The following is a 72089-nucleotide window of genomic DNA, read 5'->3' on the forward strand; positions in this document are numbered from 1 at the left end:
CTTAAGAAATGGAATCATCATCATTGTTACCATCATAGAAACATCCATTTTTAGCATCATAAGCACTTTGAGAATTGTGAGATTCGGGCTTTTTTGAAATAAGGATATTATAGAATCCATGTATGCGTTCATCGGAAAAAGAATCATGCCTTTTGAAAGAAAGGAAGTAGCCTTCACATACCTGGAAGCTTACTTCTCGACTTTTCCAACTTACTTTCTGTTTTGCAATCTACATAAGATCATTCGTAGTCCCGTAATCTACATATAAAGCCATTCATACTATTGTTAGGCTCATTATCATATGCTTGTCTTAAACCTTCAAATTAAATCCTCTTAAAATTTGCCGAAATTTGGGCAGCATCTCCCCTGTTTATATCCTTAGCCCGAAATCACAATACCAACAAAACAACAACTAAAACAGCACCAACATCAACAACATCATTATTAATACTAAAATATTCCATAAAACATCCCACGCGATGTTTTTTCAATTTCTCAACCAACAATTTTATTATACAACCATTTAATCACTCTATCTTCGTAAATAAACCAAAAGTAATAATAATAAGGAGAGATTCATACCTTATTTTTGTTAAAAAAGCGATATCTTCAATATCCACCTCGAATCCACCGCAAAACCATACTAGAATCACATCTATGCGTTATCCGAGCTTCGATTAATACTCCGCCACTTGAAAATCACTCAAACCCTCAACTTTATATGACATAATTGCCCTTTGTGTTGCTGAGCTTTAAAATCTGATTTTGGGTGAAAAATATGGGGTTTTGCCCCTTTTATTTGGTTCAAAAGTCGGGTCGGGTCACTGTAGAAGTACTGTAGCAAGTTGGTTACTTGTAGCAGTTACTGTAGCACGTGTTTCTGCTTTGTCAGCTTAACTTGTAACGTCACGTTGGAAACTAGACTCGACGAACTTCATTTTAGGCTCTTGTTGCACTTAAAAACACTTCATATGCTAAGAGATATTCTTCCCTCAAGTTGGACTAAAATTTTCACACGAAACTTTACCTATCCTTTGTCCAAAGTCGTACCACTCCATTTCTTCCGCTCATTTCCTTATAAAAAGTTCCGGTATACCTTATATACATCCTTCACTCATTAACTATACTTAATAATTCTTGCTCCTTATATTCCAAAGTGGTTTTACTTAATCATAACTCAACGTACTTATGTTTCAAATTTGATAAGTGTTTCTTCGAAGATACGGAGTGTAACAGGGTTTGACTAATCTAAGCATGGAATTTGATGAATTAGTAACCAATAGGCTTGAATCTTCCATTCTAGTTGAGAAATTGAAAGTTTGGGTTTATACCCAAAATTGGGGTTTTTGCTTGACTGATGAAATTGATCGATACTTGAGCTAATGTAACAATTGGGGACTAGAATTGAGAACGTTGGGTTACCTATTCTATCTTTGAAATACTCATTTTACCCTTATGGGACCATTTTCCCCTTTTTCTTAGTTGATTTTGATTCGAACGATATTATAGCAATATGGGTATCGTTGCTTATCAGTTTTGTAACGACCCGTTCGGTCGTTATTGCATCTCAGACATTTTTGACCCTTTCCCGAGCTTGGTTAGCTCGCTTTTGACTCGAGGGGACTGTTGACATGCTTCCCGAGGTTTTCAGAGTTGATTTGGGCTACTTTTTGTGAAATTTGGGGCTTTAAGCGAAAAAAGGTTGACTCAAAATTGACTTTTTGGTAAATAGACCTTTTTCGAAAATCCGTCGATTCTGAGAGGTCCGGATGGTCGTTTAGAACTTGTGCGCATATATACTTCGGTTCCCAATGCACTCGGATGCATTTTTGGACTTGGGTTGGGCAGTTAGATATGAGGTATCGGGAGTTGACTTGGTCAACGAGATCTCCGACGGAAATTCGGAGGTCACGAGTGCGTTCGTAGCGCGTTGTTATGTATATCTACATATTTGGTTTGTGTCCGGGAGGTGTTGACACCCAATTTTGTCCCGCCTCTCCTCCAAGGGCTTCTAATATTTTTGGCAACTTCAAAAAAAAAATTATTTATATTCTACTCCTTTTATTTAGAAGTAGAAGCCCAAAAAATAATTAAATAGAGGAGGAAGGATCAACAATTTCAGCCAAATAAATGGCCCAATTAATCAACCCACATTTTAATACCCAGCCCACATCTTCAAACCACCAGCCCATACTCTAAACTCACCAGCCCACATTTTAATCGACCCAGTCCATTAAACCATTTGACCCGACCCGGATTCGTTCAAAACAAAGGAAACCCTTTTAGGGTTTCCTTTCATTTTCTTTCTCCTCCACCCGCCTCCCTCCCCTTTCTCTTTCTTCACCGCTCCCTTCTCTCTCTTCTCTCCACCCCGCCGCTCCCCCCATTTCTTTCTGTCCCCTACGCCGCTCCCTTACACTTCCGTCTGTCCCCCACGCTCCTCTCTCTCTTCTTCACAAGAAAACCCTAGATTTCACTTATAAATAATGATTTCTATGTTCGTTGGAAGGGAGTTTTTGGAATCACCTGAAACCCTCTGAAATAAAGAATTCTGAGTCACCCTAAAGTTTCAAAAATATCAAATTTGTAGTGGTTATGATAATTCAAAATATCGAGTCAAAATATTAGAATATTTGTTTTCTGATTTTCGTCTGCTTTGTCTGTTGCTGTGAATTCGAGCATCGCAAGCTCGGATTTAGTAGTCTTCGAGGAAGATATCGAAACCTTCGCCCCACTTGGCTACACTCAAAAAAGGTAATCTTCCTCCCTTTTATTTATTTTAGCATTTATTAGCTATTTTCTACTTATATGTGCTAGATTAGTTGTTGTTTGCATATGCTAATCACTATTCTTGCCTAGCATGTTTATTAGTCGCTAGTTTTAAGCCCACTTGAATCCAGTTTAGTTATATTTGATCATGTTTAAATCTGTTAGTTATGTTTATGAGTGTTAGCTTCCTGTTTTAGTCCCTCTAAGTTAGTTTTAGTTTGTGTTTGTTGGCTGAGTCTTTATTACGTGGAACTGGACCCTGCTTGTGTTAACTCAGTTTTAAAATTATGTCTAGCTGCAGTTTGTCCTGTTTAAATTTAGCCTGTGCTAAAGATAAGTTTGTGTAATCCGAATTGCATGTGTGTGTTTAGTATAGGAATAGGCCTGTCTGCTGGTGTTTTTACCAAAACATGATTAGTTGAATCAAATGTTCAGTTAAATGAGTGACGAGTTATCTGAGATTGGTATAAAGCCTATTTGATCATTTGTTGACTTAGACTAATAGAGTGTAATATGATTAAGAGAAATCCTGGTCTAATTTGGAGTAAGCTTAAAATTCCATTTGTGATAACGATGTATAGTGTCATTACGTATACTTAAGAGTTAGTTTAAAGTGGGACCTGAGTATGCTGAATTTGGCTTAACATCATATTAGAGGATATTGTATATTGTTTGGTTAAAAAATGTTAAACTAGTTATTTGATAATTTGATGAGCATGTTTTTGGACTTGGATCTTGAGACTGTTAATAGAAAATCCGATAAATATGCCTAAGCCGATATCAAACATGTTATGACAAAGTTCTCCTTCTGTGTTTAAAGTGGCATGAGTCCTTAAACAAATCAAGTGCCTTAATATGCTGAAAGAGGTCATATGTGCTATGCCATTGCTTTGTTGAAGTTTATATTAACTTTTAAAGCATGTCTGCTCACTCCTAATTTGCCATGTTTGATTTGCGTATCATGTAATCGTGTATACCACTTACATTTAGTTGAGATGTTCAATTATTCCTACACAATTCATGTCTGCATATTACATAAGCAGAATAAGGAGAAATCATACATGAAGTTAGCTTAAAATTCGCATGTTAAACCTAACTCGATCTCTGAAACTCTGTTGCCTAAGGCTAAGTGTCAAGCCTGTATGATAGAGCCTGTTTTCTTCTCTATTTTCTTTCCATTAAATGGTAAATATCAGTATATAATGGAAATCATGTAGTTGTCCTTTCCTCTTAATATTCCTGCTTGGCCCCTGATTGTTTGAATATGGGTGAATATGACTTTATCAAAGAAGTATGAATCAGTAGGATAACTATGTGTTTGAGGCATAGGATAACTTGCCCATTAATTATGTGTGTCGTTGACTTCAGAACCTAAAGAAATAGATCTGCTCCTGTTACATATTTGGAAAGATTCTGGTATTAAAGGTTGTTCATAATGATCGATATGTTTTTCTTAAAATAAGTCTAGGCAACCTCTTAGCGAGTAGGATATGTTAATCAATGGAAAATAAAATCAGCAATAGGTTTGATAGGAATTGAAATTTGTTCATGTTCACTAAGTGCCTACTTTAGGTGATATCAATTAAAGCATGATTTCAGCCTGACCTTAATTCTTTTACTTTTCTCTGAAACTATGTACTCATATGTGGTGGTTTAAATAGTTTTCTGGCATCTTTTGTGTGTTATTGAATGAGTAAATGAGATTGATATGGTCTTCCAAAGGCAATATGTTTGTTTGGATAAGCATGTATGCCTGTTTTAGAATTCTGTGTTGGCTGCATAATACTGAATATCCAGTTATATGTTAATATTCCCTTTTTCCCTATGGCTGTTATTAGAATGATTTGTTGTGTTCGATCATTAGTCCTCATTGCTTTACCCTTAAAAAGAACAATCAGATTGACACCTTGAGATGACTCTCACATTTTGTGATCGAGCTGCAGCTATGTTTGTGGCTTAAGTTGCTTTAAAAAAAAATGAACATATATCACACTTGATAAAGGCATATGGTTGTTCCTATATGTGGCTGCCTGTTACTATTGTTGTTTACTACAACATACCACCGATGGTTTGTTGTTTATCGGGTTGAATTACTACTTCTATATATCACTTTGAAGGCAAAAGAAACTTATTGTTTGAAACCAAACCTACATCTGGGGCCATGTCTTTGGCTAGACATTGTTTGACTATTGTTGGTTGTTGCTCAATTGTTATGGGCTGCTGCTCAGTTACTCTTATGGCTGTTGAAACTCACTTTGTGGCACTTCCCTGTTGCACTTTATGCTACTTTGCTGCTGTTCATTGCTGCTACCTAAGGCTGCTACTTGGTTCTGCTTGTTGGTGCTATTTCTTGCTAAAAATGAACAGATCACTATACTTTAAAAAACAAAAAAATGAACGCATCCTGTACTTGGTCAAAGATCATTGATTCGAACATGATACTACACTTGGGTCGATGAAGAGTTGTTTAACTTGAGGCCTCACTTTTAAAAGAACGGATTTCTATACTTGATTTTATTGAAAGGAACAAATATTCTACTGAAAAGAACAATACCACATTTGATCCACACTACAAGTTTTAGTGAGCAGCTGCGTCTATTTACTGCAATGTCTTGTATATGGGTGTTTCGATACAGTTGATGCAAATCGCTGTTGCAATTTTAAGTTTGCAACTCTGCACTTGGTTTGGCAGATCCAACATCGTGGTATAATAAATCTTGTATTTCAGTTATTTGCTGATCTGAATAAATACTATCAAAGCTCGATAATGTATACGCACACGCCATGTACTGTTATGTTTATGAGATATATATGCGTATACACGAGATATACATATAATATACACAATCTACTAATCTGTTTCGAGTTTATTTTTACGTTTAGTCTTATTATTGATTATATACTAATCCTTTTCCTTTCATTTCTCTGCATGAACCTCGCGTACGAGTCCGAGGGACTCGTTCTTCTCCCGCATTCGGTGTTGGGCTAAAATCCCAACATAATATTCTCGAGTCATTTTCCCATCAGGCCTATTCGCAGCCAAAGAAATAAAAAGTGGAGTTCTGGGTCAAAGCCCAAATAAAAAATAGCAGCAGTAGTCTCAAAATGGGCTGGCCCATTTGATATTGTTGGCCTCTTTTATTTTATTTTTGTGCATTTAACTTGTATTTATGCAACTAACTCTTTATCTTGTTTTATTCTCTTAACTTAGATGAGCTTTAGTATATTAGTGGGGTTTAGTTTAGTAATGGGTAATTTAGATTAAGAAAGACTAACAATTCATTCCATAAGTTTATTTCTCTTCTTTTTCATGTTAAATGTCTAATATTTATTTTATTGGGAATGATTGATTTGCAAAATGGTATGACTATATATTTCAAGTAAACGGAATCATATTTTTATCACAAACGTTTCAAAACGTCGCTAATATGCAAGTATAAACTCAAGTATATTTTATAGATAACTCTTCAAGTTTGAATCAATCATGCATATTTTTAGCTAAGCATAATTAATAAGAAATAATAAAAAGAAGAAAGAAAACTCACTTCCTTTTGAATCCTATTTATAAACCTAGATTTTTCTACATTGCTATATTCATATAACATAATTTATTCAAAGTTCAAAATTGGTAAATCTTTTCTCAAAAGCTCTTATTTATGGGCAAATTATCATATTTCCTACAAGTCTCATCTTTGAATAGCATTTACTATATTTTCACTTAAATTCTAAACGACATTAAGTTTTATTTTAAAGTAGCGTTTAAAGTCCTCTTTTGCACAAATTATTATATTTTCCGTAAATCTTAACTAACATTATTTTCTTTTAAAACCTCAGCAATACTTGTAAGCCATTTCTATATTTAGTCTTAATTAATTAACCTAAGCTTGATCGGACAGTCGTAGTTAACGGATTCTAAAGGATGCCTAACCCCTTCCCTTTAGGATAATATAGAACCCTTACCTAGAATCACACTGATTAAGCAGACTATTAACGGAGGTTTAGCTAGCTTTACCTTAGTTAGTAAATTAGGTGTCCTAATTCACCGTTAAATTAATTAGGTGACGACTCCTTAAAAAATAAACAAAAATAGGAATCACCAATATGTTGTACCTCTAAATTTAACCCGATTAAAATGGGGTATAACAGGAGGTTCGAGGATGGTTCCAAGTTTCGATTCCAAGTTTGGAAGACACCAGAATTTATCTAGTGTCTGGTGGCCACCGAGGCGGTCGGGTGGCCGCCATAGCGGTCGGGTGGCCGCAACAGCGGTTGACGGGCAGAATCTGCTATTTTTAAGTTTTAAAAGCCCCAACCTTAAGTCATTATTTCATTCTCATATCTCTAAGCTTGGGAGGCGATTTTTAGAGGGTTTCCACTAGTTCTTCACAAAGGTAACATCCTTGACCTTAGAATCATCTATTCACTTCTCTTAACCATTAATCTATGCTAAGATTCTTCCTAAGAGTATGAAGGCTAACTGGGTTTTGGGGTTTTCTTCTATAATGAACTTGTGGTTATAAAACCTTGATTTGTTGATGGATTTATCTTGGGTAAGCATGGAATTGATGGATAATAGCTATAGTAACTTGAATCTTCCATTTCTAAGGCTTAATTTGTGAATTAAAGGCTAGGGTTTATACCCAAATTTGAGGGTTTTCTATATAATCCGAATTTTGAGTAATTGTTAACTAAATTAGTTGATTATTAATGGGAATTGAACATCTAGAACACTAATTCCATGGTGAGAGCTTTGGATTATTATTTTTACTTTATTAGTTTATGAACCCCAGTTTATGGGTTGGAATTTGGGGATTTAATAAGAGTTAAGTTTATTAAACACCTTCTTTTTGTTTCTAATTCCACATTTGAATATGGTATACTTTGATTCTCTTGAGGCTCAACGTAAAGGAAGGGCACAAGTTTGACTCGAGATTGCTGCTCGACCTGCCAGGTAGGTTACGGCTTACCTTTGTGGTGAGACTTCGACTAGCGAAGCGTATATTTAGATAATATTGTCGGAGATTCATGTAAACCTTCGGGTATGAAGTTTGGGTTGGATGTTGCCTTTGGGTTTGGTATTGTTTGTGACTTGTTTGATCGGGCTTGTGGCCTGGAGACTCCATAGGACCTTGTTTGGTATGTTGTGTATAAATTGGTGGATTGTTTGTGAATTAGGAGTCAAACGGAAGGACGAAATTTCTTGATATTGATACTAGTACTTAGTGTACGCCTTGTTATTAGTATAACAATCTTGGGATATTTGATCCTTATTGTTATGGAAATTGGAGATTCATTATAATTACTCTGTGGATCATTATTGATGATATTGGTGCGCTTTGTATGGCACAGTTGTGTATCATTTGTGATATTGGTGCATTATGTTTGGCACGACTTGAACTTGATATTGTTCATGAATTGTACTTGCATGGTTCCATATTCATACTCATATTCATGACATATAAATTATTGAGTCATCTAGGTTTGTGACACGGGATGACAGGTTATGCTAGGCTGTGTGATATGGAATGACCGAGATGGAAATACTTATACTAAATTGTTAGGCTTTGTGATTGGTACTGATTATAGAAATGAGAAGGAAACATTGATGACTATGATATTATGAGACTTGATTATTAGTAGAATTGAGAGTTGTGACTCCATTGTGGTTTATCTTGTTGCCTTGATGATGATATTACTTGTGTGCCCCTACATGGCACGGTTGGTTGATATGATTCATTAATATTGTACTTGCATCATATTCATACTGCATACATTATTGCATGGGATATTGAGTCATCTCTGGGCTGTGTGCGGAGTGACCGATATTTTCTGAGACATATTGGATACTGAGTCATCTCTGAGCTGTGTGCGGAGTGACTGATATGGAACACTAATATTATGAGACTTTCGGATATTTGGTCCTCTGAGCTGTGTGCGGAGTGACGATGCTTGGACTTCACGGGTCCCCCATGGGTTGTGCTGCCGAGGCGTGGAGGTATTCCGCCATTGGAGTACAAGAGTACATGCATTGCATTGCATCGCATTGCATTCATACCTCACATTGCATTGCTTTTATTATACTTCTTGTCTGTTATGAGTTAGACTATGTTGGTTGGATCGTACTAGTGGACTTATTTGATATATGTGAATAGTTAGAACAATTGAGATTAGTTGCTATAACATAAGGTTGGATATGAACGGTGATTACGTGGAAAAGCATGACTTGTACTCTATCGTTACTTGTTTTCTTTTACCTTATTGTCCTTATATATGTCAACTAGGCTTAGTCGGCCTATGATACCTACCAATACCGTTGTTTTGTACTGACCTACGCTTGCTGCATTCTTTTATGGATGCAGAGTATTAGACAGGTTCACTCTTTCCCTTACGGCTGATCGGTGAGGCTGCTGTAAAGTCATTCCAGGGTGAGCACGACGACGGCCGTTGCCCAGATGTTCTTTTCCTTACTTACTTGTCTTACTCTTATTTCGAGACAATTGTATTATGAGACTTTTCCTTCTTCAAACTTGTAGTATTTAGCTAGTGCTCTTGTATGACCAGACCAGATACCAGGGTGGTTTATGATTACTTCCGTATTTATTATATATTCAGATGACAGGCTTCGTTGCTTTATTTTCTTCTGCCATATATATATATATATATATATATATATATATATATATATATATATATATATATATATATATATATATATACTGAGTTTGTGAATGTTGAATTAAGGGTTCACCTACTGAGGTAGGATAGGTAGGTGCCCGCGCGACCTTGTGAAATTGGGTCGTGACAAGTTCTAACTTAGAATTTGATAATGGATACACTTTGAGTACTTGAAGGCTCTCCGGAAAGGCAAGCTGCATATTTGATTGTTCGTGGCTCCAGCTCGGCAGCCTGGTAGGTTACAGCTTACCTTCTGGTTAGACTTCGGTTAGCGAAGCATATGTAGAGTTAGTGATTGTTAGAGAAAGTGATGGATATATATATATTACATACTTAAAACTATACTATTTTAAATAAAGAAGTCGTATAATATTTCAATTTCTATGTGTTTTCTTACAATGTTTTGTAGGGAAATAAGAAATTCATGAATATAGCGATAAAGGAAAAAAACAAGAAGGTTGCGGCACATTCACTTCACAACGCAAAGAATGAAGATAAAGCTCCTCAAGATATATTTCTCAAAATCTATCTTCTCGAGATGCATCTTCCTCACATGACATTTCAACACATAATGAAGGAATGTTTCTACAAATAGAAGGAAACTCTCTCATTGCAGGGGACGGAGGAAAAAAGAACTAAATAGTTACTTTACTCTCTAAAGCTTTGGTCTCTATATCTTTCTTTTTTCCTTTACTTCTTCTTGTAATTTTAAGAACTTCTGAAAGTATTGACAATATAGGCAATATTATAAAAATCATTTTCTTTGTTAGACTCAAATACTCCATAATGGAGTAGTATCGTTTCGTTAGGATAGTTGACGAAGCTTGATATATATATTTATAACAAATCTCTCGGTTTTAATGCATGTTTTGCTTGAGATTTTCTTATTTCATTCTCATATTGTGCCGGAGTGTTAGATTTTAATCGAAAATTTCTACCCAGTTTACTGCTAAGTTATTCTTGTATGGATTTTGTAATTCTCACGAAGTAAAATCGATATATAATAACTAGTGGTAAATAAGTAGATGAATGGTAATTTTAGATATCTAGCATTTCAAATCTTGATTTCTGCCTACTTCAATTTTAATTCTCAAGAAGAAAGTCTCGTAAGCAAATTTCATAGCTCTTTGGTAAAGATAATCTCAAGAGGTCTTTACTACTTTTTAGCACAATTCAGGCAAGAAATATATTCCGGTCTTATCGTAACTAGTCGTATATTGGTTAATACACACAACCTCAAGGAGTGTTATTAATTAATTACTTTCTAGTGCGCAAACATAATTGTATTAGCAATAAGCAATTATCATTTAGTGAAATATATGCAAAGCTTGAGATTTTGTTGTAAAATATATCATCACGTGAATTCAACGATTCCCAACACTTCTTATATATATATATATATATATATATATATATATATATATATATATATATATTTATTTTTATTTTTATTTTAAGCAAAGCCACCAGAAAGGTGGAAATTTATTGATAAATAAAATATGTACATATCAATCCAAAAGTGATTGATCAAATAAATAAAAACCACAGAAAGGAAAATCAACAAGTGGAAAATGGAAATACAGATTTTAGTTTAAAACAGACTATTAACAACTATTGATCCAAGGGCCTTGACTTGATAACATCTATCACACCTTCAAAGTCTCACAGGTGGCATGTTTCAAATCAGTTGAATCATTCTTCAGGCCACTTAAATATAGTTGTGATCTTTTGTACAAACCAGCATCTGTATGGAAGCAAAAACCATTATCAAAAGAGCATGAATCCTAGACTGGACATGTGTAGCATCCATATCAAGAAATGACACCTTAATATAGTTACTGTATCTGTCCATGCTAGTTCAGACAGCATTTGAATATGACATTTCTACATATCTTGCTTATTAGCCTGGTGATCTTTCAAAAGCTGTACTTTTCTTTCAATGTTCAAACTGTCCAGCTTAATCCTTTCATGAAACTAGGTCTCTATGATACTTGATCCATAATTAGAACAGTCTGCTACTTAGATCATGAACATCACACCATTTATATTAAGGAATGAGCATGCCAAGCACGCTGATACCACCCTAATATAGATGTTGCAAATACTCACAATTAGTTCGCAAACTGTACTCAGTAATAGTTACAGTTCTGTTGTCAATCTGGTGCTTTGTCTTGAAGGGTTCTTATTCTCAAGTTTGGAATTCCTCTCTTCTCCATATTCAGAATCCTCTTAGCTTGACTTGGCAATTCCTGAAAATTATGAAACTGAACTGAACCTGCAAAAACAAAAACTAAGTTAGTTAAAAAATCTGCAAACCCATTTCCTTCTCTATGTATATGCTCAACAGATACTCTTTGATCATCCATCATCCACTTGATATCATCCACCAACATTGAAATGCTCCAAGGGACCTTCCATTCAGCATTTAAAATATTCTTCATGGTCATTGAATCAGTCTCTATGATCAATGGAAAAAGTTGTTTTCCACATAGTATCACAGTCCCATTCTAATAGCCTCAGCCACAATATTTGTTCCATCTGTCAAAATTTTAGCAACTGCATACACCAAATCTCCCTCTTCATTTCTTATACAAAAAGCAGCAGAACTTGGTCCTGGATTTCCTTTAGCAGCTCCATCAGTATTACACTTATAAACTCCAGATGCAGGTCTCCTCCATTTAATAATTCTGCATATAACAGTAGGCTTATATCCTTCAAAGAACTGAACAATCTGATGCCATACAGTTGGAATATGCATCCCAGGAAACTGAACTTTACATAACATATGAATGTTCATATTTATGTCATATAGCACTCTATTCAGATTCATAGTACCACCATGAAGCCTATTGTTTCTCCACTTCCATATTTGCCACACAATAAAAGCAGGCACTGCTTTTTATATGGTCTTCATTTTGAAATGGCATTTTGCTTCCCACCAACTTCTTATAGCATGTTTGACCTGAACACAATTCATGCTCAATCCAGCCCCCATATTGAAGTATCTCCATACCTTTGTAGCCAAATCTCCACACAGATGCAGATGGTTTATAGTCTCCATCTGAGCATTATGACAGCTGCAACACTTTGAAACTAATGGAATGCCAATACTTGCCACCACTTCATCAATTGGGACTTTAAATTTCCAAAATCTCCACATGAAGAATGAAATTTTAAAAGGCACACCTTTGATCCATATATTTTGAAATAGCACTGTTACATTAGCTTTTTGTCTCAATAACTGCCATGCACTACTTACTGTAAACCTGCCTGTACTTGTCATCATCCACCAAGGTATATCCCATTCATTTTATGCATATTTAATGTCAATTTCCTGTATTATATGCTGCACAATATCTTCAGGAAACAACTGCATGAGTTTGCTGATATTCCATCCTTCATCTGTCATAAGTTCAGAAACATCTTCAGCATGCTCATCGATTTGCCAGGACTAGGGAACCACATAGCTAAGAGCACCTAGCTTAGTCCAATTGTCAAACCAAATGTTTGAACTTCCAATCTTTGGATCCCACCAGATTTCCTGTTCTATACTTTCCCTTGCTTTCAACATCATCTTCCAGACTTGTGACCCTCCCTTCCATTGAACTACCTGAGGAATTTGTTTTTTGCAGTATTTATTCCACATGAAATTAGCCCAGAGAGAAATAGTGGTTCTAAACTTCCACCAAAGTTTAGCACATAAAGCTTTGGATATGTCATAGATAGACCTGAAACCCAAACCTCTTTCATGTTTGGGAATGCACATATTAAGCCAAGCTGCCCAGTGTCTGCATCTTCCTTCCTCTTTATTATTCCAAAAGAACCTGGCAAAGATCCTGTGTAGTTACTTTATAACACATTTAGGAGGCCTTATAGCACATAAAACATGAATTGGGATACTTTGAAGGACACTTGTAATCAACACTGCTTTTCCTCCATAAGACAGTAACTTGCCTTTCCAAGTTTGTAACCTGTCTTTGACTTTCTTCAATAATTCAGTATAATCCACTTTCCTATTCCTGGTATGAGTAATTAGTACTCCAAGATATGTAAAAGGAAATTGTCCTCTCATAAATCCTGTTACTGTTGCAACCTGCTGACTTAACTCATGTGATACTTTGCTGAACATATAAAAAGAACTTTTCCTCTTGTTTATCAGTTGTCCAGATAATTTCTCATATTCCTGAAGAGTATCCATGATCATCTGTAATGATTGGTTATCTGCTGTTGAAAAAATGATTGTATCATCTGCATATGCCAGATGATTCAACTCAGCACTCCACTTTGGCATCCCATAACCAACAAAACCAGGCTCATCAAACAAAGAATTTAGTGCCCTTGAAAGAACTTCTACAGCTATAATGAAAAGAGCAGGAGAGAGTGGATCCCCTTGCTTGACACCCCTTATAGAATGAAAGAAACCATGTGCCTGGCCATTTAGGAGAACAGAATACCAATTATTTTCCAACAGCCTCCATATAAGGCAATGAAAATTGGAGAAAATCCCATCTTTCCCATCACTTTATAGAGGTACAACCATGAGACCCTATCATATGCTTTTGCCATATCCAACTTAATCACAACATTTGCTGGTTTTCCTCTCTTCCTTATATCAGTTACAATTTCTTGTGTCAACAACACATTCTCAATTATATTCCTGCCCTTAACAAAACCAGATTGATTTGGAGAGATCACCCTTGTAAGTAGCTTGTCTAGTCTGTCATGAACTACTCTTGATATGACCTTATTGATAAAGTTGCTAAGACTTATAGGTCTTATATCAGAAAATGCCTCAACAACATTCTTCTTTGGCAGAAAAACTAGATTAGTATGAGTGATTGACTTGGGAAGAGTCTATCCTTCAAAGAAAGCTTTAACAACACTATATACATCAGCCTTGATCACCTCCCAACACTTCTGATAAAATACACCAGAAAAACCATCAGGGCCACAGGCACTGTCCCCATTTAATTCAAATACAGCCTTCTGTACTTCCTCCATAGTAGGTTGTTCAGCAAGTAGTATATTATCCTCCTCTCTAATCAGCTCTTGAATATGATTAAAAATTGGAGAATCTTCACTAACCTCCTCATGAGTAAATTGCTTATGGAAAAAGTTGACAGCTTCAGCAGCAACACTATCAACATCCTCAAGCCAATTACCAGCATCATCTTTAACCCTCATAATCTAGATTCTTTTTCTTCTTCCTTTTACCAGACTATGGAAATATCTTGTATTCTTATCACCTTCAGAAAAACAGTCCATCCTGGCTTTTTGCCTCCACAATTCCTCTTCATAGTGAAGATGTTAGATCCCGTATTTTCATACGTTGGAAAGTGTGCTAGTGAAATGACATTAGTAAGGGACACGAGGTTATCCCCCAAGCTTATAGGTGGTTAAAGTGATGGAACACATTTATCGTAAGGATTTGAAGTTAAACCAATCGAAGAAAATAAATTTTGTCGAGTTTCAACATTTATTGGAGTAAAATACGGTCCAAGCTATAATACCTCATATTTCATTTTGCTTAGAACATTTAATGGTCCAACATGAGTAAATTTACCCGAGTTCGGAAATTTGGTCATATTAAAAAAAAAAAAAACGAAGGTGAGATTGGTGTATAAAAGGATGAGGTCCTGAAATGATTTAGGACTTAAAAGTGTGATGACGGTGTTTCGAAATAATATTTCGGGTATGCCAAAAGAAGTTACGACTACCATATATCACATGATTATGATAATGAGTTTATGAAGTGTGTTCAAAATAATTATTACTTAAGAGAATTGAGATCAAGAAATTAATTATGCGGTGAAAGGTTAAATAAGGAATTTATTTGTGGTATTAGTTTGGGCTACGGACAGGTGTTTTTGGAAACTAACGTGTACACACATAAAAAGGGGTCAACTAATGACTAAGGTACATATAAAGTGAATTGCTTTACACGTTATCAAATCCACTAAGTAGATGAAAATTTTCTCTTTCCACTAATTTGTATGGTATTTATCTTCTTCATATTAAACAATTATGGATCATTTGCCAAGTACCTTCTCCATAGCTGGAACGTCCTTGCCCATACTCAAATGGAGGAGAAAATATTCTCAAACCACAGCAACGTTAGCTACAATATTAAAGAAGCAAGCAAATCATTTTTTTTTCTTCTTCAAGAACAACATACGGATTTGTGCACCGCTTCAGTTTCGTTGTTCCGTTTTATTGCGTTGTTGAATTCGGGCTATTCTTCGAAGGGAAGTAAAGTGGAAGAAGATCATTTCTTGATATATAAGGTAAGAATTATCCTCTTTTAAGTATATTTAAATTCATTTGGGTCATAGTTAAATTGTGAGACGAGAACTATGAAATTAATTGCGGGAAATCAGATAAGTTGTTATTGTCATCGTGTGGGCTATTTGGTGACTGTTATGAGCTATTTGGTGGGCTGGAAGATCAAGGGGATTGGTTGTAATTGTAATTGTTGTTATCGTTGTTGTTGGTATTGTTGTGATAAGCGGAAATTAATTGGAAGTTTGGGTTAGGCGAGTTATATAGAGGAAATGCTGCCCAATTTCCATTAAGTTCTTAACTAATTAAAATACTACTCAAGAAGTATAAACTAAGAAGTGATTCCCATAAGTGATTGGCTGTAGATTTATAAGTTTGGAAAATCGTAGTTCATTAACAATAGTGTTACTCTCATATTAAATAGGCTAAAGGAGCGACGGAGTAAGCTTGGTTACGGTTGATCTACGACAGGTATGTAGAGCCTACCTTTCCTTCTTTTGGCATGACCTTTATGGAATGAACAAATAATTTATACGTATGCTTCTAAAGAAAATTCTATTCTTAGCGCCACTAGGATGGCCGATGTCTTTGATTTCCATGAGTATTCCATGTGGTTTGATATGTATATATGATGTTCGAAAATTCTAGTTGGTATATTTCCGAATGTGTTCGAAAGAAGATTGATATGGCGTAAGTCTTTGATAAATATTTTGGTACGTACATATGATTCCAAAGTCTCCATTTGGTTTGTTCCATAATGATATTTGAAAGCTACCTAATATGTTTGTTACTTGAATTTCCAAATATGGCTTATGAAATATTTTTAGAAGGTTTTGCACTTCAAAAGCGCGCAACTTTCTTATACTAATTCCGATTGACCCGAATCTTATTTTTGAGCCTTCCGGTGTTGGAAAATGTAATTGTCCATCGGTTTTGAAATTTATTTATGTATTAATATGCATATGGTTTCCTCACTACTCCGCTCGTGCATGCTATAATGATATCGTTCGCCGGATCCCGGGCCGGTTTTGTGATCGTGCGCACTATGATATATTCGGCCGTATGCTGTGTTACGGTTCCCGAGACCTCGCCATAGGGCCGGGTACCGTTTATGGAGTTATGTTGTGATATGGCTTACGATATGATTTGATGATGTGATATGTTATGTTCGGAGATGTACGGAGATTTGAAACCTTCTGGAGTTATGCTGTGTGTGGCACCAGCGTCGGAGTGGTGACCACGTTCCTGAGCCTTATGCATGATTTTTACTTGCATGATATATATATATATATATACACATATGCTTTCAGCACAGACTCTGATGTACTGATTCGGTAATGTTTCTTTGTACTTTTTTTATGTCAGTTATGGTTTGTATTTCTGTACTCTATGCTTTAAATATTCAGTACATCTTTCGTACTGACCCCCTTTCTTCGGGGGGCTGCGTTTCATGCCCGCAGGTACAGAGGTTCGTGATCCGCCAGTATAGGCCACATATTCAGCTATCACAGAGTGCTCCTTTTGATTCGGAGCCCATATGTTGGTACATATCTTTTATGGTGTATATGTCTCCGTATATTTGACTGTTTGGGGTACGGCGGGGCCCTGTCCCGTCATATGATTCCGATATCGTTTGTAGAGGCCTGTAGTCATATATGTGGGTCATGGGTCATGTGTGTGTTTGTTTGGGTATGACCTGCGTCTTAGTGCGGTCCCGTTTGCTATTATGGCCAAAACGGCCCATTTGTCTATATACGTGTATGTATCTGGCGATGTACATTCCGCCAACCTATCAGATTTGGATACGGCCAGAATGGCCTGTATATTTGTATATGTGCATATAATCGGCGATGTATATTCCGCCGCCTCTTTTGGTTTTGATATGATATTTTGTGCGCGAAATCGCGTAAGATAATATTTGTTTTTCGCTCTGTTTAAAATGATGAATATGAAATCTGAGTTAAGTTATTATATGACGATTTGGCTTGTATGTCTATTTGGGTGTCCAAGTACGGCACCAGTCGCGACCCACGGGGTTGGGTCGTGACAGAAGTGGTATCAGAGCAGTTTGTCCTCGGAATGTCTACAGGCCGTGTCTAGTAGAGTCTTGTTTATCGGTGTTTTGTGCACCACATCTATAAACAGGAAGCTACAGGACATTTAGGATGTTACCTTTCTTTCATATCTCAGATCGTGCGATAGAGCCCAGCCATAGGAAATGAAATTCCTTTTACTAACCCTTGATTTTAGCTGAAGAACGGTGTCGACAGAAGAAAGTGACTGATGATATTGGAAGCTACACAGTACACAGGTAAGCAATGGTATGAAAGATGTATGTCGGGTAAGGTATTTGAAGTACAATTGAAATATAAAGTTGAAGGATGAAAAAGAAGGTGGATAGGAAGGTATAACAGGACAAATCGTTAAAGGATCAGGTACGTCTCGAGGTGTAATATGTGAGGTAAGTCCCGATACCCTTATACTTTTTTTTTTTGGAAATTGGGAGCCCTGTGTGGCTATGATATGATACGATATATGCGTATATATGTTGGCCTTGTGAGGTATTGTTGGTATTTCCTGCGTGCAGGTTTTGAGATAGTAAGAAATACAGAAGAAACTCTGCCAAAATTTTCCTAGAAATTAATTAAAACTGTGAGATAAATATTATTTGGACAAATGCCCTGTAAGTTATCGACATGTAACAATGAGGTCCCATAATTTAAGACAGAAAAGTATGACGATGATGATTGGAGATAATATTGATGTGTGCATTAAGTGGCTATGGACTAATGTTACAACACATGATTATGATAATGAGTACACGAAGTGTGTTCGAAGTGATTCATTATTTAAGTAAATTGAGATCATGAGATTAATTATGTGTGTAAGGATTAAAAGGGGATGAGTAATTAATTACCAAATTATTATGGGAGACAAAGTGGATGAGTGTAAATCCACATGGCATCATGATGTTTATATCAATATATAATTATTGATAGGTGTTAATTTATTTAGTGGACACGTTTGGAAGAGAATGCTTTGTAACCATGAATGTGTCAATTATGTGGGCCCATTTAAATCTCTACATATATGATCTTACCATTTCATTGTTGATGGGACCAATATGGTCAGAGTTTTCCCACAAATAATCCACAAATTCTCAAAGTGAAGGGGCAACCAGTAGAATAAAATGAATCGACCAGATACACCTCATATAGATATATATTTTGGGGCTAGTCACGAGATTTTTTTTTTTAGAGGAAATAGACACCTAGCTTGTTGTTGTACACGTTTTAGTCTTAGGAAATGACACAACATTTTCCACTTGACTTCTATCCTTAATGGAGCCTTGACTGGAAAAAAAAAACAAAAGGAATACTTTGCTCGTTTGATCTTGGGATTCAAAGAGGATATGTTTATATCCCCCATTACAGTAGCTTTGGAGGTTTAAGATGTTAGATAAGTATGAAATGGGAACTTATCTTTGCTATCTAAAGGTGAGGATGAAATGATACTTTCTTTAATATCTTAAGGATTACTTTCGAAGTTCACTTGTGCTCATTTTGGAGAAGAAAACAAGGCAAACTGATGCCTTTTAGTTGTGATGAGAATCTGGTATATATATTCCCCTATGGGGTCACAAAATATAATGGAAGAGTTTAAGATATTTTGTCCAATAAAGTGGGTCAAGCATTAACATTAAAGATGCTGGGAATCAACCACTGCAACACCAAATTTGTAGAATTGGATTTTATTTTCATGGTTTTACTTCCAAGAGTTTAAATTATTGGAGAATGCTTCATACTCAAGTAAAGTGATGGAGAGTTCGGAAGAGTGCAACAAAAGCACGACTCATCATCTATGACTTTCTATTAAATCGTACGAGCATCTAAGATTAAAGTGTTGCTAGAGTTAGCCCTTTGAGTTGCCGAACAAATGACAGGTGGAGAATGGCATTAGGCTAAGTAAAGAAAGGCACAACATGATAGATAAGTTCGAGTTACAATTGATTCGTTATAAGATTACCATAAACAGTATACTTATGCAAGACAAATTTAACATTCGGGGACGAATGTTCTAAAGGAGGGAAGGATGTTAGATCCCGTATTTTCATACGTTGGAAAGTGTGCTAGTGAAATGACATTAGTAAGGGACACGAGGTTATCCCCCAAGCTTATAGGTGGTTAAAGTGATGGAACACATTTATGTAAGGATTTGAAGTTAAACCAATCGAAGAAAATAAATTTTGTCGAGTTTCAACATTTATTGGAGTAAAATACGGTCCAAGCTATAATACCTCGTATTTCTTTTTGCTTAGAACATTTAATGGTCCAACATGAGTAAATTTACCCGAGTTCGGAAATTTGGTCATATTCAAAAAAAAAAAAAAACGAAGGTGAGATTGGTGTATAAAAGGATGAGGTCCTGAAATGATTTAGGACTTAAAAGTGTGATGACGGTGTTTCGAAATAATATTTCGGGTATGCCAAAAGAGGTTATGACTACCATATATCACATGATTATGATAATGAGTTTATGAAGTGTGTTCAAAATAATTATTACTTAAGAGAATTGAGATCAAGAAATTAATTATGCGGTGAAAGGTTAAATAAGGAATTTATTTGTGGTATTAGTTTGGGCTACGGACAGGTGTTTTTGGAAACTAACGTGTACACACATAAAAAGGGGTCAACTAATGACTAAGGTACATATAAAGTGAATTGCTTTACACGTTATCAAATCCACTAAGTAGATGAAAATTTTCTCTTTCCACTAATTTGTATGGTATTTATCTTCTTCATATTAAACAATTATGGATCATTTGCCAAGTACCTTCTCCATAGCTGGAACGTCCTTGCCCATACTCAAATGGAGGAGAAAATATTCTCAAACCACAGCAACGTTAGCTACAATATTAAAGAAGCAAGCAAATCATTTTTTTTTTCTTCTTCAAGAACAACATACGGATTTGTGCACCGCTTCGGTTTCGTTGTTCCGTTTTTTGCGTTGTTGAATTCGGGCTATTCTTCGAAGGGAAGTAAAGTGGAAGAAGATCATTTCTTGATATATAAGGTAAGAATTATCCTATTTTAAGTATATTTAAATTCATTTGGGTCATAGTTAAATTGTGAGACGAGAACTATGAAATTAATTGCGGGAAATCAGATAAGTTGTTATTGTTATCGTGTGGGCTATTTGGTGACTGTTATGAGCTATTTGGTGGGCTGGAAGATCAAGGGGATTGGTTGTAATTGTAATTGTTGTTATCGTTGTTGTTGGTATTGTTGTGATAAGCGGAAATTAATTGCAAGTTTGGGTTAGGCGAGTTATATAGAGGAAATGCTGCCCAATTTCCATTAAGTTCTTAACTAATTAAAATACTACTCAAGAAGTATAAACTAAGAAGTGATTCCCATAAGTGATTGGCTGTAGATTTATAAGTTTGGAAAATCGTAGTTCATTAACAATAGTGTTACTCTCATATTAAATAGGCTAAAGGAGCGACGGAGTAAGCTTGGTTACGGTTGATCTACGACAGGTATGTAGAGCCTACCTTTCCTTCTTTTGGCATGACCTTTATGGAATGAACAAATAATGTATACGTATGCTTCTAAAGAAAATTCTATTCTTAGCGCCACTAGGATGGCCGATGTCTTTGATTTCCATGAGTATTCCATGTGGTTTGATATGTATATATGATGTTCGAAAATTCTAGTTGGTATATTTCCGAATGTGTTCGAAAGAAGATTGATATGGCGTAAGTCTTTGATAAATATTTTGGTACGTACATATGATTCCAAAGTCTCCATTTGGTTTGTTCCATAATGATAAATGAAAGCTACCTAATATGTTTGTTACTTGAATTTCCAAATATGGCTTATGAAATATTTTTAGAAGGTTTTGCACTTCAAAAGCGCGCAACTTTCTTATACTAATTCCGATTGACCCGAATCTTATTTTTGAGCCTTCCGGTGTTGGAAAATGTAATTGTCCATCGGTTTTGAAATTTATTTATGTATTTATATGCATATGGTTTCCTCACTACTCCGCTCGTGCATGCTACTATGATATCGTTCGCCGGATCCCGGGCCGGTTTTGTGATCGTGCGCACTATGATATATTCGGCCGTATGCTGTGTTACGGTTCCCGAGACCTCGCCATAGGGCCGGGTACCGTTTATGGAGTTATGCTGTGATATGGCTTACGATATGATTTGATGATGTGATATGTTATGTTCGGAGATGTACGGAGATTTGAAACCTTCTGGAGTTATGCTGTGTGTGGCACCAGCGTCGGAGTGGTGACCACGTTCCTGAGCCTTATGCATGATTTTTACTTGCATGATATATATATATACATATGCTTTCAGCACAAACTCTGATGTACTGATTCGGTAATGTTTCTTTGTACTTTTTTTATGTCAGTTATGGTTTGTATTTCTGTACTCTATGCTTTAAATATTCAGTACATCTTTCGTACTGACCCCCTTTCTTCGGGGGGCTGCGTTTCATGCCCGCAGGTACAGAGGTTCGTGATCCGCCAGTATAGGCCACATATTCAGCTATCACAGAGTGCTCCTTTTGATTCGGAGCCCATATGTTGGTACATATCTTTTATGGTGTATATGTCTCCGTATATTTGACTGTTTGGGGTACGGCGGGGCCCTGTCCCGTCATATGATTCCGATATCGTTTGTAGAGGCCTGTAGTCATATATGTGGGTCATGGGTCATGTGTGTGTTTGTTTGGGTATGACCTGCGTCTTAGTGCGGTCCCGTTTGCTATTATGGCCAAAACGGCCCATTTGTCTATATACGTGTATGTATCTGGCGATGTACATTCCGCCAACCTATCAGATTTGGATACGGCCAGAATGGCCTGTATATTTGTATATGTGCATATAATCGGCGATGTATATTCCGCCGCCTCTTTTGGTTTTGATATGATATTTTGTGCGCGAAATCGCGTAAGATAATATTTGTTTTTCGCTCTGTTTAAAATGATGAATATGAAATCTGAGTTAAGTTATTATATGACGATTTGGCTTGTATGTCTATTTGGGTGTCCAAGTACGGCACCAGTCGCGACCCACGGGGTTGGGTCGTGACAGAAGTGGTATCAGAGCAGTTTGTCCTCGGAATGTCTACAGGCCGTGTCTAGTAGAGTCTTGTTTATCGGTGTTTTGTGCACCACATCTATAAACAGGAAGCTACAGGACATTTAGGATGTTACCTTTCTTTCATATCTCAGATCGTGCGATAGAGCCCAACCATAGGAAATGAAATTCCTTTTACTAACCCTTGATTTTAGCTGAAGAACGGTGTCGACAGAAGAAAGTGACTGATGATATTGGAAGCTACACAGTACACAGGTAAGCAATGGTATGAAAGATGTATGTCGGGTAAGGTATTTGAAGTACAATTGAAATATAAAGTTGAAGGATGAAAAAGAAGGTGGATAGGAAGGTATAACAGGACAAATCGTTAAAGGATCAGGTACGTCTCGAGGTGTAATATGTGAGGTAAGTCCCGATACCCTTATACTTTTTTTTTTTGGAAATTGGGAGCCCTGTGTGGCTATGATATGATACGATATATGCGTATATATGTTGGCCTTGTGAGGTATTGTTGGTATTTCCTGCGTGCAGGTTTTGAGATAGTAAGAAATACAGAAGAAACTCTGCCAAAATTTTCCTAGAAATTAATTAAAACTGTGAGATAAATATTATTTGGACAAATGCCCTGTAAGTTATCGACATGTAACAATGAGGTCCCATAATTTAAGACAGAAAAGTATGACGATGATGATTGGAGATAATATTGATGTGTGCATTAAGTGGCTATGGACTAATGTTACAACACATGATTATGATAATGAGTACACGAATTGTGTTCGAAGTGATTCATTATTTAAGTAAATTGAGATCATGAGATTAATTATGTGTGTAAGGATTAAAAGGGGATGAGTAATTAATTACCAAATTATTATGGGAGACAAAGTGGATGAGTGTAAATCCACATGGCATCATGATGTTTATATCAATATATAATTATTGATAGGTGTTAATTTATTTAGTGGACACGTTTGGAAGAGAATGCTTTGTAACCATGAATGTGTCAATTATGTGGGCCCATTTAAATCTCTACATATATGATCTTACCATTTCATTGTTGATGGGACCAATATGGTCAGAGTTTTCCCACAAATAATCCACAAATTCTCAAAGTGAAGGGGCAACCAGTAGAATAAAATGAATCGACCAGATACACCTCATATAGATATATATTTTGGGGCTAGTCACGAGATTTTTTTTTTTAGAGGAAATAGACACCTAGCTTGTTGTTGTACACGTTTTAGTCTTAGGAAATGACACAACATTTTCCACTTGACTTCTATCCTTAATGGAGCCTTGACTGGAAAAAAAAAACAAAAGGAATACTTTGCTCGTTTGATCTTGGGATTCAAAGAGGATATGTTTATATCCCCCATTACAGTAGCTTTGGAGGTTTAAGATGTTAGATAAGTATGAAATGGGAACTTATCTTTGCTATCTAAAGGTGAGGATGAAATGATACTTTCTTTAATATCTTAAGGATTACTTTCGAAGTTCACTTGTGCTCATTTTGGAGAAGAAAACAAGGCAAACTGATGCCTTTTAGTTGTGATGAGAATCTGGTATATATATTCCCCTATGGGGTCACAAAATATAATGGAAGAGTTTAAGATATTTTGTCCAATAAAGTGGGTCAAGCATTAACATTAAAGATGCTGGGAATCAACCACTGCAACACCAAATTTGTAGAATTGGATTTTATTTTCATGGTTTTACTTCCAAGAGTTTAAATTATTGGAGAATGCTTCATACTCAAGTAAAGTGATGGAGAGTTCGGAAGAGTGCAACAAAAGCACGACTCATCATCTATGACTTTCTATTAAATCGTACGAGCATCTAAGATTAAAGTGTTGCTAGAGTTAGCCCTTTGAGTTGCCGAACAAATGACAGGTGGAGAATGGCATTAGGCTAAGTAAAGAAAGGCACAACATGATAGATAAGTTCGAGTTACAATTGATTCGTTATAAGATTACCATAAACAGTATACTTATGCAAGACAAATTTAACATTCGGGGACGAATGTTCTAAAGGAGGGAAGGATGTTAGATCCCGTATTTTCATACGTTGGAAAGTGTGCTAGTGAAATGACATTAGTAAGGGACACGAGGTTATCCCCCAAGCTTATAGGTGGTTAAAGTGATGGAACACATTTATGTAAGGATTTGAAGTTAAACCAATCGAAGAAAATAAATTTTGTCGAGTTTCAACATTTATTGGAGTAAAATACGGTCCAAGCTATAATACCTCGTATTTCTTTTTGCTTAGAACATTTAATGGTCCAACATGAGTAAATTTACCCGAGTTCGGAAATTTGGTCATATTCAAAAAAAAAAAAAAACGAAGGTGAGATTGGTGTATAAAAGGATGAGGTCCTGAAATGATTTAGGACTTAAAAGTGTGATGACGGTGTTTCGAAATAATATTTCGGGTATGCCAAAAGAGGTTATGACTACCATATATCACATGATTATGATAATGAGTTTATGAAGTGTGTTCAAAATAATTATTACTTAAGAGAATTGAGATCAAGAAATTAATTATGCGGTGAAAGGTTAAATAAGGAATTTATTTGTGGTATTAGTTTGGGCTACGGACAGGTGTTTTTGGAAACTAACGTGTACACACATAAAAAGGGGTCAACTAATGACTAAGGTACATATAAAGTGAATTGCTTTACACGTTATCAAATCCACTAAGTAGATGAAAATTTTCTCTTTCCACTAATTTGTATGGTATTTATCTTCTTCATATTAAACAATTATGGATCATTTGCCAAGTACCTTCTCCATAGCTGGAACGTCCTTGCCCATACTCAAATGGAGGAGAAAATATTCTCAAACCACAGCAACGTTAGCTACAATATTAAAGAAGCAAGCAAATCATTTTTTTTTCTTCTTCAAGAACAACATACGGATTTGTGCACCGCTTCGGTTTCGTTGTTCCGTTTTATTGCGTTGTTGAATTCGGGCTATTCTTCGAAGGGAAGTAAAGTGGAAGAAGATCATTTCTTGATATATAAGGTAAGAATTATCCTCTTTTAAGTATATTTAAATTCATTTGAGTCATAGTTAAATTGTGAGACGAGAACTATGAAATTAATTGCGGAAAATCAGATAAGTTGTTATTGTCATCGTGTGGGCTATTTGGTGACTGTTATGAGCTATTTGGTGGGCTGGAAGATCAAGGGGATTGGTTGTAATTGTAATTGTTGTTATCGTTGTTGTTGGTATTGTTGTGATAAGCGGAAATTAATTGGAAGTTTGGGTTAGGCGAGTTATATAGAGGAAATGCTGCCCAATTTCCATTAAGTTCTTAACTAATTAAAATACTACTCAATAAGTATAAACTAAGAAGTGATTCCCATAAGTGATTGGCTGTAGATTTATAAGTTTGGAAAATCGTAGTTCATTAACAATAGTGTTACTCTCATATTAAATAGGCTAAAGGAGCGACGGAGTAAGCTTGGTTACGGTTGATCTACGACAGGTATGTAGAGCCTACCTTTCCTTCTTTTGGCATGACCTTTATGGAATGAACAAATAATGTATACGTATGCTTCTAAAGAAAATTCTATTCTTAGCGCCACTAGGATGGCCGATGTCTTTGATTTCCATGAGTATTCCATGTGGTTTGATATGTATATATGATGTTCGAAAATTCTAGTTGGTATATTTCCGAATGTGTTCGAAAGAAGATTGATATGGCGTAAGTCTTTGATAAATATTTTGGTACGTACATATGATTCCAAAGTCTCCATTTGGTTTGTTCCATAATGATATTTGAAAGCTACCTAATATGTTTGTTACTTGAATTTCCAAATATGGCTTATGAAATATTTTTAGAAGGTTTTGCACTTCAAAAGCGCGCAACTTTCTTATACTAATTCCGATTGACCCGAATCTTATTTTTGAGCCTTCCGGTGTTGGAAAATGTAATTGTCCATCGGTTTTGAAATTTATTTATGTACTTATATGCATATGGTTTCCTCACTACTCCGCTCGTGCATGCTACTATGAAATCGTTCGCCGGATCCCGGGCCGGTATTGTGATCGTGCGCACTATGATATATTCGGCCGTATGCTGTGTTACGGTTCCTGAGACCTCGCCATTGGGCCGGGTACCGTTTATGGAGTTATGCTGTGATATGGCTTACGATATGATTTGATGATGTGATATGTTATGTTCGGAGATGTACGGAGATTTGAAACCTTCTGGAGTTATGCTGTGTGTGGCACCAGCGTCGGCGTGGTGACCACGTTCCTGAGCCTTATGCATGATTTTTACTTGCATGATATATATATATATACATATGCTTTCAGCACAGACTCTGATGTACTGATTCGGTAATGTTTCTTTGTACTTTTTTTATGTCAGTTATGGTTTGTATTTCTGTACTCTATGCTTTAAATACTCAGTACATCTTTCGTACTGACCCCCTTTCTTCGGGGGGCTGCGTTTCATGCCCGCAGGTACAGAGGTTCGTGATCCGCCAGTGTAGGCTACATATTCAGCTATCACAGAGTGCTCCTTTTGATTCAGAGCCCATATGTTGGTACATATCTTTTATGGTGTATATGTCTCCGTATATTTGACTGTTTGGGGTACGGCGGGGCCCTGTCCCGTCATATGATTCCGATATCGTTTGTAGAGGCCTGTAGTCATATATGTGGGTCATGGGTCATGTGTGTGTTTGTTTGGGTATGACCTGCGTCTTAGTGCGGTCCCGTTTGCTATTGTGGCCAAAACGGCCCATTTGTCTATATATGTGTATGTATCTGGCGATGTACATTCCGCCAACCTATCAGATTTGGATACGGCCAGAATGGCCTGTATATTTGTATATGTGCATATAATCGGCGATGTATATTCCGCCGCCTCTTTTGGTTTTGATATGATATTTTGTGCGCGAAATCGCGTAAGATAATATTTGTTTTTCGCTCTGTTTAAAATGATGAATATGAAATCTGAGTTAAGTTATTATATGACGATTTGGCTTGTATGTCTATTTGGGTGTCCAAGTAGGGCACCAGTCGCGGCCCACGGGGTTGGGTCGTGACAGAAGATACAGCTTAAGTTCTGCTTGTGCTCTTTGCATGACCATTCTATTTTCTTCGGATGGATTATCCTCAAACAACTGCTCTTTAATCTTAACTATTTCCTCTCTGATTACAAGTTGTTTAAAAATGTCCCCAAAATTAGTCTTACTCCATGTACTTAAAGCAGTTTTCAGTTTCTTCATCTTGAGCATAAATGACAGAAATACATCATCAGTTAAGACTGTTTCCCATTGCTGCTTACCAAAATCAAGAAAAGTATCATGTTCCACCCAAAATTTGAGAAATATGAATGGTTTGATAAACTTTTCCACTTGATCTCCACATGATACAAGTAATGGTGCATGATCAGAACCAATCCTTGATAAATGTTCCACTTCTAAGTGTCCAAACCAATTCTGAAATGTATCATTATGAACAATCCTGTCCAATCTCTTAAAGATGCAGTCATTACCAGCCCTACCATTCCACCAGGTGAAAGGACTCCCTTTGAAAGGCATCTCATGCAACTCACAGGAATTCAGACAAAAGGCAAAATCTTCATATTCTTGTGGCAAAACTGGTAAACCTCCTATTTTTTCTTCTTCATTCAGTATAACATTGAAATCTCCACCAACCAGCCAAGGAGATGTCATATTACTAGCCAAGAGGTATAAACTATCCCACAACTGCATTCTCTCCACTTCAGAACATTTAGCATACACCATTGTAACCACCATATCTTTATTGAAATCTTGAAACTGCAGCTTTACAGTAATAGATTGCTCAGTATCCAACAGAACCTCAACATCAACATTGTGTTGCACAAAGAACCAGATTTTTTCATTACAATTGGAATTAGCATAAGGCATTCCAAGTCTCCTTCTATATTTCTGAATTTGTCTCTGATGCTGAAAAGGTTCCATCAGAGCTACCAAAATGTTACACCTCAAAAAAATCCTCCGTTGTTGCATAAGTAAATGAACTAGTGAGGAGTACAAGTATACGATATTTCCATGAGTATGAAATGACATTGATGACCCTAAGTAAGATTCCAAAGGCGATTGCAATAAGAGATAGGTTATGCTCCATGAGGACTATCAATAGATTCTAAAAATATGGAAAGTTGCAGATTTGCACTTTGGCCAGTTGAACGTAAAATGAAATACGGACGGTAAAGTGGTATACGGCCCGTAAACTGCCATGTCGTATTTCAACTTCCAAAACTTCAACTTTCTGCCAAATGATCAAATGGTTAAATACGACTTGGAATACGGACCGTAAATCGAAATATGGACCGTAAATCGAAATACGGCCCGTAAACCGTGATCGTAAATCACCATGACTCCAGCATACCTTTCTGGTTCTGTTATGCTTAAATACGCCCACAGAATACGGACCGTAAACTGGAATACGACACGTAAACTGAGTTTACGACCACTGTAGCACGTTCGACGACTGTTCATTTCAGATCAGATTTTGGGTTACTAAAAAGGGGACCAAGTTTATTATTTCATTTCATTTCACTTCTACATGACACCCCTTCTCTCTAAAACATCTCTCTACATAAATTTCACAAGAATTAAAGGATAATTGGTGATCAAAAACATAAACTAAGTGAATCAAGTATAAGGAAACCCATTAAGGATCATACAAGTCAAGAAATCTCATTGGAGATAAACTAGGGTTTTGCTCAAGTGGAGTATTATCAACCAAAGCTTGTTCCTACGACATCTAAGGTAAGATTTATGATGTTTCTATGTTGTTTAAGGTATTTAAGAGTTGAAATACTTGGATTGTAGAGAGGTATGGTAAAATGGGTCATGAATGTGGAATAGCGCCATTTTGAGTAATGGTTTGAATTGAGTTATGAGTCTTGATGTATTGTGATGTAAATATGTTATAAATGATGTTGAGAACATGAGATGAACAATGTACGTGAATGGACATAGTCGTGTGATATGACCATGGATATGGATGATTGAAAGTAAGTCTAGAAATATGGATAATGTGGATGAATAATGACTATTGTTATGGTATTGTGAATGTATTATTGACGTTTGGGAGTTGATATACGTTATGGATGAATGTCGTATAAATAAAGGAGATGTTGTCTGATTTCCTCTAGTTTTAGTCATATATGCTAGCTATCGATTCTAATGATAGTATGACTTTAATGAAGGTAGAAACGCTAGCATTGGAGGAGAACGCGCAAGTGTAAAATAGTTGAACGGAAAAGGTATGTAAGGCTAACCCTTCTTTCATGAGGCATGGTTCTTTGGCCAAACGTTTAAATCTTCTATAAGACTATGATATCCTTCCAATGATTTGATCTTCCGAGCTAGTAAGCTCACGATTCTTGATATGCTACGATAGTACTAAGTTCCTCATATGACGAGTAAGCCTATAAGATAGATGTAATGAATGACGATAATAGTGATAATGATATTGATGACGACTATAATGGTAATAGCGATGATGATAACGATGGCGATGATGATATTGATGATAATAGTAAAGATGCTTATGGGCTTATATGTATGTGTGCCTATGTATGGCTACTATGAACCCCAAGCCTATATGGCCGAGTAGTATATGTATAGATGTATATGTATGTATGCTTACGTAACGCGCGCACACCACTGCAGTTGGGTATCGATAACACTGAGCTTTGGTAGGGCCAAGTATGTGTAACACTGAGCCTTGGTTGGCCGGGTATGTATGATCACCGAGCCTAGTGATGGTCGGGTACGTGAAACACCGAACCTTCGTGGTCGGGTATGCTATGTAAATGAGAAATGTATGATAGGAATATGAATATGCGATGGTAGATATATGATATAGATATGAGTATGAATACGAATATGATATGATTACGAAATAGAATATGTACGCGATATGAATGTAAATAAGTATACGTAAATGAGTACGGACATGAATATGGATACGGATACGAATGTATGTACCCAATCACGCAACCGAAATGGAAAGGTTTCATGTAAGGAAAGTAAGTGCCCATGATGATGATATTACTATCTCCCATATTATGATGTTTCTTATGTTGTACATTACGCTCTTATATTGATATTGATCATGCTTTAAATACTCAGTACATTCTTCGTACTGACGTCCTTTTGTTTGTGGACGCTGCGTCATGCTCGCAGGTGCACAGGGAGACAGACTTGATCCATAGCCACATTCTCAGGGACTACATAGCAGAGCTCCATTTCATTCGGAGCCGTAGCTTTTGGGTACTTATTCTTTTGTGTACATAATGATGGGCATAGCGGGGTCCTGTCCCGCCTATATGATATGTCATACTCTCCTTAGAGGCTCGTAGACATGTGTATATGGTTAGATATGTCTGGCCATGTCGGCCTATATTTTGTATATCATCTTGATAGCCTTGTCGGCTCATGTACATTGACGTGGTATAGATGCCAACCATGATATAAAAGCATTGTCGTCCAATGGGACTAGCATGAATGATGAATAGAAATGTATGTTTAATCATGTGGCTCACCTTGAAGTAAGTATAAGTGAAGCCAAGGGGTGCCCGAGTGGGCTAGCACCGGGCGCTCGTCGCGGCCCTCTAGACGGGTCGTGACACAAAAAGAACTTGTGATGCTTATTTAACATTTGAACTCTATGAAATGCTTGTCCCAACACTTCTTATATATAGACATTCCGAAAGTTATTTTTGTTTAAAGTAATTCACAATCCGAAAACTCTACTCTCATTTCATCAATCTGATTTTCTCAAATAGTAGATAAAATATTACAAGTCTGTAGCATAGATTCTCCAATCTTTGTGGGACGAGATCTAAAACTATATTATAATTTGACAGAGTACGAGCAAAAAAACTCTATATACCCAGAGCTCATCAAATTTTTGGCGCCGTTGCCAGGGATTGGCATACATCTACTTCAGACTAAGTGTTTTGTTACTAATTTGAGAACTTACTTTCGCGTTTATTATTATCTTTTTCTTCGTTTAAATTATCTTTACCAACTAAATACTACTACTACTACTACTAGTATTATTATTATTTGTCGTTCTCGTCAATCATTTTTATTTTATTTTGATCTTTATAATTGGTATTAAGAATAATACTATTATCATAATACTACTATAATAAATTTTTAGTACTATTATCCTAATACTACTAGACTAAATTTTTATTCTCTTGTAGTATTGATACTAACTTTAGTAATTTTTAAATATTACATAGTTTATGACCCGCTATTCTACAAAAGAGTTGGCCTATTACGATCCAGAAATTGAAAAATCTATCGTTTGCATAGGAAAGAACAACCACCTGCTTCTCAAAGCATAAGTTGTGACGAAATGGAGAACCAATAAGAAAATAACAACCATCCACCAGGAATCCCACCACCAGTCCAAATAGAAGATCAGTTTGATGAAGTGGCGCCAAGACCAGCAAACAGAATCCTAAGGGATTATGCTAGACCAGATCACTTCAACTGTGAATCTAATGTGAGAAATCCTGCAATTGCAGCTAACAACTTTGAAATCAGGAATGGATTAATTCAAACAATTCAACAATCTTGTACCTTTACTGGTGATCTAAGTGGAGATCCACATGGTCATTTGATTGATTTTTTAGAATTAGTTGAAATTGCTAAATACAATGGAGTATCTCCTGAAGCAATCAAGTTGAGGTTATTTCCTTTTTCTTTAAAAGGAGAAGCCAAAACTTGGTTGCGAAGTTTGCCTCAAGGGCCTATTACAACATAGGAGCAGATGACTCAAAAATTTCTAAATAAGTATTTTCCCATGCTAAAACCATAAAGTTAAGACAAGATATTTCTAATTTCTTGTAGACTGACGCTGAGTCAGTTTATCAAGCTTGGGAAAGATTAAAAGCAATGCTGAGAAAATGTCCACATCATGAAATTCCTAAACATATGCAATTGTATATTTTTTATCACAGGCTAAAAACTTCTTTTATAAATGTGATAGATGCAGTTGCAGGAGGTTTCATTATGAGAAAGACCACAGAAGAAGCATTGCAGATGATGAATGAAATATCTAAAAATGCCATTCAATGGCCATCTGACCGTGTAGTTATTAAGAAAGCTGCTACTGTAAATCAATCAGATGCTTTAAATACACTAACACAACAGATTACCTCTTTGGCACAAATATTTGAATCTTTTCAGGTGAATACACAATAGTCAAGCCAAGTTGAGGCTTGCGACATGTGTGGAGGAACCAACCAAAAAGATGAACAGGTAAATGTCCTCGGATACAAGCCATACTCTTTTGGTAGTCCTTTGGCACAAAAATATCCAGGCTTTCAATGGAGCAATCCAAATGGTGCTGAAAACTCCCAAAGTTTTCAAAAGCAATAGGTGCAGGCTCCACCTGGATACCAAAATCAAAATCGTGGGCCAACGAATTTTAGACCATATCAACAAGCAGCTTCATATCAGCAACGGTCTCAACAAGCCCAACCAAATTTTGATGAGCTTTTGTATAAGTACATTAAAACCACCGATGAAAAAATGGAGAGTCAAAATTCGTCTCTCAAAAATCTAGAAATTTAGTTTAGTCACTTGGCGACTCTTGTGTCAGAAAAAATTCAAGGTCCCTTACTCAGCAATACAGAGAAGAATCCAAAGGAGCACCTTAAGGCTATCACTTTACGGTCAAATAAGGTCTTGATGAACCCTATGGAGAAAGACAAGAAAAGAACAGGTCATAACAACATGGGACAAGGGTAAGAATGTTGAAATGACCTCCAAACCATCAAAAGAGAAAGAAGTCAAAGAAAATAATTTTGAAAAAATGACCCCTCTCCCCGTGAAAATTCCTTTTCCTCAAAAAACGAAAAGAGAAAAACTTGACGGTCAATTTGCAAAATGTTTGGAAATTCTAAAATAGATTCACATCAATATTCCTTTCACTGATGCTTTGTTGCAAATGCCCTCATATGCTAAATTTTTAAAAGAAATTTTGTCTAGTAAAAGAAAATTAGAAGAAGTTTTTGTAGTGATGCTTACTAAAAAATGTAGTGCTATACTTCAAAATAAGCTACCACAAAAACTCGGTGATCCAGGTAATTTTACAATTCCATGCACTTTGGGAGGTTTCTATTTCGAGAAGGCACTTTGTGATTCTGGAGCTTCATTAAATTTGATGCCATTTTCTATCTTTAGAAAATTAAATCTAGGTGAAATAAAAAATACAAGTGTTTTTCTTCAATTTGATAATCAAAGTACTAAGAAACCTAAGGGAATAATTGAAAATGTGCTTGTAAGAGTAGATAAGTTCGTTTTCCCTGTAGATTTCATAGTACTTGCAATAAAGGAATGTCCCGATGAACCAATAATTTTGGGTAAACCATTTCTTGCTACAGGTAGAGCAATCATAGATGTCCACCAAGGTCAACTAATTTTAAGAGTTGATGAAGAAAGAGTTATTTTTGATATGCAAAAGATACTTAGGTTTTCAGGATCTCATCATCTTCATGCTTTTCCATTGACACTGTTAGTGATCTTGCAGATGAATTAAAAAATAATCAATTAATTTCAGACTCAATGGAAAGATGCTTGGCCACATCAGGCACCACACAGGATGATGATATCACCATAAAAAGAGAAGCTGAATTGTTGGAAAAAGATTATGAGGATGAGGAGATGCAAAATGAAGAAGTTCAACAAAAAATTGAACTCAAAATTCCCCCGTCTCATTTAAAATATGTTTATCTTTAGCAAGATCTATTTCTATTAATTATTTCATCTTTTTTGACACCAGAACAAGAAGAAAGGCTAATTGAAGTACTAAAAGCATACAAAGTAGCCTTAGGATGGACTGTCGAAGATATTAAAGGGATTAGTCCAACTATTTGTACGCATAGAATTCTCATGGAAGATTGCTACAAGCCAATAGTCCAGCCCCAAAGGAGATTGAATCCAACAATGCAAGAGGTAGTGAAAAAGGACATCATAAAGCTTCTAGCGGCAGGTATCATTTACCCCATTTTAGACAGTCCTTGGGTAAGTCCTGTTCAGGTAATGCCAAAGAAAGGAGGTATGACAGTTATAAAAAATATAAACAATGAACTCATATCTACCAGAACTATCACAGGATGGAGAGTTTGTATTGATTACAGACGTCTCAACGATGCCACCAGAAAAAATCATTTCCCTTTACCATTTATTGACCAAATGTTGGAAAGAACTACAGGATATGATTTTTATTGTTTTCTTGATGGCTATTCAGGATACAACCAGATACCAATTGCACTCGAAGATCAAGATAAAACAATTTTCACTTGTCCTCATGGAACATATGCCTATAGGAGAATGCCATTTGGTTTGTGCAACGCCCCTGCTACATTTCAGCATTGCATGCCAGCAATTTTTTCTGACAGGACCGAAAAATTTCTTGAAATTTTTATGGATGACTTCACACTATTTGGAAAAACGTTTGAGGATTGTCTTCACCATTTGACTTTAGTTCCTAAGAGATGTGAAGAGACAAACTTGATTCTTAATTGGGAAAAATGTCACTTTATGGTTATCAAGGGAATTGTTTTAGGGCACAAAATTACTGCTAAAGGGATAGATGTTGATAAGGCAAAAATTGATCTTAGAGCAGAATTACCCCCACAACTGTGAAATGCATTAGAAGCTTTCTAGGCCATGCAGGTTTTTATAGGAGATTCATAAAAGACTTTTCAAAGATTTCAAAACCTCTGACTAACCTCTTGATGAAAGATATTAAGTTTAATTTTTCAGATGATTGTTTGAAAGCATTTAAGACCCTTAAGGAAAAATTATCAACTGCCTCTATTGTGGTGGCCCTTGATTGGAACCAACCTTTTGAGGTCACGTGTGATGCTAGTGATACAGCCGTTGGACCTGTCTTAGGACAATGAAAGGATAAGATTTTTCGTCCCATTTACTACGCCAGTAGGACATTTAATGAGGCTCAATTGAATTATGCCACAACAGAAAAAGAGTTATTGGCAGTGGTGTTTGTGTTTGATAAGTTTCGTTCTTATTTATTAGGAACCAAAGTCATCGTTTTTACTGATCATGCAACTTTGAAATACCTCTTAATAAAGAAAGATGCCCGACCTAGATTGTTAAGATGGATTTTACTTCTCCAAGAATTTGACCTTGAGATAAAGGATAGAAAGGGAACGAATAATCAAGTAGCTGACCATTTGTCTAGATTAGAGAACACTCCTGTTGAGTCTTTTGATATAAAAGAAGAGTTTCCCGATGAACATATTTTTTCTATCAACTCAGTTATGACCCAACCACCATGGTTTGCAGATATTGCAAATTATTTGATTGGAAAATGGACACCCCAAAATCTCTTTTAACAACAAACGAAAAAGCTTATATCTAATTCTAAATATTATCTGTGGGATGAACCGTACTTGTTTAGATTTTGTGCAGATGATATTATTAGAAGATGTGTACCTGAGGAGGAGATGAACCAAATATTATACCATTGCCATAATGGCGCAACTGGAGAACATTATGCAGCAAACCGAACTGCCTTTAAGGTTTTAGAAGTCGATTTTTACTGGCCAACACTTTTCAAAGATGCACGTGCATATGTCGCACGATGTGATAAGTGCCAAAGAACAGGTAATATCACCAAGAAAGATGAGATGCCATTACAATCAATACAGGTATGTGAAATATTTGATGTCTAGAGAATAGATTTTATGGGTCCTTTCCCTTCCTCTCATTCTTTTGAATATATTCTTGTGGCTGTGGATTATGTGTCGACAGGGGTGGAAGCAATCCCCACAAACAAACAAAAAAATGATGCTCATGCAGTGTGCGATTTACTTAAAAAAAAAATATTTACTAGGTTTGGCACACCACGAGTCATTATTAGTGACCAAGGGACTCATTTTATAAATAAGCAATTTTCTTCTTTGTTGTCAAAATATGGTGTGTCATAAAACAGGAACACCATATCATGCTCAAATTCAAAGGCAAGTTGAAGTTTCCAACCGCGAGTTAAAAAGAATACTTGAAAAAATGGTTGGTATCTCTCGAAAGGAATGGGCTTTAAAATTAGATAATGCCTTATGGGCATACCGAACGGCATTTAAAACGCCAATTAGAACATCTCCATACAAAATAGTCTTTGGAAAAGCTTGCCATTTGCCAGTTGAGTTGGAACATAAAGGTTTTTGGGCTCTAAAAGCACTGAATTGTGAACTAATAACAGCAGGTACGAATAGGTTTATGCATGTCAATGAGTTGGAAGAAAAGATATTGGAAGCCTATGAAAATTCTAGATTTTTCAAAGAACAAAAAAATGACATGACAAGTTGATTTGAAAGAAAAGCTTTGAAACTGGGGATCTCGTGCTCCTCTACAATAGCAGAATTCGACTATTTTCGGGAAAGTTGAAATCTCGTTGGACAGGACCTTTTATTGTTACAATTGTCACTCCTCACGGGGCAATTAAAATCAAACAGGAAGGGGTGACAAGTTCAAAGTCAATGGCCATCGTCTCAAGCCATACATCAATGGACATTTTGAAAGGGAAGTATCCACCATCCTTATTCACCGAAAAAAAATTGAGAAAATAAGTCGAGCTGACAACATTAAACTGATAACTATCTTTTCTTTATAAGTACTAGATGGGTGATGTCCATGCTGTGCACGGGCCTGCCCGATGTATCGACTCATTCAATAATGTATGTGTGTAAAATTGTGTTGGAATGTACATTTAAAAGTTGTGAAAACTTATGCATTTAGTGGTGAGAAATTGTTTAAACTGTTAGTAATATATATACACATTTTAAAATTAAAACTCTATAACATATATGCACACATATTGTTTGTGTTACATTCAAGATTGCACTGTTCATATTATACATTCATGATTTCAATATATCACATTAATTAAATATTTACAAAAGCTGATAACGACAGAAAGCAAATTAGTAACGCAGTCAGCTACTTTGTTGGTAGCGGTCATCTTGTAGTTGTGTCACGGTGTCGTTAACATAATACCTGTAGAGGTTTCTTCTAAAAAAATAAGAAGGGGAAGTGTCAGAAGTGGTGGATGTAGAGTGTAGTAGTAGTAGAGTTAGTTGTGTCACGTACCTTTTTCAAGCATGGCGCATCATGTATCTTCATGTGTTAATGTAATCCGGCTTGTTAAAAATCCATGTATTTATGTACTCCGGCCTGTCAAAAAGACAGCGCAGCGCGACAAAAGGCGACAGTTTAAGGTTTTCTTTGCTTCAAAAACTTTATGAGAAAACGAAATAAGAGTATAAGCATCAACACGACAAACTTTCAGCACTATATTTAAATGGCATAATTTATTGACTCATAACCCATAGATAAAGCATTCATTGTATCTATTTTTCCATGTATAAAGTGTAGTTGATTATGAGAAGTAATTCAGCAAACAAACCTTAAATGCTCTTCTCAATTCAACTGTTATGCATTAGATATTTGTCTACTAAGCTCTATTCTCCTAGAAGTTTTTTAAAAGCAACAATGATGTTTTTTGAATAGCAGGTGATGTGGTGGTATTATCCAAATGGTCAACCCCAGAAAATAACTAAATTCAAATTTGGGATCTGAAAACCTCTACACACTCAGGATTCCAGATGACTTGTAAATATGAACCCTACAACTATTCAAGACAATTAGTATGATAAGGTTTGGTTAAAGGATAATAGAATAAATGTATCAGATTAGTGAATGCAGATTTCAATTCCAGTTAATTTTGAACTTCAAGTTATGCCACATGGATACTCTTATCTACCTTCTAGCGCTAACATTGTTCCAAGACTTTAACACAACATCAGTATAAAGGGAAAAACATATTTTGCTTCGAAATGATAATTTCACTTATGTTTCATTTGTGTTTCTCATCCTTGGTCAGGCAGCTTAGGATAAAGTTTCTTGAACTCGAGTTACAGGGGAAGCCTCAATATATATGTGACTTAGTGGCCAATAGATTATGAAGTAATACATATTCAGTCATGGGCGAAGTTGCGAGGCTTAAATTTTGAGTACCTTTCAATCCCTTTGATAGGGGCCCTGATTTCGGTTTTATGTTTACTGCTAGAAGGTCTATTTTTGCTGGGCAGGTTTTGTTGGTTTCTTGGTTCTAAACTAATCTCCACAACCTTCCACTTGTTTGCTGCAGTGATCCCCATCATTGGTGCAGTTGGTAATGGCTGGTTGGCAGATCTTTTTCCTCATAATCCAAAATACATAGCTTGTCCGGATTTTGGAAAATAATCTTCTCATTTGGATTCTGAAAGTCTTTGCTCTTAATTATCTCAGCACGTTGACTGTATCTTTATAAAGTCAATAATGTAAAATACCTTGGTTCGACAGATGTCATAAATATTTTGTACGGTGAGGTTCAACATCTTCTCTTCTGATTGGTCTGAAATGGAAGCTATTGCACAACCAGTGTGAGCTATTGCACAACCAGTGTGATCGACGACCGTAACTTCAAATTGGACTCTGCTATAAAGTAGTAAAATGACACATTTGAGGTTTAATAGGTAAAGCATGGTGTAAACATAAATGAGCTTGAGCTGCCCAGATGTTAATTAAGACACGGGGAAAGCTGTTGAATTTAGAGAAAGTATACACTGATATGTAAAAGAAACATATATAACTTGGGTTGGAGTCTTCCGAAATGTACCAAGTGTTATCCTATTCTTGTTAAGGACTTGGTAATGTAAATAGTGGATTAGAAGTTTTCTTAAATGAGTACAATAATGACATAGAGTAACCGAGAATAGGAATTTGGTCAATGCATAGTAAATATCAAGTAGCACCATTTAAAAAAATGACCGATCATGATTGAATTTTTCCTTTTCATCTTTGAAAAGGTACATAAAAGATCATTATGAAACAAAGTTACAAACATATAAATATAGTAACGTACCAGTGTTTTACTAGACGGATCAGATTATAAAACTTAGGATATCACTGAAGGTGTTATTTAGGTTTTGATGAGGGAGCAAATGAGATATAAAATTGTATGGAGTGATTAGTTTCTCTATCATTATCTTTGCTAGGAAATTTCAAGATACTCCGGGTTTCTTTTCGAGTGGTTGGCTTGAACAGCTTATCTATACAGATGTAATTATAATAATTGTTCAAAAAATCATTCTTTTGGCGATTAAAATGAACTTAAAACTCTGAGAGATCAATTTATTGGAAGTAATATTAAAAACAAAAATACAGCAAACACATAGTTAAAGGAGGAAAAAGAGAAAAACCGACAGTCATTTGCTTCGTGGCGTTTTAAAGTAATGATTGTATTTTAATCAGTGAAGCAAAAAAATTCAAATACTTTTCAACACTTTTTCTAAGGATGAGTTTTTTTCCATGCTATGTGCATGAGTTATACCCGGGGATAAGTTGGGTTGATCGGTCGCAATGTATATAGTAGATTGGTCTTGCCGAAGTACTGCTTATAAATGACATCTTACAATCTGAGCACGCCGTGTAGAAATGTTGGTCCTCATTTATCACCAGGAGTTCACCCTCTATGTAAAATATCTGTCCCTGTAAAATTTAGAAATCGATTTATTCTTTGGTGTTTAAAAAATAGTTGCAAAGGACTGGAAGGTTAAATGTCACTCTTCATTTCTGTACCAGCGGTTGCGTTTGGATATCGGATATGAATATTGATTCTTCTTCAAAGGGAGGAAAAAGAAGAGAGACTTCTGTGGATATGCGCGGCGATGCAGTACCCATACAAACACCTCCAAAAAACAATAAAACAGGGGAAAAACCAGAAATTTAAACAAAAATGAAAATGAAATATACATACAATAAGAAAATACAGAGCTAGTTTGTAGTAAAGGCAATATACATTTTAGTTGATATCGAGTGAAAAAGAGAAGTGGGAAGTAAAAATTGAATCTCGGAAGATCTATGGAACGTATAATTTTGTCTTCTCTAAGAGCTTTTTTGGGATTATATATCTCAACAGGAATACGAAAAACAAGAAGAGCATTAAAGAGCTGCTGTCTCCAAAAAATTGATAAAGAAAAAGAAGTGATTAGTTAGTTGAGCAGTATATATATATAGAGTCCTGTGGCCTTACAAGGGAAAGAGTATAGACTTACTGAGTATCCGTAATGATGAATTCTTGTATTCTCTTCCCATTTGCTGCAATACTTGGAAGACCAGCATTAATCAGCAGTCCAAGGTCATCTTTAGGTAAAAGAAACAAAGGATAAATAAAGAAAGAATAGAGTGCTTTGATAATAAATAAACTTTAGATCTGTACATAGAGACATTGAAAGTTTTTAATTACCAAATTCAAAATCTTTGACTTGATACTTGAAGCATCAAAGGTTTTCATGCAGACAAATAAGACACAAGTTTGTTACTACTAAATTGTGGTAGCATGTAAAGTTTGCAGAATCTACAAGTGGTAGAAGCACCTCCTCATCCTGTAACCATCAATTGGTATTTTTTGGTTTTCTTTGTTGTCCCTTGGTGGATATATATATATACTACTTGCACTTTGCATGTCCAATCCTCGAGTTTTTAGAGTGACTGAGTTGAGAATAAATTTATGTGCCATCTCAAGCTAATGTGCAGTTACAAAAGAAATGGCCATTAACGCAATATACATATACATCAAAAGAGCCAGGAAAATGCAACAACAAATAAGTGTAGACCATGCAATGCTTATAGACAAAGTAAAAAAGTTACTCGACAAATAAAGAGAGACAAATTCATGAGCAGCAAACAAAAGAGACAGGAAAATCCTAGACGTTAAGGGACGATAATCAAAGCAAGCGGAAGAGCGACACTTACCAATATGAAGGATGTTGAACACACGCAAGAACAATATTTACAACAACAGACTGAAGCCTGGAAACAAAACAAAGCAATGAGAATTAACATATTGGTTTACACAATCATATAAAACTTTTGACAAAAAAAGATCTGAACAATGTTTACTTTAAACCCAGAAACGAATTTCGCAAAGAGCAATAAAATTTGAAATCCAACAAAACGGCGATACTCAAATATATAATAATAAACAGTGTTCTCCTAATGTATTTACATATTCAGGGGAAAAAATCATCCATTGAATTTTTTCACAAATCAAAGCCCTGGTGTTACTTTTCTTCTTAATGAGACGGATCTACTTTCTCTTTTGCCATAATTTTCCGTTTATTCCCTCTTTTCCCCCCTTATTCTACGCCCACTATAAAAGTATCAATTTCTATGAACCATAATATCAACTCCCAAAAAACAACTTAGGTTTCACAATTTGAGGAAATGGCTAACCAAATGGAAAGCAAACATGGATTTTAGAGCTTCAAAGCAAAGAAGAATAAAAAAACCATCACCTTTCTTCTTTTTCCCCTTCGCTTACAGCAATCCCTTTTTGGGCCAAAACATAAAAAAAGATTAAAACTTCGTGAACCCATAGAATCAAATCCGTTAGGTGAGCAAATACAAACTGATTCAAACCAAGAAGAAGAAAAGATGAAACAGATAAGAGTTGAAATACTTGAAATTGCAGCAACACTCTGAAGCAATGCGAGAACTGAGAAGATATGAAAAGTCGGCATTAGAAAACTGGTGGCCGAAAGATCGTGAACGTGGCAGTCTAGGTTAGAAGACACATGAGTTCACATAGTGAAAAGTCAAAAAAGACCCTTACTTTATATTTATTGACACATAAGGTACCATGTCGATCCTACTCCAAAACCGCTGCTTCTATAATAGTAAAAATTACTTGTCTATAAAACATATATGTGTGTAGCTTGTTTACATTAAAAAAAAAAAAAAAACTTCTAGTAAAATGACTTTTTAACTGGAAAAAAAAAACTATTATATATAAGATTAGATATAAATATCAGTTTGAGGTTATTTTTTTTGCTAATATGAGGGTATTACCAAAGTTGTATCTATATTGTGGTGGTCTATTCATGTATTTTACAAAGCAATAATAAAAAATAAAATAATAATAATATATATATATATATTGGAATCATCTGCTCCGATTTCTGCTATTATCTGTTATTTCCTGTGCTCTGATTATCCTGTGTTATCTGTGTCGCTTGCATTATTTCATTTCCATATCGCTTTAAATCTCTTATCCGAATCTCTTAACCTTATCTGACTTCTTTTTATGCTTTTATTGAGCCGAGGGTCTTTCGGAAACAGCCGTCCTACCTTGGTAGGAGTCAGGTCTGCGTACACTCTACCCTCCCCAACCCCACGATGTGGGATTTCACAGGGTTGTTGTTGTTGTTGTTGTAGTATATATATATTGGAAGATAACACAGTTGATCAGTGTAAAAAAGGGAACCATTATGATCTATGGAAGGAGGGCCATCCCTATCCCTAGTATGTATCTTGAATTCATATATTTCTCCTTATTTTTATTAATTTTTTTGATTTTATAGAGTAGAGTGCCTTTCTATGAAGATATTGTGCCCTAAATTTCTATATTCACCTTCAACACTTCTGCTTCTGTCGTTTATTTTTTTAAAAAAAAAAAAATCTTCCACTTTCTCTTCTACAAATCTTTAGTCATCATTCTCAAATGGATAGCAACAACAATTCTCTTCCTGAATCTTCTAGCAAAAATCGTCCGAAAGGATGTATAGTAGAAAAGGGAATGGAATTTTTTGCTGAAGATGGTGATCTTGATGAGTCCATAGTGGCTACAATCAAATACCATGAATGGGAAACTTTGTGCTTCCTCCTGGAGACTTTTGTTTGGATCTTGTTCTAGAATTCTATAAGAATCTAAATGAAGATTCCAATGAATCTATGATCATGGGAAAGAAAATTGACTTCTCAACCGAGAGCATCAATCAACCTTTTGGTTTAAAGCCAGTCAATGATGATTTGACACGGATTCAGTTAGCTGTTGCATATTGGGAGGACATTGAAGGAAAATTATGTCCGTTTGGTGCAAACTAGGTGACAAAGCCTAATGGAGAGCGAAAATATTTACTTGGAGTAAATGTTTCTTGTCGTTATCGACCATGGGTAGGCTTTGTAACAAGCAGATAGTTGCCTAATACAAATACCTCAACTGTGATGACATCTCGAGTGCTCCTCATTTATGTCATTTGCACTCATTTTCCAATTAACATTGGAAAAATCATCAATACAAATATCAAGGCCTGTGTATATGAATCAAATGCGAGGAGTATTTTCTTTCCTTCAACAATAACAGCTTTGTTGAAATACTTTGGAGTGAATCCACCGTTTGTCACTCTTTCTTCTATGATGATTAACAAAATCTTTTGGAACAGATGTGATGAATCTGAAGGTCCAAAGAGAGAACCAGGGAAACGAGAAAATCCAAGGCAAGGTTATCCAATTGCTCAACTGACACTCATGAGGCAATTATCGTATCAGTTTAATGGTATAGCTCAACAATTTGCTCAACTTGTCATAAAAAATGATAAGGCGGAAGACAATATGGCCGAGAGGTTGGGCAGAATCGAAGAGAAAATGGACACAGGATTTCATCGAAGTGAGCATATGTCGATGCAAAACGTGATATACAATTCGAGCCCGAATTGTGATTTTTCTAATATGATGCGCAGTATGGGTGAATCTTGGGGGTTTCTGAATTTGCCTCTTTTTCCAGTTGTGACATGGGCTGATCCTGCTACTACACCAATTCCACAGTTCTTTCATCAAAACAACTTGCAAAATCAACTACCATTAGTTGATGAAATAGGCGAGCCACTGGTACCACCTATTGTCCAAAATAGATCAGCTGCAATGTCCATCCAAAGTAGTGGTAATATTTTCAAAAATTTGCCAGATTTAGAAAATACTACTTTCCTTGAGCTTGCAGAATTTTTTTAGCCTTCAAAAGCTAAGGTTATGATAAAAGAAGGTGTTACACATCAAAAAAAGGCAAAGAGAGCGAGAGCAGTAGTTGGAAGGGGAAAAGAGATTATAACAGAAGCAAAAGACTTCCGATAGTGAGGATGAGGACTATGTGGTGGGGAAATAAGAAATGACGGGAAATCTCTCTCACACAGCGCAATTCATTCAAGAGAATGAAACGTTTAAGTGTGTGGGAAACTATAGTTTATAGTACTGTTAGTATCTAAGAAAAAAAAAGGGGTACTATTAGTTAATGTTTATATAGTAACTAGAACTTTATTGCTCTGCAGCTGACAAGTGTAAGTTTTTTAGGGTGTCGGCTGTGAAATTTTAAACGTTTAAAGAACGTTTGCTGGTAGGTACAAGTTTTTGTTGATGTGGGATGTGAAAAGTTGGAACGTATAGAAATATTCCAGGGGTACTATTAGTTAATGTTTATATAGTATCTAGAACTTTATTGCTGTCCAGCTAACAAGTATTAAGTTTTTGATGGTGTTGGCTGTGAAACTTAGGAACGTATAGAAATGTTCCCATGTAAATAATGACGTATTATTAATGTTAATATGTCTTCTAAGCATTATTGTTGTGCTCCGATATAAAATTGCTTGTGATTTTTAAGTTTGCTATCAGTTACACATGGTAAATAAATTACCAGTTATCTTCAGTGCTAACAGGTTGGAAGGAGAAGCAAGAAGTGTTTAAGATTGAACCAAGAGCTTGTTACGTTGAAGGTTTAAAAAAAAAGACATTTTTTTTTTGATGGATGCTTGAACTTTGTTACTTTGAAGGTTTGATAAAAGCTGCTCAATACTTAGATTGTCAATTTGGTGTTGAAAAATGAAGTCAAGACTGGAAGTGAGGAACATAGTTTTCAATTCATCACGCCTCCACCATATGACACATCGAAAACACCATTTCCTTATGGAAGTAGCATTTGCAAAACAAAGTGAACCAGATTTGATTCTGATGAACAAGATTCCTAAAAGTTCTAGCGGCTACTAGATTTTGTGCAATATCACAAAACGTATCTTTAACTATTCTTCTTAGCATTCATGAGTTCTTTTAGAGAGAAACTTTGGAAAAAGAAAAAAAATTTGCATAAGTGAGCAGGAAGAACGGGAGATCAAGAACAGGACACCAAATCAAGAGTTGTGAAGGCAAACTTTGAAGAATCATCAGACTTCCTACGATGCCCTGTAAGTTAGACCAATGTTGTGAAAACAAATCTTGATTTTTTGAGCAAGTCATATTAGTGAAGTTTATGAATTTTTCGAAGAAAATCCCCATCCTATTCATAACGGAAGTTTACTCGTTTATCCAAATTCAAAACTTTCTTGAAGGCTTTTTCTCTCTAGTGTTTATATATCTCTCTAGTGTTTATATACATAAATAAAATCATCTTTTAATTTGTTTCTAATTATTGTTCTGGTATCGTATTAAAGTTCTTGAAATAAGTATTTGCATAATTTCAAATATAACCTTTTCATTTATGCCATATAACTACCAAGTTTGTGATTTTGGTTTTTGTGAAGGCGAGAATGAGTATCTCCAAATCTGGGAACTTGTTGAAATTGAGAAGCATTATGATCGCAACAGGTAAAATCATGAAAACTTTGCTAGAACTTGCCTCGAATGTCTATCGAAGCGAAATTATAGACAGTACTGATTTTTAAATGAAATTAGGCCTTCTTTGTTTCATTTTTTTTTTTAGCCTCTCTATCCATACCTACGTATATATATATATTCCTTTTAGCAACCACCTTTGAGACCTATATAATAGGGATAAACCAATTCTTTCACATACCTTGTTGGTGTCACGACCTATTTTGTTTAAGCCGTGGGCACTTACCTTTTCACCTCGGTAAGGGAATCATCGACCCATCAATGAATAAATACATAAATAATGAAATTAAGCAACGGAATAGAATAAATACATAAGTCTCACGATATATATATATATATATATTCATTGTATAGTGCAGAATAATAATAATACCCCCAGGGTCTAGTTTGAGTAATACAAGAGCAATCTAAGAGGGAAATAGTGCAATCTGGAACAATAATACATAAAGTGTCTATGTCTTTGAATGGAATAGGACATAAAGATAGACAAGTCTTCAAGGCAGCGAACGACCATGCTCACCCTGGAAACTCGAGGATAATGCTGAAGCGACTATCAGCCTCGTGTAACGGAAGCAGATCCAACCTGATACTCTGCATTCATAAAGGAATGTAGTAAGTGCAGGTCATTACAAAACAATAGTACTGGGAGGCATCATCAGCCGACTAAGCAAAGCTAACACAATCTAGATAATAAAGCAGATAAGCAGACAAACCAACAAGTATACATCAAATGTAATCGAATTCAAGTACACGTCATCGCCTAAGTGAAGCATCTAATCCCAAATGTGCCAAGTCTGAATGTATCAAGTCTGAATCCAATAATCACAAGTACAACACCAAAACATCTCCAAGTCAAGCCATAATGCAATGCAATTCAATGCCATGCAAATATTGTGTACACATGTACTCCGGACGTAAATATCAACATCTCAGGAGCACAACCCAGTGTGACTCGCAAAGTCTAAGTGCCACCCGTCCTAGATCTTTGCCCAACAGACAGACGGGATCCCGGATCTTTGCCCACGGGGGTTCTCACCGGCACCACTCTGGGGACCCGTGGAGTCCATGCACTCACTCAATCAACGATTTCGGAACTAACATCGAACATCGGACATCTCATTTCACTCAAGCAAAATCGAGCCCAGCTCATCAAGTGTTTTATCAAGTATCATCAGTATCTCAACAGTGTATCATGAAAATGAGAGTGTGTGCAATGTATGTATCAACAGCAATAAATGCTCAACATCACAAGTACCAACAAATGGGTATGCCAACAATATATCCGAGTACAAATACCAATAATGGGTATGCCAATAATATAACCGAATCACAAGTACCAACAGTGGGTACGCCAACTATATCATAATCAAGATGATAAAACAAAATCCAATATCTATCAATAACTCATGGCATCAAGCCAACACAATAGACCAATCAATCACAACACAACGGGGTGGCTAGCCCCAACACACAATAGGGCCCAACCTAAGGCAATATCCAACCCAACTTCGTACCCGAAGGTTCACATGCTGTCTCTGACAATATAATCTAAATATGTGCTTCGCTATACGAATTCTCACCAATGATAAGCCATAACCTACCTGGATGGCCGAACCGCAACACCAACAACTCACTCATTTGCCTTGCCTTTCCGCTGAACCTCAGAACCAAAGTAGTCTAAGCATAATCAAAATCTAGATTAGAAATCATGAAGATTGATACTAATATTGCTACTATTCAATTTAGGTCAATTCTAACCCTAGAAATTGGGGAAACAGGCCCACAAGGGAAAAACGAGAAATTCGAAAGCAAAACATCAAATTAAGCACTAGGTGATCATGACCCAACCACTAATTGTTGATTTAACTCAAGCATTAGCCTAATTTCTGATTTCAAGCAAAACCCCTAATTTGGGTATAAACCCTAACTCTTTGATTCCGAAATTCTACACTAGAAATGGAAGGTATATGATTAACAAGCTTAGATTCATCAAAATCTAACAAAACCCCCATCAATTTCATCATTAATAAGCCTAGGGAATAAGTTCATCAAAACCCACTTCCATCTTCCATTCCTAAGGGATTATTAAAGGAAAGGGGAGAATCTATGATGATAAGAATTAATGAAATAGAAGAGGGATAACAAGATTTACCTCTAAGAGTATTCCCAAAATATCTTCAAGAACAGTTCCCAAAGCTCTAATTTCGAAGTGGAAATAAATGAAGGTCTAAAGGCTTATTTAAAACACACTTAATGAAATAAAAGGCTCGTTACCGCCACGACGATAACGTAACCGAAACAGTAGCGCCGCAACAGCGCCCCCCTGGCCGCCGCAGCGGTCTGGGCCAAGATACTCTTGGCCGCCCCAAAGACCAACATGCCGCCATAGTGGTACCGCTGGGACGGCCCTGGTGCCGCCAATGCGGGCACTAGGTACCAGAATCCCTCCAATTTTTCCTAAGTCCAAATCAAAATCCTAAACCATTCCCGAGGCCATCTGCTCACCAACCACATACACAGACCCACACAAAAATATTCTACGAATGCGCTCGTGGCCTCAGAATTCCCAACGGAGGTCTCCTTGACCGAGTCAACCCCCGACACCTTAATTCTAATTTCTTAACCCAAGTCCCAAAATGCATCCGAGTGCATTGGGAATGGGGCCAAATACACACACAAGTCCTAAACGACCATCCGAACCTCTCAGAATTGACGAATTTTTGAAAAAGGTCCGTTTACCCAAAAGTCAACTTTGGGTCAACCATTTTTCACTTTAAGCCTATATTTCACAGAAATTGCCCGAAAAGGCCATAACGTCCAAACAGGTCGTTACAGTTGGTTTATCTATAAAAGAAGATATCATTCCTTCCAGCTATAATTGAGCAGAAATAGTTGTTTAAGCAAGAGATGAAGGAGACTTTTGGAGTATAGAATATATTTCGGAGAAAAGTAATTTCACGTATGTATGAAGTCAATAATAATAATAATAAAAAGAGTAAAAAAGAGTGTGTCTATATATATATATATTCAGAGGTTGTTGCTTACAAGAATTCAGAACTCATATGGAGATTGGCTTGACAACATAAATGATATTGCTAGTAAAGCAGTTTCTTTTTAGCAAAACCAATTCTCTCAAGAAGAGGAGGTACTAGAATCTAACTTGTTAGACCTCATACTTGAGAGAATAAATGAAGAACAGAACCATCTTCTATGTGCAATGCCTATAATTGAGGAAGTCAAAAATGCTGTGTTTCAACTGTCAGGGGATAGTGCTTGTGGCCCTGATGGTTTTTCTGGTGTTTTCTATAAAAAAAAATGTTGGAACATAGTAGGAGCTGATGTGTATCATGTGATTAAAAGTTTTTATGAGGGTCAGACATTGCTAAAATCAGTGACTCATACAAACCTGGTCCTCCTACCAAAGAAAGCTATTATCAACTCTTTCTCTGATCTAAGACCAATCAGTCTCAACAACTTTATTAATAAAGTTATATCTAGGTTGATACATGATACGTTAGAAGTGATTCTACCTTCTTTAATTTCCACAAACCAATCTGGATTTGTGCAGGGTCGAAATATCATTGAAAAAGTTTTGCAAACTCAAGAATTAGTTACTAATATAAGAAAGAGAGGGAAACCAGCTAATGTGATCATCAAGCTGGACATGGCAAAGGCATATGATAGGGTGTCCTGGAGTTTTCTTATACCAGTGTTGAGAAAGATGGGATTTGCAGAAATGTATGTGGATATGGTTTGGAGATTGATTACCAATAATTGGTATTCTATACTAATTAATGGACAGTCCTTTGGCTTTTTCCAATCCACAAGAGGGGTCAAGTAGGGAGATCCTCTATCTCCTGCTCCTTTTATTCTGGCTGCAGAAGTTCTATCAAAGGCTCTTAATTCTCTATTTGAGCATGATAACTTCATATGATATGAGATGCCAAAGTGGATCACAAATTTGAATCATCTTGCGTATGCAGATGATACAATTATATTTGCTTCAGCTAATAAAGTTTCTTTACAGAAGATCATGTTTATTCTGCATGAGTATGAAAGAATATCTGGGCAGAAGATTAATGCTGACAAGAGTTGTTACTACATGGATAAGAAGGTGGCTGATGGGTTGGGTTCAAGAGGTGCAACAAATAACAGGCTTCACTAAGAAGAATTCCCTTTCACATATTTGGGATGTACTATTTTTCATGCAAGAAGACATAAGCTGTTCTATAAAGATATGTTGAAAAAGGTTAGAGACAAACTGCAGGCTTGGAAAGGTAAATTACTTTTCTTTGGTGGGAAGGCTGTGTTGATTTCCAGTGATTTACAAAGTATACCAGTCTATTTGTTGTCTGCTATGGTACCACCAAAATATGTTTTCAAAGAGCTTCACAAGCTATTCAATAGATTTTTCTGTCAAACAAAAGATGAAGGTAGAAGTAAACACTAGTCTGTATGGGAAAAGTTATGCTATCAAAAGAATTGAGGGAGGGTTAGGATATAAATCTCTTTATGACATTTCCAAAGCACTGTTTGCAAAGCTTTGGTGGAGATTTAGGACCAGCAGCACTTTATGATCCAACTTCATATGGAACAAATACTGCAAGAGATTCAGACCAACTGTGGTGCAATGGAAAAGAGGTTCTCAGACCTGGAAGCTGATGTTATAAGCAAGGGATGGTATGGGGCATAGTATTTGGTGGGAACCAAAGAATGGATCTTCATCAACATGGTTTGACAATTGGTCTTAACTTGGAGCTTTACATGATTTTTTACCACACCAGGAGCAGAATAATGAGATAGGAGATGATCTAGAAGATTTGATAGATAATAGTCATCGGAATTATCCCAAAATGCAGGATGTATTTTCAGTAGATATAGTAGAGCATGTTAGAAATGAATTGCGCCATTTTCAGAGATCTAATGAAACATATAAGCCATGGTGGATACATACAAGCTTTGGGAAATTTACAGTTAAGAGTGCATAGGAGAAGTTGAGACAAAGACAACAAAGATCACAGGCTTATGAGAACTTCTGGTTAAAAGGATTACCATACAAAATTTCTATGTTCTTATGGAGAGTATGGTTTTGGAAGTTACTTATAGATGAAGTTTTACAGAAAATGAATATCTGTATAGTCTCAAGATGCTGGTGCTGTCATGTACAACAAGAAATAATGGATCATGTGTTCTTTGCAGGGCCATTTGCTAGAAGAATATGGAGCTATTTTCTCAACAACTGCAGGAATAATGGGCCCTTTCATATAGATCAAACAGACAATTTTGATATGGTGGAATTTTAATACTGTGGCTAGACTGAAAGCATTATATCAGGCCATTCCTGCATTAGTTATGTGGCAGTTATGGAAAAGTAGGAACACAAGAAGACATGGAGGCTCAGTTTCTTATGTTAAGGTGATTCATGAGATCAACAGAAATACTTACATGTTGGCTCAATACCGGTATCCTTGGTTGCAGAATATGCAAAAACTGTGGCCTTTGATGGTTGAGCTGTTGAAGAATTATAGGAATCCCTTAACTTAACTTATAAAAAGGTGAAGTGGAAATTTCCTAGAAATGGACACTTTAAATGCAACACTGATGGTGCATCAAGAGGAAATCCAGGTCCCAGTTTCGTAGCTTTTTGTGTAAGAAACAGTTCAGGAGATTTCTTACATGCCATGGCAAGGGTGTTACCAGATACAACAAATCTTGTTGCTGAGGCTGTGGCCATTAAGGATGGCATTAAGTACTATATTTCACATGATTTGCTGCCATTAATCAGAGAAACAGATTCATTAACAATGCATAAGATTTTGGATAGTATATGGGAGGTGCCTTGGAGTATATCTTTGACATTAGGAGCATCCAAAGTTGGAGGAAGGACAAGGATGTCATAGTGGAGCATGTATTGAGAGAAGGGAACTGTGTGGCCGATTTCTTTTCACTAACTTAGTTTTTGATTTTGTAGGTACAATTCAATATGATCATTTTCAGGATATATCATCTCAAGGAAAGAAGGCTCATCAACATGGACAAGAGTCAAAGGCCAAATTTCAGAATTAAATCAGCTAGCATTCAGGATATCAATAGCCATAATAAAGTTAACAGAAGTTTATAGTGTTACATCATGGGAGGGTGTATGGCTGGAAATAACACTGTTTTGAGTGTGTGATATTAACTTGGGTTGATTGTACTTAAAATAGTGGTATTTCTAGCTATGGATATCAATAATAATCACTCAGTTACTCAAGGAAGTTAGAAGAAGATCTCAGTAGCAGTTTCTGATCATCACATCACAATTAGAACAGTAGAGACTAAGCATTGATATATGATACAACTGACCTCCTCTGCAACCAGGATTTCCTGAAGTCATCTTCATGAGATTTGATCCATTCCACCTATGAGACTTGAAGGTATGATTGATGGATACAAATCAAGGACTCTGGATTTATAGTTGATGCAAGTTGTAGTAGTATCAGTGTTTGGTCCTAGCTACTCCTCATCTTTTATTTTAGATAGTGTGTTTGGTCCTAGCTACTCCTCATCTTTTATTTTAGATAGTTTTTGCTTTCTGCTTTTCTGTTTTCTGTACATACTTTTCCAGTTTTTTCTATAAATATTTTCTATGGAATAAATTTCCATCTATTTGGGTGGTTTTGATATATATATATATATATATATATATATATTCATGCATACTTATGGAATAAATTCTTGTTCGAAAAGTTTGAATTCGTAGAGGATTTTTGTGAAAGGATGTTTGCTTGATTGGAGTTACTTGCTGAACTAGATATTGCAGCTCTTTGCTTTATATATGGAATTTATGTACGTTATATTAAGAAGTACATCGTTATTTTGGTGAAACAATCAGCTCCCATAAAAAGGCCGGAAGGAACAAAGTCACTATAAATATATCTTTCATCCTTACCCGAACTAAGCCTAACAATACAAGCCTAAAAAAGTCCTAAAAAGATCTTAGAAATCAGTGTTGATTCTACATTAGTGGAGACTGACATGAAAGGCAAGCTTATAGATAAAGTTTGATAAATTCTGTTATATCCCGTATTTTTGAACGTCATATTATTAACTGAGGTGGGGCCCACACGTCAATATTTTTTTTTGGACACGTGACAAGTTATATGAATCGCATATGTAAAGTAAAACACAACTTGTGAAGGGCCTTGGGGCCAAATCAAAGTGGAAGCCCTCCAAACGAATTTTTTTAAGAAAACGTTTTCGGATGACCTGACTTGGAGGGGCAAAAACGGCATTATAAGTCTGGAATTTTGGACAACGCCCAGAAATAAAAGTTGTAGATAATTGAAATAGCTTTCCAACGGTAGGTCGTGGGCCTATAGGTGACATCGGGATAAGGAGATATGAACATTTTAAGGCGGAAAGGTCAAGCTGGGCAGTGAAATGGGCCCAACCCGATTACAATCCGGGTCAGGCCCATTTCCTTGTTATTTAAGGGAGGTTTCAGCCTCCTCCTCCACATTTTCAGATCAGAAAAGATCCAGAAAATTCTATAGAGAGAGAAGGAGGAAAGACTTAGAGAGATAAATAAAGTTTGATCAAAATCTGAGCCCCGAATCCCGAAGCCCATGAAGAGAAAAGTGTTCTACGTCGCGTTGCCTTCGATTTGAGCTAAAAATCAACTAAAAATAAGAGGGTGGACGTGGTAGCTGTGCACTTAAGGTATGATTAAGGCTCTTTTTCATTGCCAACAAGTTTATTTAAAGTTTCAACGGAATAGAACGGGAAAATAGCGATATAAATTCGTCCGTTGGCATTGAAATTGATTGTAGAAGACTATGTCATTTTAATATGATTTTATGATATTATGGAAATGAAGTTGTTAAGATGTGAATTATGATTATGGTTGATGAAATTGGAAGGTGGAAATATGTTATGAATATGTATGTTGAAGATTTGAAGTTTTGGATGGATTATGTTTTGGTGGAAAATTTGTATATTTTGTATATCATGTGAATATTGTATAGAAATGATATGAAATACTTCCAAATCACATTGTAATGGTCTTGATTAATGATGAATATGGAAATGTTGATACTAGTTTGGGTTTGTGAAGTTGAAGTGGAAGTTGTTGGACCATGTGGAAAACAAGGCTAGTTATGCCATACTATGTGTTTTGTAATGCTTGTTGTTGTTAGTGATGTTGTTGTTGGGTTGCTGTGTTGATATATTAAGCCGAGCTAAGTCTCGGGGATGTCATATATATAGGGGAAATGCTGCCGAAATTTCGGTAGGCAATTATGTGATTAAGCTTAGATTCTCGAAAAGCTTGAAATTGACAATTGGTAAACATGACCATTTGTAGATTCTGGACGAAATTGGAATTGAAGCCAAGCGAGCGTAAGGCGCAATCGAGGTATGTAAAGTCTTCCCCTTTGTTCTTTGGCATGTCCTAGATGTACTAGGTCAAGATCGGAGCCTCGGGGGCGATTCTGCTCATAGAAACTCGAGATTGATTTTTGATACTATTCATTCAATTCAATTGAATTTCAAAAGGCGCATTTTGCTAGAAAAGTGGTTAAACCTCCATAACTTGTACAAATGTAACCCGATCACTATGAAACCTTCCTAGATGACTCCGTAGAGTCTAATGGGCGTGATTCTTGTCCGCCGCCTCGACTTGGCTCGAGGTGGGCCCGCTATTCCCCGATGCCTCTCTTATTGTTCTGTCTGTCTTATTCCCATACAATAAGTCGAGAAAACTTATGGCTATTGTTCTGACTACTAAACGGGAGTTATTTTAACGAACCTGAATTGATTTAATGTTCATGGAAACAATTACGGGGACAGAAACCCTGATATAAATTTTGTATGGCTTTAGCCAATGTACTCGTGTCCGGAGCTCGCAGGTAGCTCCTGGTTATTATGTTGTTTACTATACGATAGGTGCTATGACCACCTTTATGAGCTTTATAAAATATTTTTTTTGACATCTAAAACGTTTTGAAAATATTACCCTGATATTTTGGATAAACTACTTACCTCCCGTACTTACTGATATACGATTTTGGTATACCTGAATCTTGTGTGATGTATGATCCTGGCGTGTGTGATTATGTTGGGAAAGTGATAATTTGGCATTCTGTATGGTTATTTTCTGTTTTACCGAGTTCCGGGCCGGTTATGTGAATATGCGCATATGTAATATTGGCCGCTGGACCCTCGACCGCGGCGTGTCCGACATTGACAGCTGGACCCTTGACCGCGTCATGCTGGACGTGTGGCATTGACTGCTGGACCCTTGACCGCGTCTGCCGCACTTGTGATTGTGCCTGACATAGACCGCTGGACCCTTGACCGCGGTATGTCAAATGTGTGATTGTAACCGCTGGACTTTTGGTCGCGGTATGTGTGATTATAACCGCTGGACCCTTGGCCGCGGTACGTGTGATAGTGACCGCTGGGTACTTGGCCGCGGTATGCGTGGTAGCGACCGCTGGACTTATGGCCGCGGAAATTGTGCGTTGATTCCTTTATATGTGTGAAACAAAAATGTTTTTCAAAAGAAAGTAAAGCATTTTGACATTCTAACTGCCGTATTTGCCTGCTGGAACCTCTTGGGTATGACTTGTGCACTAGAGGCGACCCTGTGGCGACCTGGTTATTCGTGCACACCCCAGTGCACTGTCCATTGCGCCCCTCACTAAAGGGCCGAAACCTGAGGTAAATGTATACTACCTGTGCTTGTGTAAGTTTATGATTCTGCATGCATGGTTCTGCCTGTTACATTTCTGGACAGCGGATTCGGAGAATGATTCTGTTGGTGTTGCTTCTGCATGATTGAGCCGGACTATGCCTCAGTCGGCTATAGTTCTACACCCCTAGCTTCGGTTGCGGGTATGTCAGTCGCACTCTGTGCCCCGATCCGCACGATGATCCTGCCAGTTAGGCTTCGTACCTCTGTTTCATATCACGATTCGGACGGCTACACCCCGTGCTTATGATATATATCGTGGTCCTGGCCACACACTCTGTATTTCCGTTTCGGACTTGGATCCGATACTACCTATTCTATTCCTATACTTCTGGCTCGGTTTTGCTTATATTGTTATATTTCCGCTTTACATACTCGGTACATTTCCGTACTGACCCCCTGTTCTTCGGGGGCTGCGTTTCATGCCGCGCAGGTACTCCCAGTTGAGTTGAGGACAGATGGAAGATGTTCCAGTGCAGATGGCAAGCTCCATTTGTTCCCGGAGTGCTGCCGAGTCAGATTCTGTATGTTATGCTTTTGGGATCTTATTAGAGACTTTGCAGACAGTGTCGTGGGTATTGGTTGTCGGTCTGTGTACGTAATGAATTTTGTATGATCACAAGTTTGTTCGGCTTGAAAGCCACGAGAAAGAATATTTCTGAAAGAAAAGTTTTGCTATGTACTTTATTATTTGTTTTAAAGAAAAAAAAAAGAGTTGACGTGATTTTATGTGCAGCGAGAGTCTGAGGGTTCGCTCGGCCCTAAGTAAGGGTCGGGTGCCCATCACACCCCAGCGAGGTCGGGGTGTGACAAATTCAAAGATTGTGATCACAATGTTATCAATCTTAAATGGTTCATCAAGAGTAAGAGATGAAATTCTTTCTTGTCGAACAAAAGCCGAAGGAAAAACAAGGAAAAAGATCTGGTAAACTTGAAAAACTTATAGGTTCTGAATATTATGTAAGTTTTTATTCTCTTACTTTTCTACTATACAAGAAACAATAATTACTAATAAAAATATTCTCCTCAAGGACGAGCAAAGATGTAAGTGTGGGGAAGTTTGAATATATATATGTTATGTACTTAAAACTATACTATTTTAGATAAAGAAGTTGTATAATATTTCAATTTCTATGTGTTTTCTAACAATGTTTTGTAGGAAATAAGAAATTCATGAATATAGCAATAAAGGAAAGAAGTGACTGTGAGGCAATGTTATTGTGGGCTGTTGTGACAGGATGGTAGTGCCATATTACAGGGGAAACTCTGCCGAAATTTTAGTAGAATTCCCGAGTACTTAATATTCGAGGACGAATGTTCCCAAAGGGGGGAAGAATGTTACACCCCAGAAATTTTTCGTTAACGTACAGCGAGCTGACTAACGAAGGGCACGACATATACGATGCTTTAATAAATAATAAATACCATTTGATGATTTTAAATAAGATTTCAAAGACATTTGAGGTAGGAGATGAAAGTTGTTAAGGAAAGCAAGGTATATGTTGCGTGTCGGGCAGAAATTACGAGTATCGAATTAATGGTGGCTTAATGATGTTTTGGAGAAGAGTTATAATGTTCCCTAGATTGTTAACTAGGTGTTAAACAAGTATCAAGAAGGTCCCATGAGGATTTGAGATTAAGCGAAGTGACGAGAACAAGATCAGTGAAAGGATGAGTTATACGGTCGATTATACGGTCCATATAATGTTATACGGTCCGTATAATGGACCGCAGAATCGTCACAGTGAAGTCTCTCACTGATGGGATTATACGGTCACTTATACGGACCGCATAAAATTATACGGACCGTATAATGTGCCGTATAATGGTCACAGAATGAGTTGTTGACGGGTTGATTTCACGGTCACTTATACGGACCGAATAAATTTATGCGGAGCGTATAATGTGCCGTCAAATTGACACAGAAAGGGATGCTTGTTGAAGCAATTTTGTGATCACTTATACGAACCGTATAAATTTATACGGTCCGTATAAGTGTCACGACCCAGCTAGGGGCCGCGACGGGTACCCGGAGCTAACCACTGAGCATCGCTAGTTCTTCTTCTAACCTTACTCATTTAATGCTCTTTTATCAATTTCAGAATCAAATCATGAGAAAATCATCTTCCATTTGAAAACATAAATACTTTCATATACATATGCCTCTCGGCCATCAAAATAATATATATATATATATATATATATATATATATATATATGTATATACACACACACATAGCATCAATCTCGTGAGACCATCTAACCTACACTGCATATCTACGAGCCTCTACTGGAGTGCTAAACATACGGACGGGACAAGACCCCGTCATGCCCAAAATATACATGTACACAAAAGAATGGTCATAAGCACCTCCGAACAATGGAGTGCTCTCAAATCAGCCGCTAGCTCCTATGAGTCTGGATCAGGTTCAACTCCCTGTCTACCTGTGGGCATGAACACAGCGTCCAAAGAAAACAGACGTCAGTACGAATATTGTTTTTAGTATGAGAGGCATAAACAATGAAATAAGTCAATGACATAAAGGAGATATCAATATGGAACATCTGTGTCTGATGTTGCGACCAAACGCACACGCAAGTATACGTAGTCGTACAAGTAATATAGTGATTTTAGAAATCGGATGTCGAACCCACAGGGAGTTATGATTAACCGTCAACTAAATTAAACTATCCAAATTATCTATACAAGAGATGAAATTCGAAGATTGTGATTATAAATTAATTGAAGATAAAAGAGACAAATAGTGAACTTCAACAAAGAAAGAGCGGGTTTTTATATTATCAATGAGACAAATGTTCCAGGGTTGCAGTTGGTTCACCAATCCTGTTGAGTTTTCGAACTATTTCCCTTTAATACGAATTGTTGACGATTGCTAATTTACCGGATTATTAACTCTCGTAGTATTCTCCCGAACTACTACTCGCCTATTCAAAACAGTTTGCCGCTTATATTCCTATGGAATTGACTTGTTAAGAACGCAATTCGTTTATGGTATTTAATTGAACGCGGCGCCTAGGTATATTCCTATCCTAACCACAAATCCTAGCCCAACTGTAGGGATAATCACATGACGCCCTCTTTAATCCTTCTCTAATCTAACAACATCTTTCCCAAGCATGCATATTAGATAGTCGATAGAACCTAACTGTTGGCCAAACAATCAAACAATTATGAACAGAATTAAAGAAGCAATCAAACTCACAACTCATATTAAGATAAGAAATAATCACCAAACATCAATAATCATGGTTTACCACAACCCTAGAATGAGAAGTTTAGCTCCACATAGACATGGAGGAAAAACAACAAATCATTCAAAGAAAATATACAAACTAGTAATAAGGAGAAGAAAAGAGTAAACCCAATAATCTCCGGCCTCCACGGCGGCTCCTACTCTCTCTAGGTCAACAGTCCCCTATTCTAATGTAAAAACGGCTATTTATAAGCTAGGGCGAATATCAGATAAGTGGGCCCAATCCCGACCTAAATAGGACAACTGACGCCGCTTGTGCGCTGGCTGTGCGTCGCATGGCCAGCACATAACCTCCTTTGTGTTCTTCTTGTGCGGCGCATGACCAACCCATGGTCTGTCTGAGATTAAGGAATGGTGTTTTTGTGCGCTGGCTGTGCGGCGCATGGCCAGCGCATGAGACCCTTCCGTGGTCAGATTTTGCCTTCAAGTGCTGGAACTTCCTTCGTAACGTTCAATCGACGTACACAGCCTCAGAATCACTCAAAACTGCCCGGAATACCCTTCGTTGGTCCTTGTTGTACCTATTCATATAAACATACCAACATAAGCTCATATACAACAATTCGCATTCAAAACTGCGATGAAAGTACTAAGAAGTAAAGTGTAAATAACACTAAATCTAGATATTTGTGCCAAGTATTAACACCCCCCACTTAGACTTTGCTCGCCCTCGAGCAACCACTTATCATACATTCCCTAGTACTTTACTTAGCCATGCCACTCAAACAGGTCTACATCAGAATTCGGTGGATAAGCAAGTTTCGAAATTGCATTAACATACACATTGAGCCAATTCTTGAAAGTCATGCCAACTGCTTCAAAACCACCATTTTCTTATGCTTCAAAATTCTAGCAACCAAACCTCTCAAGAAACGATACGTTCAAAAACATGCATATGACTCTAAGCACCACTCAAGACATAAAGAACCTGCTACTTGACCGAGCGGGAGTACTTCATCCATCTTCTATTAATTATGTGTCCTCACCCAAAAGAGAGTTGTCCATATCTCACACAAAGTTAACTACTTATTTCAATGGACATAAGATGCAACAATATCGCTCACTCTCACAAAGAATATGCAATGCTCAAACATGACGAACCATAGGCTTGCCCTTAGTGTAACCGTTCAGCAACTTAGAGTGAGGTGAATTTAGGATCACTTAGGACTTATATGGTTGCAATGTAGGATTAAGGGACAGGTAGGATATATTTTGGAAAATAGTGACTAACCTCCCTAAGCACCTTTAATACCTTACAATCATTGTTCATTTTTGCACCATCCTTCATCACTCATAGCATTCATCCACATGCTACCCATTCTATCTTATCAACACCCATTTATTTTCTCAAGTTTAAGCATCCTCTTGTTTTCGACAGACTAGTGGGAGATGACATTAAGAACGCAGATGACAAACTAGATAGTTCCTGTTTTGAAGTTTTTTTTTTTATACTTCCCACTAACCATCATCTACCTTTCAGACACACCCATAGACTTCATTTTTAACTTCATTCAACAACCCTCCTTTAACTTCACATCCTAACTCCAAATCAATAAGTAACCATTAAAAGTGCCTAAGGAGTGAAACAAGGATCAAATTGGGTCAATAAGAACAACGAGAGTAGGCTAATTGGCTGTTGCGAAAAGAAAAGCTAAAGACTCAACGGGGTTGACTAGGGATATACATACACAGAGGGTAGGCAAGCGACGTTTCAAACTTTGGCTAACAAAGAAATGCCTAGATCACTTCCTAAACTTCTCACTCAATTTGACTCCACAAACACACCGGGCAAGTTCTAGTCATCATTATCAAGCATGAATCATACCAGAGTTTCCTCACATCACACACAACACATAATCAACATAAAATAGATTCATACAACCATCCAATAAGCAACTATCACAAATTATGCCAAGTGGGTCATACCTGAGTCAATGCAGTCTACTACAGAAATGTTTCGAGGTAGGTTGCCTATTTTTAAGCCTGCTTTTTAAAGATTTTCACGAAAAACTCATGGTTTACACATTCCACCTAACCTGAGCACCTAGCATTCGAGTTGTCTGACAGGCTTGACTCCTACGACTCTTCTACAAAAACTAAAAAATCTAACCCTGGTCAAAGGTCCCCCCTTAGGAAAGAACCGAGGTCATAAGAAAACCCAAGGGGGTGGATGGTGTGTGCCACTAATGAGGGACTCAAGAAACTACCAAGAAAACCTAACGCAAGAAACTGGAAATCTCTTTTTTTTTTTTTGACTCAAAGACTCAAACACTAATAAAAAAGAAAACCTATGGCAACTTGATCACCATCCTTAACCTCAAAATGTTGTTACAAGGGACGTATTTCCCACCCCACACTTAATTCATGCTTTGCCATCGAAGCATATAGATGGAAAAATTTAAAAACAAAGTAAGGCAAGAAATACTTCCTGAGGCCCACTAGGGCCTAGTCATCATCCTCATCATCCTCAGCCTCGCCACCTTGTTGACAGACCGTTCATGCACATATCTGTCACGACCCAACCCCGTAGGCCGTGACTAGTGCCCGAATTGGACACTCATGTCACTTGTTAACTATAATCATTTATAACTAGTATGTCATGAACTTATTTGTATAAAAAGGTATGGTGTTTTTTTAAAGCTGTCAAAATATTTTTTTTTTGTATGTCGTAGGCACCTGTCTCCTGAATAATTAAAATTTTTAAACAACAACATATATATATATTCCTACGCAAGCCGACAAGGCTGCCACGATATGCAACATACCAAACATACATATATATGCAAGCCGGCAAGGCTGCCATTACGAATGGGTACGCCCAAAACATATGTCATAATCATAAAACGCGTCAACAACCATAAACAGACCCACACAAATGTCCACAGACCTCTAAGAGTAATGACCGTATCATTTGGCGGGACAGGGCCCCGCCGTACCCAAATAAACTCATATGAATTCAACATAAGGGAGTTATACCACAAGCCAGGCTCCGGAACAAAGGAGCAGTCAAAATAGCTGAATAAGTGTCCTAAGCTGGCGGATCTCCGAAATGAACGTCTGTACCTGCGGGCATGAACGCAACCCCCCAAAGAAAGGGGGTCAGTACGGAATATGTACTGAGCATGTAAAGCACGAAACATAGTGATAGACTCATACTGAGATAAGATGTATAGGACTCAATGCAACTAACAGAATTTCATAAAGACTTGCCTTTGAACATATTTCATCTGTATCATTCTCATATCAATGTCAATATAGTGTTTTGTAATCAAAGCTGCATAATCATTCTGTATATAACATGTATACGTGTCCCAGCCCTCTAGTGAGGGGCTCGGTAATTAAAATCATAGTATCATAAACATGCACATAGACGTGTCCCGGCCCTTTCGTAAGGGACTCGGTAATAAGGAATATATATGCCCTCCTGGCCACCATCTCCATATCATCATATCATCACATCATCATATCATCATATATATATAACGTGTCCCGGCCCTCTAGTGAGGGACTCGGTGAATATAGTCATAGCATCATAAACATAAACATATACGTGTCCCGGCCCTTTAATGAGGGACTCGGTAATAATATAGTAGATGTGCGCACGAGAACGTGTCCTGGCCCGGGACTCAGTGAAGGATATAGCGATAAGCACGAGCAGAATAATAAGCAACCACATATATGAAATGCATCTTTTGAGACTCAATAGATAAGCAACTAACCAGCTCTAAAGTATTGGGATAATAATCATATTCAATTCTTTTCAACTCTCATTATAAGCCATAGCAAGGAACGTTTCAGCTTTCATGTACATGTATCAATTTTCATGATGTAGCTTTTGAAAATCAAGTATACTTCTATTCATGCCATTCTTTTAAGAGTAGGAACTTCTATACATCATTCATTAGTCAATCATGTAGTAGGCTCGTGACAATAGCATTAAGGAAATATAGAATCATAAGTCATGCATGGAACTAGAGAATAGAATTTACCCCAAGGTTCATATCATTTCATACTTACGTCTAGGACATGCCAAGAAAAGAAGGAATAAGCTTTACATACCTTTAGCGTTTAGTCGTATTATAACTTGTACTTGCTGCCCAAAAACACTTATCCTATATCAAGACATCAAGAGCTACAATTAGTCTACGAGGGAATTCAATACGTACTTTAACGTCAACAATCCCTTTCAAACATTTAGACAACGTTTCGTTCGCATTCAAATCAACTACATACAACCACCCCAACATCAATAATCATATGTTCAATACCAATCCGGACAGCCCACATAACATTCCAAATAGCCCACATTCACAACACTCCATAACGATTCACATACAGCTACTACATTCTCAAGTTACTCCTAATAATCCGTAGCCTTAACGTTTTCGTGTAACAACTTTACAACAACCCAAACAACGTAAATACAATATATATTCTTAACTATCATTAGTATTTCCAATTTAAAGAATACAACATGTCCAAAACAGTTCCTAACCACAACACGCCCAAAACAGTCCCTAACCAATCAACACGCCCAAAACAGTCCCTAACCAACAACATAAAGGTGCCCGAAATTCTTGCAAACGTTTACGAACATACCAAGCAAACCACATATGATTCTTACGCATTATTTCATGTCTTCATTTCATATAATTTCAGTAAAATACGACCAGCAGTCACAAGATAAATATATCACCAAATTCGTACGCAAATAGCTACATTGTCGACACTAAAACCTTACAACGACAACAACATGTTTAATGACATTACTTTCATGATCCTTGGAACTGTTTTAGCATCATTTACATTCTTATAACAGCCCACAATTCATTCCAATTTCGACCTGAATCATTGCACTTCACTTTCACTAAACGTTCACAACAAGAATCAACACTCAACACATACAAATTCACCTCTAGCACTAAAACAGTCCACTGTTTTGGACTGCTTATATGCTTCAACATAATTCATTTCTTTAACACCTTAATTCACATATTCAACATGCACACAATACACCACAATGTCCATAACAACAACAATCAAAATGTGACACAAAACAGTCCACAAATTCCTCTAAAACAGCCCCCTCACACGGCTTCAACACAACTACAACAACTTCATGATTTTCATTCATTTATCCATACTACAACACATTCAATCCATTTCCAATACATGTACAAGAATATTAAGCATCATTTCACCTAAGTTTATAGCACACAGCCCACTTCAACTTCAACAACAACAGTCCCTAACTTACTATAACATCTAAGTCCATATATCGCTTGTATATCAACGTTTCCTCCATGTATACACCATATTAAACCTTTAATCCAAATTAATAACATGAGTAGGAGGTTGAAATTACCTTTAACAATCAGAATCTTCAAGAATCTTGTTCCTCTTTCCAGCTTCTTGCTTACAACACAAGGAAAACTTAGGCTACAACTTCTCTTTAACTAATATCATGTCAAGGGTCTAGGATTTAGCTTATATGATGGCTCAACTAGAAAGGGGGTTTGGGAGAGAAAATAAGGGTTCTTGGATCTGTTTAAGTCGTGTGAAGTGATATAGGGAAAAGTGGTGGCTTATATATTAAGTTTAATGGGCCTCATGGGCCGAAATATGAGTGTTTGGGTCGGGTCCAAACTTGCTGCCCTGCCAGCCCAAATTGAATCGTCCATATCTCCTTATCCCGATATCATTTTGATGAGCGGTTTGTTGCGTTGGAAACTAGACTCGATGAACGTAATTTTAGGCTTTTGAAACACCTTAAAACTCCTCATATGCTAGGAGATATGCCTCCTACAATATAGGCTAAAATCGGGTCCGAAATTTTTACTGAAGTTGTTCCGATTCATTTCGTTTAACTTCTAATCCTCTTCCAACCTCATGTAACCTCTTATACATACATATACACACTCATATACATACTCATAACATGATTTCAAATCCTTTAGGTTACCATGTCACCTCGGGATACTTAAGGCAGCCATATATATAACGATATTCTTACTAACTCGACTAACTTTCCTTGAACCTTCATAACTCATTTTTTTCTTGTTTTACTTCAAGTAGCACGGATTATTATGGAGTGTAACAATATCCATCAGCCAAGGGGAAATTTTTGTACCTCTGGAGATTCAAAACACAAACATCAAACTTCGTTAGCAAATCTTAAACCAAGTGGGGTCGTGAAACGACCCCACACTTATTGCAAGCTGTGTGTTTATGCATTGAATGTTCATCTTTCTTGATATTCGGGTACTCTCATGGCTTTAATGACTCTCCAGTGGGGTCGTTTCACGACCCCACACTTACTTCCAACTATAATACACAAAACTCAAAATAAAGAAGTTAACTAATTTTAAGCCTAAAACGACAAAATTAATGAAATAAAGACTATCCTACAAAACAAGGAAAAGAATGTTGAATGACCTATGGGTGTTCATGGCAATGCCTTATGGTTTAGAATGTTGTTTCAAGTTTATTTGCTACTCAATACTTCACAAAAATCACACGAAACTTGTTGGGGAATTTTTATCAAGCAACTTGTGGGAATAGAACTATCCCTTGAAGTTTTGCAACAATGGAGGGTTGTAAAACCCTCCCTTATGTTTGGGAATCATTGTTCTAGCATCCAACACTCTTTACAAACAACACAACACCGAAACATCCATCCAAATTCGCCCAACCCACAAACCCTTGTTGATCAATCTCGTAACCCAACAAAAAGGGGAAAGAAGGAATGGAATTTCATTGATGAAAACACACGAATTCTTACCTTGTGTTGTGGAAGAGATGATTTACACTACTTTCCTTGGAGTTGGAAGGGATTGGGAGAAGGGTTTTTGTGTTTGGGTTCGGTTGGGAGCTGTTTTTAGGGGGGGGGGGGGGGGGTTTGTAAGGATTGGGGAATAAGTGGGGGGTCGGTCGTGTCTTATTCTTTTAAAAGAATTCGAACTGGGCCGACCCGTGCGTTGGCCATGCGTCGCATGGTCATCGCACAACATCCCCCTTTCTGAACTTTATACTTAGAATTTTTTTTGCTCTGATTTCCCTTCATGTGCTGGCAATGCGTTGCATGACCAGCGCACAATACACCCCTTTCTGAACTTTGTACTTAGCCAAAATTTCGGCTCTGAGTGCTGATCATGCGCTGACCATGCGATGCATGGTTAGCGCACAATACACCCCTTTCTGAAATTTGCACTTAGCCAAAATTTTGGCATGCTTACCCCTCGTGTGATTGCCATGCGACGCATGGGCATAGTACACACAAACCTGGAGCTGTTTCATTACTTGCTTCGAGCGTTTATTGTTCCTGCTAATTATTTGGTCCTGCAACATGAACACACACATGACATATATCCTACAAATGTTGGGTTGCCTCCCAACTAGCGCCTTAGTTAAGGTCGTGGCACGACGTGAATCAACTTCACCACTTTTCCCTCCACCTTGAGGATATGAATTGCGCCCCTAATTTTGCATCAAATTTTCTGCTCCTCTCCTGGGGTGGTGGTGTGAAAATAAAGGAACCAAGCAATAGGTGTGGCATCTTGCACTTCTTGGCCCTTAAGTGAGGAATGTCGTTTTGCCCTTTTGATGTGGCAAACTTTAGGATATAAGGGTCTTGTTCCTTATTTATACACTTCTCCAAAAGCTTGGAGGGCTCGATTTCCATGTCACCAACCAAACATAATGTAGAAAAATGTTTAGAATGAGGACCAATACGCCCCAACTCCGAAACTGCCTTATTGTTTTCATCCTCACTCATATGCACCCCCTTAACATTGGCATCATCAACAATATTCTGGTCGAATGGTTGGAATTCCTCTTCCTGCTCCACAAGTAGGCCAGTATCCACAACAACTGGTGGTTGGGCATCAGACATCTCAACCTTTTTATTCATTACAGCCTGCAGGTCATGGATATCTGAGTCAAATTTGTCTATATCTTGTCTGAGCTCTGTTCTGCCTTCTATCAATTGTGTTGCCATGTTTGTGAGTCCATCGCGGAGAAACCCATGAAATTTCATTTGTTGAGCTTGTTCCGTTAGCCAAGATTGGCTCACTATCTTTGCTTCTTCGAAGTTATCTCCTTGTAGGAACTCACTCACTTCTTCTGTTTGAGGTTCGTCTTGGGTATTGGCTAAGGCTATAATTGTAGATTACAAGTTTCAGGCTAGGCCTGCATCTCTGTTAGTTTGGCACGAATCCTCTCCATGGCCTTCTCTAATTCTGCGATTTGCTCTCTTATTAATGTGTCTTGCTCCACTATTTTTTTCATCATATCTGTAACCCGAGCAACATTCTCTGCATCCTCCACTTCATTACTCCTGTTAACATCACAAGCAACAAGAGAATCATAATAGGGGCTCGGGGATGGGGAATAAGAGTTAGGACAACCATTCCAATGACCATCTTGACCACCACATATACTACAAACATTCCGCTCAAAGGATTGGGTAGGTGCGCACAATCCATTCTCAAAAATATTATGACAGTGTTTCCACATGTGGGAACCTCCATAAATCAGACAAGAATCACCAAAATAGGCACAACCAATATTCGACCAATTTTTATTCCAAGATGCCATATCAAGAAAGATATCCAAACTACTAAATTAAAAAAATAAAAATAAAAAAAACAAAAAAAAAACTTGATTAGAGAAAAAGAAAAGTAGAATCTAGATAAACAGTTAATTTCTAACTCCCCGGCAGCGGCGCCAAAAACTTGTTGCGTCCAAACGTACACGCAAGTATACGTAGTCGTACAAGTAACATAGTGATTTTAGAAATCGGATGTCGAACCCACAGGGAGTTATGATTAACCGTCAACTAAATTAAACTATCCAAATTATCTATACAAGAGATGAAATTCGAAGATTGTGATTATAAATTAATTGAAGATAAAAGAGACAAATAGTGAGCTTCAACAAAGAAAGAGCGGGTTTTTATATTATCAATGAGACGAATGTTCCAGGGTTGCAGTTGGTTCACCAATCCTGTTGAGTTTTCAAACTATTTCCCTTTAATACGAATTGTTGATGATTGCTAATTTACTGGATTATTAACTCTCGTAGTATTCTCCCGAACTACAACTCGCCTATTCAAAACAGTTTGCCGCCTATATTCCTATGGAATTGACTTGTTAAGAACACAATTCGTTTATGGTATTTAATTGAACGCGGCGCCTAGGTATATTCCTATCCTAGCCACAAATCCTAGCCCAACTGTAGGGATAATCACATCACGCCCTCTTTAATCCTTCTCTAATCTAACAACATCTTTCCCAAGCATGCATATTAAATAGTCGATAGAACCTAACTGTTGGCCAAACAATCAAGCAATTATGAACAGAATTAAAGAAGCAATCAAACTCACAACTTATATTAAGATAAGAAATAATCACCAAACATCAATAATCATGGTTTACCACAACCCTAGAATGAGAAGTTTAGCTCCACAAAGACATGGAGGAAAAACAACAAATCATTCAAAGAAAATATACAAACTAGTAATAAGGAGAAGAAAAGAGTAAACCCAATAATCTCCGGCCTCCACGGAGGCTCCTACTCTCTCTAGGTCAACAGTCCCCTATTCTAATGTAAAAATGGCTATTTATAAGCTAGGGAGAATATCAGATAAGTGGGCCCAATCCCGACCTAAATCGGACAACTGACGCCACTTGTGCGCTGGCTGTGCGTCGCATGGCCAGCGCATAACCTCCTTTATGTTCTTCTTGTGCGGCGCATTACCAACACATGGTCTGTCTGAGATTAAGGAATGGTGTTTTTGTGCGCTGGCTGTGCGGCACATGGCCAGCGCATGAGACCCTTCCGTGGTCCGATTTTGCCTTCAAGTGTTGGAACTTCCTTCACAACGTTCAATCGACGTACACAGCCTCAAAATCACTCAAAACTGCCCGGAATACCCTTCGTTGGTCCTTGTTGTACCTATTCATAAAAACATACCAACATAAGCTCATATACAACAATTCGCATTCAAAACTGCGATGAAAGTGCTAAGAAGTAAAGTGTAAATGACACTAAATCTAGATATTTGTGCCAAATATCATCTGACTGTCAAGTATAAAAGAAATAATTCATACTGTCTTACTCATACTCACCATCATATCATATATGCATAATGTATAAATATAAACTGCCCGTCCATATAGGTACGGTGTGATACTGTATAAGCTGCCCGTCCATATCGGATCGGTGTGATAATCATAACATTAGCCTGCGTACAGGCCTCCCGCGTCCGGGGTATCATCTCATGCCTCCCACTAGTGGTGTTTGCCCATGCCATCTGGCCATGGTGTATACGCTGCCCGCCTTAGCGGTGACTGCCCGGCCATATAGGCGCGGTGTATATCATCATAATATGCTCATCATGACGTGCTCATCATAATATGCTCATCATGATATGCGCCTCATAATATACTTACCATAGTAGCTGCATAAGGCTCAAGAACAACTATACTTTATCGGGGTGACGTAAGGTCATGATCCCCCGATTTCATTATGGAGCAATCATTGACATTCTGTCTCACCTTGAAGGAATTAGCATATAAGGTAAGTGTAAGCAATAACTAACATCATTCATTTTAATTCTCTATACTTTAACTTATCATCATCACTATAGGACTCGTAATATATCTCTTATCTTTCATAATTACTCATAGACATAGGCTTTTAACTTTCCGAAATATAGGAACTCATGAAGAGGAAAGAAAGTCATGCTATAGGATTCATGCCATTTGAAAGAAAGGACTAGCCTCACATACCTTTGTCGTTTACTAATCTATCGCTTGCTTGTTCTCCTTTAGTGCGTACGTTCTACCTTCAAGAGAATTTGAATCGACATTAGCTAGCGATTATAAAAACAGCTTACTAACGCTAGAGAAAATTGGACAACATTTCCTTTCGTTTATGCAACTCTTCCCATATTCTATATCAACTCTCAAACGTTCATAACAACATTCTCAATATGATAGGCAACACTCATCATTCATTTACAATATTCGTATTTCACAATTTGTCTTCAATTTCTCCATAATCATGGCCATGGTTCATTGTTGCATTTTCTCACATAGGATACTTATTCCATGTTATAAATGTCATTCATAACATTTTCATAATCACAATTTATCAATGATCATGGTTCAATTCAAACCTTTACTCAACATTGCTACTATTCACACTTTCATGACCCATTTCTTATATCCTTCTATAATCCAAGTGTTTCAACTCTCCCATACTATAAATAACATGTAAATGCCATAGAACTTACCTTAGATGTTGTAGGAACAAGCCTTGAGTGGTATTACTCTTCTTGCACCAAAACCCTAGTTTGCTTCTCTTGAAATTTCTTAACTTGGATGAACTTTGATGAGTTTCATACACTTGATTCACTTGGATTCTTGATATTGATCTTTGATTTCCTTTGTTTTCTTGTAGATGAAGAGTGGAGAATATTCTAGAGGTTTATAGAGAGAAGTAACGTGGAAATGAAATGAATTAATGAGCTTGGGTCTCCTTTTTAATGACTTAAAATCTAATCCGAAATGAACAGTAGTTGGAGTGCACAGTGGTCGCAAACCCAGTTTACGGTCCATATTTCGGTTTACGGCCCGTATTCTATGGGCGTATTTAAGCATAACAGAACCAGAAAGTCAGGCTGAGGACATGGTGGTTTACGTCTCAGTTTACGGGCCGTATTTCAGTTTACGGTCTGTATTTCAAGTCTTTTTTAACCATTCAAGTCTTTGGCAGAAAGTTGAAGTTTTGGAATGTTGAAATACGACATGGCAGTTTACGGCCTGTAAACTACTTTACGGTCCGTATTTAATTTTACGATCGACTGGGCCGAAGTGCAAATCTGCAACTTTCACGTCTTCAGAACCTACAATTAGTCATTGTGGAGCATAACCTATCTCTTATTCCCATTGCCTTTGAAATCTTGCTTAGGGTCGTCAAACGTCATTCCCTTCTTATTAAGACATCGTATACTCGTATTCTTCATTAGTCTATTCACTGTACGAGATTGGAAATTTCCGAGGTGTAACAATAAGTGTCCGTATAATTTCGTCGGGACAAATTTTTAAAAGTTGATATAAGGACCTCAACACATTTATTTCATTTCATTTTTCTTCTACACAACTCAAGAATTCTCTAGAACCTTCCACACACTCCATATACAAGAACTCAGGAGAAATTGATGATCAACTTCATCAAATCAACAAAACTAAGTGTCAACACATCAAAGTTCATCCAAGTCAAGAAATTCCATGGGAAGTGGAACTAGGGTTTTGCTCAAGTGAAGTATTTCCACTTAAATTTCATTCCCACACCATCTAAGGTAAGTTTTATGGTATTTACATATTATTTAAGATGTTGAAAAGTTGAAACACTTGGATTGTAGAAGGGTATAGAAAATGGGTTATGAATATGGGAATAGTGACATTTTGAGTAGTAGTTTGGAGTGAATCATGAATATTGATGTGTGGTGATTATGAGTAAGCTATAAATGATATTTAGAACATGGGGTAAGTATTATATGTGAGAGAACGCCATAGTGAACCATGACCATGATTATGGAGGAATTGAAGTGAAATTGTGAAATGTGGGTAATGAAGATGAATGATGATTGTTGCCTATAATATTGTGAATGTTGTTATTGACGTTTGGGAGTTGATATATGATATGG

The 72089-nt window shown here is 36.9% G+C and overlaps 2 protein-coding genes, 1 long non-coding RNA gene and 1 other non-coding gene across 18 annotated transcripts; 2 read left to right on the top strand and 2 right to left on the bottom strand.

Moving 5' to 3' along the window:
- The first annotated feature begins 15127 nt into the window (after positions 1-15127).
- LOC132640806 (uncharacterized) lies at positions 15128-27802 on the top strand. 2 transcript variants are annotated; one of them, XR_009582382.1, is made up of 7 exons: positions 15128-15728; positions 16148-16194; positions 17184-20796; positions 21216-22117; positions 22244-25856; positions 26276-26322; positions 27306-27802. It is a non-coding gene; the product is annotated as an uncharacterized LOC132640806 (long non-coding RNA). The 2 variants fall into 2 exon arrangements; XR_009582383.1 differs by having other exon boundaries at positions 21216-21262.
- A 4878-nt stretch (positions 27803-32680) lies between these two features.
- On the bottom strand, positions 32681-32787 carry LOC132642986 (small nucleolar RNA R71). The gene has a single exon (XR_009583452.1). It is a non-coding gene; the product is annotated as a small nucleolar RNA R71 (small nucleolar RNA).
- A 4884-nt stretch (positions 32788-37671) lies between these two features.
- LOC132640807 (uncharacterized) lies at positions 37672-42516 on the bottom strand. Of its 14 annotated transcripts, XR_009582394.1 has the most exons (9): positions 42396-42516; positions 42232-42265; positions 41690-41746; positions 40990-41077; positions 40514-40623; positions 40266-40423; positions 38909-39367; positions 37982-38065; positions 37672-37903 (listed from the first exon to the last, which is right to left on the bottom strand). XR_009582394.1 is itself a non-coding variant. In XM_060357576.1 (7 exons), exons 1-7 carry the CDS (start codon positions 42454-42456, stop codon positions 38036-38038), a joined length of 771 nt encoding a protein of 256 aa, XP_060213559.1. In that variant the 5' UTR covers positions 42457-42483; the 3' UTR covers positions 37982-38035. The 14 variants fall into 14 exon arrangements, 3 of the variants coding, with proteins under 3 accessions (XP_060213559.1, XP_060213558.1, XP_060213560.1); XR_009582392.1 differs by lacking the exon at positions 37672-37903 and having other exon boundaries at positions 40348-40423; positions 40990-41032; positions 42396-42513; XR_009582391.1 differs by lacking the exon at positions 37672-37903 and having other exon boundaries at positions 38909-39370; positions 40348-40423; positions 40990-41032; positions 42396-42513.
- Positions 42517-42642: 126 nt separating this feature from the next.
- On the top strand, positions 42643-46130 carry LOC132640809 (uncharacterized). Its single transcript, XM_060357578.1, has 2 exons — positions 42643-44654; positions 45412-46130. Exons 1-2 carry the CDS (start codon positions 43940-43942, stop codon positions 45504-45506), a joined length of 810 nt encoding a protein of 269 aa, XP_060213561.1. The 5' UTR covers positions 42643-43939; the 3' UTR covers positions 45507-46130.
- Positions 46131-72089: the final 25959 nt, after the last annotated feature.

The sequence above is a fragment of the Lycium barbarum genome, chromosome 5 (assembly GCF_019175385.1).
Source record: "Lycium barbarum isolate Lr01 chromosome 5, ASM1917538v2, whole genome shotgun sequence".
NCBI classification, from domain to species: Eukaryota; Viridiplantae; Streptophyta; class Magnoliopsida; order Solanales; family Solanaceae; genus Lycium; species Lycium barbarum.

Excerpts from the sequence above, each read along its gene's own strand:
- LOC132640807 (XM_060357575.1), bottom strand. The coding sequence starts at position 42,456 with ATGCCGACTTTTCATATCTTCTCAGTTCTCGCATTGCTTCAGAGTGTT. Across the intron at positions 41,033-41,689 it reads GTTCAACATCCTTCATATTG|CAAATGGGAAGAGAATACAA; the intron begins GTAAGTGTCGCT and ends CAAGTATTGCAG. Across the intron at positions 40,624-40,989 it reads TTCATCATTACGGATACTCA|GTGTTTGTATGGGTACTGCA; the intron begins GTAAGTCTATAC and ends TGTTTTTTGGAG.
- LOC132640809 (XM_060357578.1), top strand. The coding sequence starts at position 43,940 with ATGACATCTCGAGTGCTCCTCATTTATGTCATTTGCACTCATTTTCCA. Across the intron at positions 44,655-45,411 it reads AATGTCCATCCAAAGTAGTG|TGCTAACAGGTTGGAAGGAG; the intron begins GTAATATTTTCA and ends AGTTATCTTCAG.